At 39.1% G+C, this 50,739-nt stretch overlaps 2 protein-coding genes across 2 annotated transcripts; one reads left to right on the top strand and one right to left on the bottom strand.

Moving 5' to 3' along the window:
• Positions 1-5,997: 5,997 nt before the first annotated feature.
• On the top strand, positions 5,998-15,669 carry LOC133662634 (neuroepithelial cell-transforming gene 1 protein-like). Its single transcript, XM_062066749.1, has 9 exons — positions 5,998-6,248; positions 10,629-10,736; positions 10,816-10,980; positions 11,317-11,379; positions 11,465-11,638; positions 11,712-11,969; positions 12,050-12,220; positions 13,675-13,861; positions 13,920-15,669. The coding sequence occupies exons 1-9, from the start codon at positions 6,156-6,158 to the stop codon at positions 14,321-14,323; spliced, it is 1,623 nt and encodes a 540-aa protein (XP_061922733.1). The 5' UTR covers positions 5,998-6,155; the 3' UTR covers positions 14,324-15,669.
• Positions 15,670-38,042: 22,373 nt separating this feature from the next.
• LOC133661322 (aldo-keto reductase family 1 member B1-like) lies at positions 38,043-49,646 on the bottom strand. The gene is made up of 10 exons (XM_062064447.1): positions 49,435-49,646; positions 45,481-45,648; positions 42,708-42,824; positions 42,553-42,630; positions 41,179-41,301; positions 39,149-39,255; positions 38,980-39,061; positions 38,822-38,905; positions 38,676-38,758; positions 38,043-38,606 (listed from the first exon to the last, which is right to left on the bottom strand). Exons 1-10 carry the CDS (start codon positions 49,498-49,500, stop codon positions 38,564-38,566), a joined length of 951 nt encoding a protein of 316 aa, XP_061920431.1. The 5' UTR covers positions 49,501-49,646; the 3' UTR covers positions 38,043-38,563.
• Between the last annotated feature and the right edge of the window lie 1,093 nt (positions 49,647-50,739).

Raw genomic sequence — 50,739 nt, 5'->3', positions numbered from 1 at the left:
ACTGACGTCACTCACCTCACATGCTGTCATATCTTAAAGGGCCCCACACACACACACACACACACACACACACACACACACACACACACACACACACACACACACACACACACACACACACACACACACACACACACACACACACACACACACACACACACACATATGCTACTCTCATAACAGCTAACAAGACATCATGGCGAAGCCAGAAGTCGAGTTTCTTAACATTCTCACTACTTTTGTTTTGTCGAGCACCAAGAAAAGAACATTTGAGTTAAATGTAAGTTGTGTCTTGGATCAAAGATCTTATCTACTTCAAGTTCAACAATGATAGTCACACACACACACTAGGTGTGGCAAAATTATTCTCTGCATTTGACCCATCACCCTTGATCACCCCCTGGGAGGTGAGGGGAGCAGTGAGCAGCAGCAGTGACCGCGCCCGGGAATACTGCCCAAAACAGCAATTAAAATCTGCTGAAACAGCTACAAAAGCAACATGCTTCGACGAAGGTAGTAAAGAGAGACACAGACTCCGATGCCACTTCAGCTCCACTTAAGGATTTTAACGGAGGCACTGCTAGCCAGGACAACACTGATAGCGTATGTGCTAGAAGACATGCAGGCTATTTCTACAGTGGAGTCACCCGCTTTCAGGCAGCTAATTAGCATGATGCCGGCGTCAAACAGCAAATGGCACGGAAAACATGTTCCAAGTACCTGGACGGTGAGTACATAAACATGGAAAGCGAGCTAAAGAAGACACTCCAAACTCTGCCTCTGCTCATCATTCAGTACTAAAGGTACACACACTCTGTCAATACTCTTTCATTCTAGACTTCTAGAGTGTTGGATTATCACAACACTCTAAATGTATAGACTACAAAGTTCACAAAAATAAAGAGGGATGCTAGTGGGCCAGGCCAATCTTTCCTTTTCTCTAAACTAAAACTGGGGAAATGTGTAGAATGTTCTGGGCTTCAGTACAGTGTTGATCTCATGAAGACATGATTTTATTTCACAATTCCTTGAGAGAGAAAAATGCCTGGTTAGGCTTTGTGTATGTAGTGTGCGCCTTCCTTGCTTTGTGTGTGTAGAGTGTGCCTTCCTTGCTTTGTGTATGTAGAGTGTGCCTTCCTTGCTTTGTGTATGTAGAGTGTGCCTTCCTTAGATGAAGCCAGCTTTACAGCTATGTTGTTATTATGCTGTTTGTTACTTATGTATGTTATGTTGCAGCTAGTTCAAATAGTTGTGTCAGTTTGTTCTGGCCTGAAACAAATCGGCCCTTTGAAACATATCTTTGTCTTTGTGTGTTGTATGTAGAGCACATTGTTTGTGTGTTGTATGTAGAGCACATTGTTTGTGTGTTGTATGTAGACCACATTGTTTGTGTGTTGTATGTAGAGCACATTGTTTGTGTGTTGTATGTAGAGCACATTGTTTGTGTGTTGTATGTAGACCACATTGTTTGTGTGTTGTATGTAGACCACATTGTTTGTGTGTTGTATGTAGGGCACATTGTTTGTGTGTTGTATGTAGAGCACATTGTTTGTGTGTTGTATGTAGACCACATTGTTTGTGTGTTGTATGTAGACCACATTGTTTGTGTGTTGTATGTAGAGCACATTGTTTGTGTGTTGTATGTAGACCACATTGTTTGTGTGTTGTATGTAGACCACATTGTTTGTGTGTTGTATGTAGAGCACATTGTTTGTGTGTTGTATGTAGACCACATTGTTTGTGTGTTGTATGTAGAGCACATTGTTTGTGTGTTGTATGTAGACCACATTGTTTGTGTGTTGTATGTAGACCACATTGTTTGTGTGTTGTATGTAGAGCACATTGTTTGTGTGTTGTATGTAGAGCACATTGTTTGTGTGTTGTATGTAGACCACATTGTTTGTGTGTTGTATGTAGAGCACATTGTTTGTGTGTTGTATGTAGACCACATTGTTTGTGTGTTGTATGTAGAGCACATTGTTTGTGTGTTGTATGTGTGAAGTGAATTGTGAAGTGAATTACATTTATATAGCGCTTTTTCTCAAGTGACTCAAAGCGCTTTACATAGTGAAACCCAATATCTAAGTTACATTCAAACCAGTGTGGGTGGCACTGGGAGCAGGTGGGTAAAGTGTCTTGCCCAAGGACACAACGGAAGTGACTAGGATGGCGGAAGCGGGGATCGAACCTGCAACCCTCAAGTTGCTGGCACGGCCGCTCTACCAACCGAGCTATACCGCCCCATGTAGAGCACATTGTTTGTGTGTTGTATGTAGACCACATTGTTTGTGTGTTGTATGTAGAGCACATTGTTTGTGTGTTGTATGTAGACCACATTGTTTGTGTGTTGTATGTAGAGCACATTGTTTGTGTGTTGTATGTAGACCACATTGTTTGTGTGTTGTATGTAGACCACATTGTTTGTGTGTTGTATGTAGACCACATTGTTTGTGTGTTGTATGTAGAGCACATTGCTTAGCAGAGTTGAGTGATGCAAATGCATGTGAAGTTGATCAACACATTGTATTATTATTATTCTCCAGTGCAATAACAGTACTGACATGAAGGCTAAAAGGGCATTAATGGGAGCTTTAAAAAAAAAAGAAAAAAAAAAAAGAAGTAACTAAATAGTTACTTTTCACAGTAACGCATTACTTTTTGGTGTAACAAAGAACATTACAAATAGCATTTTTAGAATTTTACAAATAGTATTTTTTAGAACGTTACAAATAGTATTTTTTAGAACGTTACAACTAATACTTTTAGAACGTAACAAATAGTATTTTTAGAACATTACAAATAGTACTCTTGGAACGTAACAAATAGTATTTTTAGAACGTTCCAAATAGTATTTTTAGAATGTAACAAATAGTATTTTTAGAACGTCACAAATAGTACTTTTAGAACGTTACAAATAGTACTTTTAGAACGTAACAAATGGTATTTTTAGAACGTTCCAAATAGTATTTTTAGAACGTTACAAATAGTACTTTTAGAAGGTAACAAATAGTACTTTTAGAAGGTAACAAATAGTATCCTCCTGGCAGCACTTTGTCTTAACGCTTGTCATGAATCCCAAAATGATGAATTCAGCTTTTATGACGGCAGATTCAACACCTCTACATCTTTCATTATTATTACTATTATTTGTATTACTATTATCTTTATTATTATTATTCCATTATTATTATTATTATGATTTACACTACCGTTTGGGGTCACCCAAACAATTTAGTGTAATAGCCTTCATTTCTAAGAAGAAGAATAGACTGTGGAGTTTCAGATGAAAGTTCTCTTTTTCTGGCCATTTTGAGCGTTTAATTGAGCCCACAAATGTGATGCTCCAGAAAGTCAATCTGCTCAAAGGAAGGTCAGTTTTGTAGCTTCTGTAACGAGCTAAAGTGTTTTCAGATGTGTGAACATGATTGCACAAGGGTTTTCTAATCATCAATTAGCCTTCTGAGCCAATGAGCAAACACATTGTACCATTAGAACACTGGAGTGATAGTTGCTGGAAATGGGCCTCTATACACCTATGTAGATATTGCACCAAAAAGCAGACATTTGCAGCTAGAATAGTCATTTAGCACATTACCAATGTATAGAGTGTATTTCTGTAAAGTTAAGACTAGTTTAAAGTTATCTTCATTGAAAAGTACAGTGCTTTTCCTTCAAAAATAACCACATTTACATGTGACCCCAAACTTTTGAATGGTAGTGTATGTCATTGTTACTATTATAATTACTATTATTTTATTATTATTACTATTTTTTATCACTATTATAATTATTATTTTATTGTTATTATTACCATTATTTTACTATTATCATTTTTATTTACATGACGCTCTGTCACCCATTTGCCGGAAAACACTTTCTGTGTGCACAAATTGCGCGTTTTGTGTGTGTGTCTGTGTGTGTGTGTGTGTGTGTGTGTGTGTGTGTGTGTGTGTGTGTGTGTGTGTGTGTGTGTGTGTGAGTGGGTGTGTGTGTGTGTGTGTGTGTGTGTGTGACGCAGGTGAAAGTGTAGCTCCAAAAAAGGCCTTTGCTAACAAGGTTGTTAGAGGAATCCACATAAAGGTGTTGGCCCCTCCCCTCCCCTCCCCTCCCCGCCAGGTAATCAGTATGCAGGTTTCAGGTGATCTTCAGGTGACCCCCGCTGGGCTGAGAGCAGCAGATGATTGATTCTCACACTTGATGAAGTCATCTTCTTGTTTCCTCTCAAGTCGACCTTTGACAGTGTGTGCCTTATAAGGGCGTGTGTGCCTTATAAGGGCATACAGTGTGTGCCTTATAAGGGCATACAGTGTCATAATAGATTATGAAACAAATATGTTCCCTCACTCCAACTCTGCTCAAATCATCTTTGTGATCGCCTTACGTTTATTTAGTTTCTATATATCATCATATTGATTTTATCATCATATTTAGTTTCTATATATCATCATATTGATTTTATCATCATATTTAGTTTCTATATATCATCATATTGATTTTATCATCATATTTAGTTTCTATATATCATCATATTGATTTTATCATCATATTTAGTTTCGATACATCATCATATTGATTTTATCATCATATTTATTTTCTATGTATCTTCATATTTATTTTATCATCATTTTCTATACATCATCATATTTATTTTATCATCATATTTATTTTCTATATATCTTCATATTTATTTTATTATCATATTTAGTTTCTATATATCATCATATTCATTTTCTATATATCATCATATTTATTTTATCATCATATTCATTTTCTATATATCATCATATTTATTTTATCATCATATTTATTTTCTATATATCATCATATTTATTTTATCATCATATTTAGTTTCTATATATCATCACATTTATTTTATCATCATATTTATTTTCTATATATCATCATATTTATTTTATCATCATATTTATTTTCTATATATCATCATATTTATTTTATCATCATATTTATTTTCTATATATCATCATATTTATTTTCTATATATCATCATATTTATTTTATCATCATATTTAGTTTCTATATATCATCATATTTATTTTATCATCATATTTATTTTCTATATATCATCATATTTATTTTATCATCATATTTATTTTATCCTCATATTTATTTTCTATATATCATCATATTTATTTTATCATCATATTTATTTTATCCTCATATTTATTTTCTATATATCATCATATTTATTTTATCATCATATTTATTTTCTATATATCATCATATTCATTTTATCATCATATTTATTTTCTATATATCATCATATTTATTTTATCATCATATTTATTTTCTATATATCATCATATTTATTTTCTATATATCATCATATTTATTTTATCATCATATTTATTTTATCCTCATATTTATTTTCTATATATCATCATATTTATTTTATCATCATATTTATTTTATCCTCATATTTATTTTCTATATATCATCATATTTATATATATACATATATATGTTTATATGTATGTATGTATATATACGTAAACATATATATATATATATATATATATATATATATATATATATATATATATATATATATATATATATATATATATATATACATATACTGTATATATATATATATGTATATATATATATATATATATATATATATATATATATATATATATATATATATATGTATATATATATATATATATATATATATATATATATATATATATATATATATATATATATATATATATATATATATATATATATATATATATATATATATATATATATATATAAGACATAGAAGAAGAAAGCACATGTTGAGTGTAGAAGAAGAAAAGAAGTCCTGCCTCCTCCCTGCAAAGTTGAGCCTGCCTCTTCTGGCTCCTCAGCCCCATAAAGTCCTCCCAGTCCCTATAAGTCCTCCCAGTCCATATAAAGTCCTCCCAGTCCATATAAAGTCCTCCCAGCCCCCATAAAGTCCTCCCAGTCCCTATAAAGTCCTCCCAGTGTGGTCCCAAGCAGACGGAAGTGAAGCCAATGAGAGTGGAGCTCCTCTCAAAGATTTGTCCCTACAGGGATGCTTCCATCTTGATTATTATTCTACTTCCTGTTTCTCTGTGGATTACCTGAAACCCGACTAAGGATTTGCAAAGATACTGAGAGCTATGGTGGCATACGAAGACCTGGGCAGCTTGGTGCCTATCAAGCGGACTCTGCAAGTCCTCCACCAACAGAACCAGGTCCACAAAGAGTCGGAGGTGAGTTACCACAAAGAAGAAAAGCTGGTTGGACTGCAAATGTGAGGCTGTGTCTAACACACCTTTTATTTCACTCACATTTTATTACACTCACCTTTTATTTCACTCACCTTTTATTTCACTCACCTTTTATTTCACTCACCTTTTATATCACTCACCTTTTATTTTGCTCACCTTTTATTTTGCTCACCTTTTATACCACTCACCTTTTATTTCACTCACCTCTTATATCACTCACCTTTTATTACACTCACCTTTTATTTCACTCACCTTTTATTTCACTCAGCTTTTATTTCACTCACCTCTTATATCACTCACCTTTTATTTCACTCATCTGTTTATTTAACTCACCTTTTATACCACTCACCTTTTATTTCACTCACCTCTTATATCACTCACCTTTTATTACACTCACCTTTTATTTCACTCACCTCTTATATCACTCACCTTTTATTACACTCACCTTTTATTTCACTCACCTCTTATATCACTCACCTTTTATTACACTCACCTTTTATTTCAGTCACCTCTTATACCACTCACCTTTTATTTCACTCACCTTTTATACCACTCACCTTTTATTTCACTCACCTCTTATGGGTGAGGGCCGACATCCGGGCAACTGAGCTACATACGGGTTCTTCGAGCCATAGCAACCAGACTGGCGTTGAAAACAAACCGTTGCCATTACTCTTTAACCTGTCGACCTACGCTGGTTAAACCCGTCATTCTGCCTCCAAAATGCAGAAAAACGGTGTTGTTTTTGGTTGTGCTAACCACAACTGGAAACAGGGAAAACAAAGGTTGTATTTTGTTCTGCCAAAGCGTGATAAAAGCCCACAGAGACGAGACAAATGGCTCGCAGCTTTACACCGGGAAAACCAGGAGGGTTCTCACTGGAGTCCCCCAAAGTCCCGGGTCGTGTGTTCGAATCACTTCGTTTCTGGTAAATATAAGGAACAAAAATCCGCCTTCTTAACCACAACTTGGCTATACGTCCGTGCTAATGTTGTACTTGTTGAATTTGTACCTTATAACGTTCGACAGCTGAAGTTGTTGTACAAAAATAACATGCGGTATATACTATATAGTCTATAGTATATAGTCTATAGCCTAGCTAGCTATTTTGGAAAAGCGGACAACGAGAGGATACCAAAGGCAGCGTTAAGATGGACACCACCGGGAAAACGTAAGCCAGGGCGGCCAAAGAACACCTGGCGAAGAACAGTTGAAGGGGAGCTGAAAGAGATGAAGCTTACATGGGGCGAGGCACAGAGACGAGCACAGCAGCGAGATGAATGGCGTCGAGTCGTCGAAGCCTTATTTCCCATCCGGGAAGAAGAGGATTAAGTTAAGTAAGTAATATACTATATAGTCTATAGCCTAGCTAGCTATTTTCAAAGACCGGTTTCGTTTAAATTTGCACTTAACAGTTGGGTTTTTAAAAACCAATAAAGCCTATAATTTTCATGTTGCCATTCAATACATGTAGCCCTCAAATCTCTCAATATTTTATACACTAACACTTGATCTTGTTGTTGATAACTTCCGCGTCTCTTTCTTAGTAGCGCGCAGGCTAAGCTAACTAGCAAGCTAAGCTAAGCCTGAGAAGCTTTAAAGTTCACTGAGACGAGTCTGACGCAAATAATACATTTTCGTTTTTTCACACGATATGCGAATAAGTAAAAATGCGTAAATGAAGGATTTAACGCTGACTTCCAAGCCACAACGCTCGTTAAATGCTTTTTCTGTCAATGCTGTGTTCGCTGTGAGCTGCTTTGTTTTCAACCAATTCCCGGTTGCTAGGGGATTGGTAGGCGGAAGTGACGTAGGTCCGCCCTCACCCATATCACTCACCTTTTATTTCACTCATCTGTTTATTTCACTCACCTTTTATTTCACTCACCTGTCTATTTCACTCACCTTTTATACCACTCACCTTTTATTTCACTCACCTCTTATATCACTCACCTTTTATTTCACTCATCTGTTTATTTCACTCACCTTTTATTTCACTCACCTTTTATACCACTCACCTTTTATTTCACTCACCTCTTATATCACTCACCTTTTATTACACTCACCTTTTATATCACTCACCTTTTATTTCACTCACCTTTTATACCACTCACCTTTTATATCACTCACCTTTTATTTCACTCATCTGTTTATTTCACTCACCTGTCTATTTCACTCACCTTTTATATCACTCACCTTTTATATCACTCACCTTTTATATCACTCACCTTTTATTTCACTCATCTGTTTATTTCACTCACCTTTTATTTCACTCACCTGTCTATTTCACTCACCTTTTATACCACTCACCTTTTATTTCACTCACCTTTTATTTCACTCATCTGTTTATTTCACTCATCTGTTTATTTCACTCACCTGTTTCTGTTTCCTCACCCGCCTCAGGACATTCAACCTTCTACTAATTACTTCACACACACACACACACACAGACACAGACACACACACACACACACACACACACACACACACACACACACACACACACACACACACACACACACACACACACACACACACACACACACACGCAAGCAAACACACACACGCGCATACACACACACGCAAGCAAACACACACACGCACACACACACACACTTTTGTGTATTGGCCGTCTTGTCCTAAAGATTGGTGCCAGCGGGTCAGGAAGTACCTCAGAGAGTCAAAGTCCAGAGAGTTTGAGAATAGTGTTGACATGGTCCACGTAGACCTCTTGGGTCTCACATCTTAGGTGGAAAAGGAAGCAGTTTTTGTCCCAATAATCAGAACCCGGCGGCCCAGGACTCGATGAGTTGGTGGACAGGTATTAAGCAGACTGGGTCAGTACTGTTCCAGGAACTTGTGCTTGGACTGACAGTAAAGGTGCTGAGCTGTGGAGAAGTCTGACACTTCCCAGACTTGAGGAAACAAGAACTTTGGAGGTCTGCTCTCAGCCACGCTCTGCTGGAAAAGCACATCTGGAGTTGTTAGCTCAGAGCTTGTAACACTAGCCTGGGGCACAGGACACGTGAGCACTGGCTTTTGTGTTCCCACAGACTATAGTGCGGCAGCCCCAAGGAGATGAAGGTTTTTGGGAGCTTGCAGGTCAAATTACCAGGGTTGTTTGACAAAGACCAGGACCATTGACCTTTTTGTCATGTTGGACCTGCCTGCCCCTCCCCCAGAGGGCAGGAGTTGTTCCAATATTGACTTTGGAACCCCCACGTTTAGCTAACCTGTGGTTTCATTCCTGCGGTCTGGGAGAGGGCCTGTGACGTTGTGTCTGTGACCCATGAAGCCGGTGGATGACTTCCACAGCTGTGTCCACGTGGCCTGGAGAACCATAAAAAGTTCTCTTGGTGTGTCGGGACATGCAGAGTTTTTCAGCGCCACGTTTTGCAAGAACATCTGCGGGCTGAAAGTTGTTTTTGGCATGCAGCCGAGCAACTTCTGACTCTTGTCTCGCCGGCTAAGTAGGGTCGGGGGTTGGGCGGTGGGGGATTTACCTGGCCCAGGTGTTGTTGAGCTCTCACGTGAGCCGTGTTCAACAACTTGTGTCAACTTGCAGCAGCACTGGAAACACATGGAAACACTCAAACGGGGGACGGCGGCTCCTTTTCCGTGACCGGTGGTTGGTTTTGCGTGAGCAGGCCGACACGCTGGCCAGTGTGTCTGGAAAAGGACGTTAAAGAGCAGCAGCAAGCCACAGGGAAGCGTTGATTTCCCCCCAGTGATAGACTCAAAGAAGGCTTGTTGTCACAGAGCGGGCACGGGGGGGTGGATGGATGTGGAACAGCTGAGAGGGTGTCTCCTGCATTCCTGGCATTCCTCCAGACCCCCCTTGCCTTGCAGATCAGCAGTCGAGGGAGGGTCTTATACTTTGGTGGGCTGCCTCTCTCGTGATGGAGCCAACAGCTGCAGAAGCCTTGAGCCTCCATATTCCCACTAAGCAATATTTCTGTCTGCCCTGCACCCGTTCCAGTCTGCCTGATCGTCTTCTCCTCCTGTTTCCTGGCTCCAAAGCCTGCAAAAAATGAGTCCATAAAGAGGATTTATGACTTTATTTGGGGGGTTTGAAGTCTCAAGTAAGTTTTGTGGACACTCTTTGGGGAACTTGTCGATTGTTTAGCTTGTTGCAGAGTGTTATCGCAGCTGAAGCTAATCGATGTTGTATTGCAAATGTTGATGCAAAATCAGAACAGAAGGCGTTCGAGAAGGTGGACTTAGGCAAGTCGATGTATGAGAATGTGCTGAAAGTGGACCAGTCACAGCCCTCACCACCAAAAACCAGCATCATCAGTCTCTAACTGGCCCCTAGCCCAGTTCCTGCTTAGGACTTAGCTGACTTTGTTCCTCTCTTCCCAGGAACCCAGAACCAAGCGTGTCCGTCCTCTCGGCAGGGTGTCGTCGTTAGCCAACCTCATCTCTCCGGCAAAAAATGGGGCCGTCCGGCGCTTCGGCCAAACAATCCAGGTAAGCCTGGTGACATCACTTCCATCGCAGCAACACTAACGTTGAGTAAGTCTGACCTGTTGGGCTTTCCCGCTCGCAGGCCTCCTTCCGGAGCGATGGCAAGTCGCCGGGCGTTCCCCAGAAGCCTTGCAGCAAGGCGACGGCCCCCACGCCGCCTAAAAGGAGAAACAGCACGCTGTGGTCGGAGACGCTAGACGTGCACCAGAAGGGGACCTTAACCACCAAAGAGATCAAGCGGCAGGAGGTGAGGAGTTCACTGCGGGTGAAAAATCCAGACAGCAGACTTTAAAAGCTCCCAGACAAGTTTCACGTATCCCTGCAGTATTTGCAGTGTCAATAAAAGCCTGATTGGGGCCCATTTTCCAGGCTGCGTAAGTTCACATAGAACCGAGGACAAACCCCTACTTATGTCCCACATCTTTGCCAGCTGTCAGCGGCTAGAAACTTTCAAACGCAAAGTAAGCGAGGCAAAGACGGCGGCCAGAGAGATTTTGGGCATTAGTCTGGAGTCTTAGTCAGCAGCTAATGGGTTCTTAAAACAATAATCCAAAAATTAATGTGTTCTACTTCTCATTTTCAGGCCATATTTGAGCTGTCTCGCGGAGAACAGGACCTCATTGAGGACCTCCAACTGGCACGCAAGGTTTGTACTCAAACATGTATCTTTTATCTTCAGACCTTTTCTAAGCTCGCTTGGATTGGTTGAACAATTTCCTGTCTGCCTGCAGGCGTACCACGACCCCATGCTGAAGCTCTCCATCATGTCTGAAGAGGAGCTCTCTCACATTTTTGGCGACCTGGACGCCTACATCCCCCTGCATGAGGATTTGCTGGCACAGCTCTCCAAAGCCACGGGCACAAATGGAACCGTGGGACAGATCGGTCAGATTGTAGTCGATTGGGTAAGCGACATTTCAGTGAAGCGTCAAGTGTTGAAGACAGCGGTGCTAAGAGAAGAGCTTTGTTGTGATGCAGCTACCAAGGCTGGATGCGTACAAGGAGTACTGCAGCAAACAGCTGGCAGCTAAGGCCCTCCTGGACCAGAAGAAACAGGACTGGCGCGTGCAGGACTTCCTGCAGCGCTGCCTGGAGTCGCCCTTCAGCAGGAAGTTGGATCTGTGGAGCTTCCTGGACATCCCGCGCTCCCGCCTGGTCAAGTACCCGCTGCTGCTCAAAGAGATCCTCCGACACACTCCGCCAGAGCATCCGGACACCGCCAGCTTAGAACGAGCTGTAAGGAAGACCCCTCAGGACCTTTTGAACTCTGCCAGATTGCAAGACGTGCTAACGACCCCCTTCATCCTTGGCTTCAGATCTCCATCATCCAAACTGTGCTGTCAGACATCAACATGAAGAAGGGCGAGTCGGAGTGCTTGTACTACATGGACAAGCTGGAGTACCTGGACGAGCGGCAGAAAGACCCTCGCCTCCAGCGGTGCAGAAGCCTGCTGTGTCACGGGGAGCTTCGCAACAAGAGTGGGACGGTAAGCCACAATTAGACTGGTACCAAGTACACGGTGCTCCTTCTTTGCAAGCAGGCGGGGACAATAACAACGCTCCGTATCATAGATGTGATCCACTCAGCTTCTGGACATAGCCAGAGTGGAAATTCTACAGATTCGTGCAACCACGCTAGAAAATGTTCACCGTCTTGCTAACTCGCTAACAAATACCGAAAACATACCAACGTGGGCTTGGAAGTGCTTAGTTGAGTCGTCCAATCACTGAGGAGTGTGCAAAGTGCAGTGATTAGCATACAGTAGCGACTAGTCACCATTATTCCTTACAAATGGATGAAATGTGGACCAATGGGGTGCCAGAAACCTTCAATGTGCGCTCATGACACAGCGACATGTTTATGTTTTCAATGCACTAAAAGTGCATTTATTAGAAAAAAGAATGACGGTTATGGCAAGCAAAGAAATATTTGTTGATTTGAACTATGATCCATCGAGGCTTGTGTTCTGTCCCATTACTCCATGATTCCAGTCGGTACATTCCTGGAATAATAAAACAAATGGTCGCTGCATCCCAAGTTGCCAAATGACTTTAGGTTTAACCTGGCAATAGAAAATAAAAGGGGGGGGGCAGCGATATAAAAAACTACAAAAAGGCACAAGCAGAAAAAGAGAAACAAAACCTAAACAAAACTTGACAAAGAAATTGCAAAATGGTCCCCGCATTTCTTCTACCCTGTGCTGTAAAAGTCCACCAAAGTGCTTGAAACACCACAAGTAAGTGAATAAAAGACCTTTTTTTAAGTAAATAAATATGACAGTTGAAGCAGGAAGTAGTTGTTTAAAAAAAAAAGTAAATAAGAGTGACTGCTGAAACAGGAAGTAGTTGATTTAAAAAGTATAAAAATGTGACAGTTGAAACAGGAAGTAGTTGTTTTAAAAAGTAAATAAAAGTGAAGTTGAAACAGGAAGTAGTTGTTTTAAAAAGTAAATAAATGTGAAGTTGAAACAGGAAGTAGTTGTTTTAAAAAGTAAAGAAATGTGAAGTTGAAACAGGAAGTAGTTGATTTGAAAAGTAAAGAAATGTGAAGTTGAAACAGGAAGTAGTTGTTTTAAAAAGTAAATAAATGTGAAGTTGAAACAGGAAGTAGTTGTTTTAAAAAGTAAATAAATGTGAAGTTGAAACAGGAAGTAGTTGTTTTAAAAAGTAAAGAAATGTGAAGTTGAAACAGGAAGTAGTTGTTTTAAAAAGTAAATAAATGTGAAGTTGAAACAGGAAGTAGTTTTAAAAAGTAAAGAAATGTGAAGTTGAAACAGGAAGTAGTTGTTTTAAAAAGTAAATAAATGTGAAGTTGAAAGAGGAAGAAGTAGTTTTAAAAAGTAAAGAAATGTGAAGTTGAAAGAGGAAGTAGTTGTTTTAAAAAGTAAATAAATGTGAAGTTGAAAGAGGAAGTAGTTGATTTCCAAAGCAATGTTTGCAGAAGCTGCACGTGTTCCTGTTCACCGAGCTGCTGGTTCTGACTCGCTCAGTCACCCGAAACGAGAGGCAGTGTTTCCAGGTGTACCGCCAGCCCATACCCGTGCAGGACCTGCTGGTGGACGACCTGCAGGACGGTGACGTCAGGATGGGCGGCTCCTTCAGAGGCGCCTTCAGCAACCCGGACAAAGGTGAGGCTTGAGCGAGCCTCCTCCATTAGAGCAGCGCTCACCTTTTCTTTACTTGCAGCCAAAAACATTTTCCGTGTGCGCTCCCAAGACCCGAGCCAGGTCCAGGTCCAGGCCCAGGTCCAGGCCCAGGCCCAGGCCCAGGCGCACACGCTGCAGGTCAACGACGTCTTCCACAAGCAGCGCTGGCTCAACTGTCTCCGCGCCGCCATCTCCGTCTACCGGCCCCACGCCGAGACATCATCGCCCGTGACGGACGCCCACCTGTCCTCCGCCTCGGCCGTGGAGGTCATGGAGGTCATGGAGGAGACGGACGAGAACCGTCCTCAGAGGTTGACTCGGTCGGCGCCTTGCGGCCCCTCGTCTCCGAGTCCTGCACCTTCCTCCTCGTCATCGCCAACGCCTCACAAAAGCAAAAAGAAGTCTCTTTATTCTTTAGGGAAGAGAAAAGAGACGATGGTGTGACGCCAACACAAACTCTGACACTCCTATTTATTCTTTACTGTTACACTCCTCTGTGGCAGCCAACATGACACACTGTATGCCGACAACACATTTATGTCCACAACACCTGTACGCCGACAACACATTTATGTCCACAACACCTGTACGCCGACAACACATTTATGTCCACAACACCTGTACGCCGACAACACATTTATGTCCACAACACCTGTATGCCGACAACACATTTATGTCCATCACACCTGTACGCTGACAAGACACTTATGTCCACAACACCTTTACGTCGACAACACATTTATGTCCACAACACCTTTACGTCGACAACACATTTATGTCCACCACACCTGTACGCTGACAACACATTTATGTCCACAACACCTGTACGCCGACAACACATTTATGTCCACAACACCTGTACGCCGACAACACATTTATGTCCACAACACCTTTACGTCGACAACACATTTATGTCCACAACACCTTTACGTCGACAACACATTTATGTCCACAACACCTTTACGTCGACAACACCTGTACGCCGACAACACATTTACGCCGACAACACATTTACGCCGACAACACCTTTATGTCCACAACTTGTACATGTCCACAGCCCGTTTATGTCGACTACACATTTATGTTGACAACTTGTAGATGTCCACAGCCCATTTATGTCGACTACACGTTGATGTCGACAACACAAAAATGCAGATAACACGTTTTTTGGCGACAACGTACAGTATGTACAGTATTTATTCCGATAACCCATTTATGTTGACAACCCGTGAATGTTGACAACACGTACAATATATGGCAACAACATGTTTATGGTGACAACCTGTTTCTGTTGACGACCTGTATATGCTGACAACCCGTATATGTCGACAACCCGTTTAGGTCAACAACCCGTTTAGGTAAACAACCAGTTTATGGCGACAACTTGTTAATGTTGACAACCTGTATATGTCGACAACGCGCATATACACCAATCAACTTCTGCTCACTATACTCAAAACTTCCTGCTTCACTCGACATCACCACACATGGTCAACCGCTTCTGCTGACATGAAAGTGACAGGTCATGTCCGTCTGAAATAGTTCCGTTTATGTTGACAGGCCGTGTCTTCCTCTAGTACCTTGTCAACATACACGATAAGTTTATGTTGACATACACAGATGACCGCTCATGTCGATCAGTCGGTCCGTTTATGTTGACATGTGTATTGTTGTAACAGCGACTAGTCTCATTCCAAAGCTCTAAAATGTACTCATGGTGATTTCCTGTTCAGCTTCAAAATAAAAGCATGGCAGTTTTAAGGTACAAACCCCGTTTCCATATGAGTTGGGAAATGGTGTTAGATGTAAATATAAACAGAATACAATGATTTGCAAATCCTTTTCAAGCCATATTCAGTTGAATATGCTACAAAGACAACATATTTCATGTTCAAACTCATAAACTTTAGAATTTCATGGCTGCAACACGTGCCAAAGTAGTTGGGAAAGGGCATGTTCACCACTGTGTTACATGGCCTTTCCTTTTAACAACACTCAGTAAAGGTTTGGGAAGTGAGGAGACACATTTTTGAAGTGGAATTCTTTCCCATTCTTGCTTGATGTACAGCTTAAGTTGTTCAACAGTCCGGGGGTCTCCCTTCTCACATTGCAGGTGCCACACATTTTCAATGTCTGGACTACAGGCAGGCCAGTCTAGTACCCGCACTCTTTTACTATGAAGCCACGTTGATGTAACACGTGGCTTGGCATTGTCTTGCTGAAATAAGCAGGGAAAAAGACGGCGCTTGGATGGCAACATGTGTTGTTCCAAAAGCTGTATGTACCTTTCAGCATTAATGGTGCCTTCACAGATGTGTAAGTTACCCATGTCTTGGCCACTAATACACCCCCATACCATCACACACTAATACACCCCCATACCATCACACACTAATACACCCCCATACCATCACACATGCTGCCTTTTACACTTTGCATCGATAACAGTCTGGATGGTTCGCTTCCCATTTGGTCCGGATGACACAATGTCGAATATTTCCAGAAACAATTTGAAATGTGGACTCGTCAGACCACAGAACACTTTTCCACTTTGCATGAGTCCATCTTAGATGATCTCGGGCCCAGAGAAGCCGACAGCGTTTCTGGGTGTTGTTGATAAATGGCTTTGGCTTTGCATAGTAGAGCTTTAACTTGCACTTACAGATGTAGCGACCAACTGTAGTTACTGACAGTGGTTTTCTGAAGTGTTCCTGAGCCCATGTGGTGATATCCTTTACACACTGATGTGGCTTGTTGATGCAGTACAGCCTGAGGGATGGAAGGTCACGGGCTTAGCTGCTTACCTGCAGTGATTTCTCCACATTCTCTGAACCCTTTGATGATATTACGGAGCGTAGATGGTGAAATCCCTACATTCCTTGCAATAGCTGCTTGAGAAAGGTTGTTCTTAAACTGTTCAACAATTTGCTCAGGCATTTGTTGACAAAGTGGTGACCCTCGCCCCATCCTTGTTTGTGAATGACTGAGCATTTCATGGAATCTACTTTTATACCCAATCATGGCACCCACCTGTTCCCAATTAGCCTGTTCACCTGTGGGATGTTCCAAATAAGTGTTTGATGAGCATTCCTCAACTTTATCAGTATTTATTGCCACCTTTCACAACTTCTTTGTCACGTGTTGCTGCCATCAAATTATAAAGTTAATGATTATTTGCAAAAAAATAAAAAATGTTATCAGTTTGAACATGAAATATGTTGTCTTTGTAGCATATTCAACTGAATATGGCTTGAAAATGATTTGCAAATCATTGTATTCCGTTTATATTTACATCTAACACCATTTCCCAACTCATATGGAAACGGGGTTAGTAGATTGCATCATAGCAACTAACAAAATGCAACAACAATTGACTTGTTATTTAGTTTGTTAGCCACCGACAAAAAAGATTTGAGCAAGAAGTTGAATTGTAAGAAAATGAGTTCTGTTAGACTTTGTAAGAAAACTCAATCATGAGAATAAAACTCCAAAGACGGCCATTTTCTTCAGGACTAAATCACAGAGAGTGCAAGACATGCTAGTTCTGCTTGCGGTTATGTCGACAACAGCTTATGTTGACGTCAGTTAGCCGGGCCCATGTGTCGACCTAAACGGGTTCCACTGTAACACACATCCTGCATCATTGACTTATACATACAGTATGTGTACAGTATACGTACAGCAGGTGTACAGTATACATACAGTATGTGTACAGTATACATACAGTATGTGTACAGTATACGTACAGCAGGTGTACAGTATACATACAGTATGTGTACAGTATACATACAGTATGTGTACAGTATACATACTGTATGTACAGTATACTGTACATACAGTATGTGTACAGTATACGTACAGCAGGTGTACAGTATACATACAGTATGTGTACAGTACACATACTGTATGTACAGTATACTGTACATACAGTATGTGTACAGTATGCAAAGAGTATATACAGGAGAAGTTGGGAACCCTGCCATAGAAAAAGGGATGCATAAAACTTGAAAGAACAATCTGGTGTTCGAAGTCTTTTAAACTTTGTTTACTATTAATATTTAAGCTTTTTTTTTTTACTGCAGAAGAAGTAGTTTTACACTTTTATACTTTACATGTGTGGTTTTTTAGCTTTAGTACAAGGAGCAATGTTTATCTTGCACATGTTTTAATGTAAGACACATTCTTCTTCTTTGACAAGGTGCCATACAAGAGTGCTCTTATTTTGATACCTTCTTTGACAAGGTGCCATACAAGAGTGCTCTTATTTTGATACCTTCTTTGACAAGGTGCCATACAAGAGTGCTCTTATTTTGATACATTCTTTGACAAGGTGCCATACAAGAGTGCTCTTATTTTGATACATTCTTTGACAAGGTGCCATACAAGAGTGCTCTTATTTTGATACATTCTTTGACAAAGTGCCATACAAGAGTGCTCTTATTTTGATACATTCTTTGACAAGGTGCCATACAAGAGTGCTCTTATTTTGATACATTCTTTGACAAGGTGCCATACAAGAGTGCTCTTATTTTGATACATTCCTCCAACAACCACACGCTCCTTCTTGGTTTGGTTTGTTTGAAATACAAACATAGTCCTTGCTTTGGAATCCCAAATACTTTTTATTACTGAGCCAACTTTTCTAAGGGGACCATGAACTTCCGGCTGTAGCAAGAGGAACTTCTGGTTGTAGCAAGAGGAACTTCTGGTTGTAGCAAGAGGAACTTCTGGTTGTAGCAAGAGGAACTTCTGGTTGTAGCAAGAGGAACTTCTGGTTGTAGCAAGAGGAACTTCTGGCTGTAGCAAGAGGAACTTCTGGTTGTAGCAAGAGGAACTTCTGGTTGTAGCAAGAGGAACTTCTGGTTGTAGCAAGAGGAACTTCTGGTTGTAGCAAGAGGAACTTCTGGTTGTAGCAAGAGGAACTTCTGGTTGTAGCAAGAGGAACTTCTGGTTGTAGCAAGAGGAACTTCTGGTTGTAGCAAGAGGAACTTCTGGTTGTAGCAAGAGGAACTTCTGGTTGTAGCAAGAGGAACTTCTGGTTGTAGCAAGAGGAACTTCTGGTTGTAGCAAGAGGAACTTCTGGTTGTAGCAAGAGGAACTTCCGGCTGTAGCAAGAGGAACTTCTGGTTGTAGCAAGAGGAACTTCCGGCTGTAGCAAGAGGAACTTCTGGTTGTAGCAAGAGGAACTTCTGGTTGTAGCAAGAGGAACTTCTGGTTGTAGCAAGAGGAACTTCCGGCTGTAGCAAGAGGAACTTCTGGTTGTAGCAAGAGGAACTTCCGGCTGTAGCAAGAGGAACTTCTGGTTGTAGCAAGAGGAACTTCTGGTTGTAGCAAGAGGAACTTCTGGTTGTAGCAAGAGGAACTTCTGGTTGTAGCAAGAGGAACTTCTGGTTGTAGCAAGAGGAACTTCTGGTTGTAGCAAGAGGAACTTCTGGTTGTAGCAAGAGGAACTTCTGGTTGTAGCAAGAGGAACTTCTGGTTGTAGCGTATCTTGCATAGGGTTGAAGTTGCAGACACTTTAGTGCTTGATGATGGATGAAAAGAAGATGGAGAAGAGAAAGTTGAGTAAAGGGTTTTAGAAAAGTCAAAGCAAAGGATTGTTGGAAGAGAAAAAAGTATGTGGCAAAGAATGTGACTGTACGTTTACGTCAATAGTGGAGTGGAAACAAGAATGTGACTGTACGTTTACGTGAAGAGTGGAAACAAGAATGTGACTGTACGTTTACGTCAATAGTGGAAAAAAGAATGTGACTGTACGTTTACGTGAAGAGTGGAAACAAGAATGTGACTACGTTTACGTGAAGAGTGGAAACAAGAATGTGACTGTACGTTTACGTCAATAGTGGAGTGGAAACAAGAATGTGACTGTACGTTTACGTCAATAGTGGAAAAAAGAATGGGACTGTACGTTTACGTGAAGAGTTGAAACAAGAATGTGACTGTACGTTTACGTCAATAGTGGAGTGGAAACAAGAATGTGACTGTACGTTTACGTCAATAGTGGAAAAAAGTATGTGACTGTACGTTTATGTGAAGAGTGGAAACAAGAATGTGACTGTACGTTTACGTCAATAGTGGAAACAAGAATAAGACTACGTTTACGTGAAGTGTGGAAACAAGAATGTGACTGTACGTTTACGTCAATAGTGGAAACAAGAATAAGACTACGTTTACGTGAAGTGTGGAAACAAGAATGTGACTGTACGTTTACGTCAATAGTGGAAACAAGAATAAGACTACGTTTACGTGAAGTGTGGAAACAAGAATAAGACTACGTTTACGTGAAGAGTGGAAACAAGAATGTGACTGTACGTTTACGTCAATAGTGGAAACAAGAATAAGACTACGTTTACGTGAAGTGTGGAAACAAGAATAAGACTACGTTTACGTGAAGAGTGGAAACAAGAATGTGACTGTACGTTTACGTGAAGAGTGGAAACAAGAATGTGACTACGTTTACGTGAAGAGTGGAAACAAGAATGTGACTGTACGTTTACGTCAATAGTGGAGTGGAAACAAGAATGTGACTGTACGTTTACGTCAATAGTGGAAAAAAGAATGGGACTGTACGTTTACGTGAAGAGTTGAAACAAGAATGTGACTGTACGTTTACGTCAATAGTGGAGTGGAAACAAGAATGTGACTGTACGTTTACGTCAATAGTGGAAAAAAGTATGTGACTGTACGTTTATGTGAAGAGTGGAAACAAGAATGTGACTGTACGTTTACGTGAAGAGTGGAAACAAGAATGTGACTGTACGTTTACGTCAATAGTGGAAACAAGAATAAGACTACGTTTACGTGAAGTGTGGAAACAAGAATGTGACTGTACGTTTACGTCAATAGTGGAAACAAGAATAAGACTACGTTTACGTGAAGTGTGGAAACAAGAATGTGACTGTACGTTTACGTCAATAGTGGAAACAAGAATAAGACTACGTTTACGTGAAGTGTGGAAACAAGAATAAGACTACGTTTACGTGAAGTGTGGAAACAAGAATAAGACTACGTTTACGTGAAGAGTGGAAACAAGAATGTGACTGTACGTTTACGTCAATAGTGGAAACAAGAATAAGACTACGTTTACGTGAAGTGTGGAAACAAGAATAAGACTACGTTTACGTGAAGAGTGGAAACAAGAATGTGACTGTACGTTTACGTGAAGAGTGGAAACAAGAATGTGACTGTACGTTTACGTGAAGTGTGGAAACAAGAATAAGACTACGTTTACGTGAAGAGTGGAAACAAGAAGGGTGTACTTTCCATCATCCATCCATCCATTTTCTACCAGTTGTCCCATCAACTTGACTTGAGTGAAAATAATAAAGATGTGCAGAAGTTTTGCATCTGAAACTCACGTCTTCTGTTTTCATTTCACTGACTGAACTACTGTAAGTCTTTTTCTCACAGCTACTGAATAACAAACACATTGTGCAACACCCGGCTGCACAATCAACACATTTTCACATGTGTAGCGAAGCCTTTTTGCCTTAAGAAGGGGAGTTGAAGGTGTTTTCTTCTTCTTGTGAAGGTTAGTTGAAGGTGTTTTCTTCTTGTTGTGAAGGTTAGTTGAAGGTGTTTTCTTCTTGTTGTTGTGAAGGTTAGTTGAAGGTGTTTTCTTCTTGTTGTTGTGAAGGTTAGTTGAAGGTGTTTTCTTCTTGTTGTTGTGAAGGTTAGTTGAAGGTGTTTTCTTGTTGTTGTGAAGGTTAGTTGAAGGTGTTTTCTTCTTGTTGTTGTGAAGGTTAGTTGAAGGTGTTTTCTTCTTGTTGTGAAGGTTAGTTGAAGGTGTTTTCTTCTTGTTGTGAAGGTTAGTTGAAGGTGTTTTCTTCTTGTTGTGAAGGTTAGTTGAAGGTGTTTTCTTCTTGTTGTGAAGGTTAGTTGAAGGTGTTTTCTTGTTGTGAAGGTTAGTTGAAGGTGTTTTCTTCTTGTTGTGAAGGTTAGTTGAAGGTGTTTTCTGCTTGTTGTTGTGAAGGTTAGTTGAAGGTGTTTTCTTCTTGTTGTTGTGAAGGTTAGTTGAAGGTGTTTTCTTCTTGTTGTGAAGGTTAGTTGAAGGTGTTTTCTTCTTGTTGTGAAGGTTAGTTGAAGGTGTTTTCTTCTTGTTGTTGTGAAGGTTAGTTGAAGGTGTTTTCTTCTTGTTGTTGTGAAGGTTAGTTGAAGGTGTTTTCTTCTTGTTGTGAAGGTTAGTTGAAGGTGTTTTCTTCTTGTTGTGAAGGTTAGTTGGAGGTATTTTCTTCTTGTTGTGAAGGTTAGTTGAAGGTGTTTTCTTCTTGTTGTTGTGAAGGTTAGTTGAAAGTGTTTTCTTCTTGTTGTTGTGAAGGTTAGTTGAAGGTGTTTTCTTCTTGTTGTGAAGGTTAGTTGAAGGTGTTTTCTTCTTGTTGTTGTGAAGGTTAGTTGAAGGTGTTTTCTTCTTGTTGTGAAGGTTAGTTGAAGGTGTTTTCTTCTTGTTGTGAAGGTTAGTTGAAGGTGTTTTCTTCTTGTTGTGAAGGTTAGTTGAAGGTGTTTTCTTCTTGTTGTTGTGAAGGTTAGTTGAAGGTGTTTTCTTCTTGTTGTGAAGGTTAGTTGAAGGTGTTTTCTTCTTGTTGTGAAGGTTAGTTGAAGGTGTTTTCTTCTTGTTGTGAAGGTTAGTTGAAGGTGTTTTCTTCTTGTTGTGAAGGTTAGTTGAAGGTGTTTTCTTCTTGTTGTTGTGAAGGTTAGTTGAAGGTGTTTTCAGAATCAGAATAGTTTTTATTGCCATTGTTTGAGAAAGGGTTGACAAACTAGGAATTGTACTTGGTGCAAAGGTGCAACATAAAAGACATATAACACAGAATAGGTAATAACATGATCTGTAACTGAACTATCAGATCTTGTTATTGTTCATGTGTCTGATGGCCGAGGGGAAAAAAGTGTTCAGGTGGAGGGAGGTGTGGGTCTGGATGGAGCGTAATCTCCTGCCTGGATGGAGCGTAGTCTCCTACCTGGATGGAGCGTAGTCTCCTGCCTGGATGGAGCGTAGTCTCCTGCCTGGATGGAGCGTAGTCTCCTACCTGGATGGAGCGTAATCTCCTGCCTGGATGGAGCGTAGTCTCCTGCCTGGATGGAGCGTAGTCTCCTGCCTGGATGGAGCGTAGTCTCCTGCCTGGATGGAGCGTAGTCTCCGGCCTGGATGGAGCGTAGTCTCCTGCCTGGATGGAGCGTAGTCTCCTACCTGGATGGAGCGTAGTCTCCTGCCTGGATGGAGCGTAGTCTCCTGCCTGGATGGAGCGTAGTCTCCTGCCTGGATGGAGCGTAGTCTCCGGCCTGGATGGAGCGTAGTCTCCTGCCTGGATGGAGCGTAGTCCCCTACCTGGATGGAGCGTAGTCTCCTGCCTGGATGGAGCGTAGTCTCCTACCTGGATGGAGCGTAGTCTCCTGCCTGGATGGAGCGTAGTCTCCGGCCTGGATGGAGCGTAGTCTCCTACCTGGATGGAGCGTAGTCCCCTACCTGGATGGAGCGTAGTCTCCTGCCTGGATGGAGCGTAGTCTCCTACCTGGATGGAGCGTAGTCTCCTGCCTGGATGGAGCGTAGTCTCCTGCCTGGATGGAGCGTAGTCTCCTACCTGGATGGAGCGTAGTCTCCTGCCTGGATGGAGCGTAGTCTCCTGCCTGGATGGAGCGTAGTCTCCTGCCTGGATGGAGCGTAGTCTCCTACCTGGATGGAGCGTAGTCTCCTACCTGGATGGAGCGTAGTCTCCTGCCTGGATGGAGCGTAGTCTCCGGCCTGGATGGAGCGTAGTCTCCTGCCTGGATGGAGCGTAGTCTCCTGCCTGGATGGAGCGTAGTCTTCTGCCTGGATGGAGCGTAGTCTCCTACCTGGATGGAGCGTAGTCTCCTACCTGGATGGAGCGTAGTCTCCTACCTGGATGGAGCGTAGTCTCCTGCCTGGATGGAGCGTAGTCTCCTCCCTGGATGGAGCGTAGTCTCCTGCCTGGATGGAGCGTAGTCTCCTGCCTGGATGGAGCGTAGTCTCCTACCTGGATGGAGCGTAGTCTCCTGCCTGGATGGAGCGTAGTCTCCTCCCTGGATGGAGCGTAGTCTCCTGCCTGGATGGAGCGTAGTCTCCTGCCTGGATGGAGCGTAATCTCCTGCCTGGATGGAGCGTAGTCTCCTGCCTGGATGGAGCGTAGTCTCCTGCCTGGATGGAGCGTAGTCTCCTGCCTGGATGGAGCGTAGTCTCCGGCCTGGATGGAGCGTAGTCTCCTGCCTGGATGGAGCGTAGTCCCCTACCTGGATGGAGCGTAGTCTCCTGCCTGGATGGAGCGTAGTCTCCTGCCTGGATGGAGCGTAGTCTCCTGCCTGGATGGAGCGTAGTCTCCGGCCTGGATGGAGCGTAGTCTCCTGCCTGGATGGAGCGTAGTCCCCTACCTGGATGGAGCGTAGTCTCCTGCCTGGATGGAGCGTAGTCTCCTACCTGGATGGAGCGTAGTCTCCTGCCTGGATGGAGCGTAGTCTCCGGCCTGGATGGAGCGTAGTCTCCTACCTGGATGGAGCGTAGTCCCCTACCTGGATGGAGCGTAGTCTCCTGCCTGGATGGAGCGTAGTCTCCTACCTGGATGGAGCGTAGTCTCCTGCCTGGATGGAGCGTAGTCTCCTGCCTGGATGGAGCGTAGTCTCCTACCTGGATGGAGCGTAGTCTCCTGCCTGGATGGAGCGTAGTCTCCTGCCTGGATGGAGCGTAGTCTCCTGCCTGGATGGAGCGTAGTCTCCTACCTGGATGGAGCGTAGTCTCCTACCTGGATGGAGCGTAGTCTCCTGCCTGGATGGAGCGTAGTCTCCGGCCTGGATGGAGCGTAGTCTCCTGCCTGGATGGAGCGTAGTCTCCTGCCTGGATGGAGCGTAGTCTTCTGCCTGGATGGAGCGTAGTCTCCTACCTGGATGGAGCGTAGTCTCCTACCTGGATGGAGCGTAGTCTCCTACCTGGATGGAGCGTAGTCTCCTGCCTGGATGGAGCGTAGTCTCCTCCCTGGATGGAGCGTAGTCTCCTGCCTGGATGGAGCGTAGTCTCCTGCCTGGATGGAGCGTAGTCTCCTACCTGGATGGAGCGTAGTCTCCTGCCTGGATGGAGCGTAGTCTCCTCCCTGGATGGAGCGTAGTCTCCTGCCTGGATGGAGCGTAGTCTCCTGCCTGGATGGAGCGTAGTCTCCTGCCTGGATGGAGCGTAGTCTCCTACCTGGATGGAGCGTAGTCTCCTGCCTGGATGGAGCGTAGTCTCCTGCCTGGATGGAGCGTAGTCTCCTACCTGGATGGAGCGTAGTCTCCTGCCTGGATGGAGCGTAGTCTCCTGCCTGGATGGAGCGTAGTCTCCTACCTGGATGGAGCGTAGTCTCCTGCCTGGATGGAGCGTAGTCTCCTCCCTGGATGGAGCGTAGTCTCCTGCCTGGATGGAGCGTAGTCTCCTGCCTGGATGGAGCGTAGTCTCCTACCTGGATGGAGCGTAGTCTCCTGCCTGGATGGAGCGTAGTCTCCTCCCTGGATGGAGCGTAGTCTCCTGCCTGGATGGAGCGTAGTCTCCTGCCTGGATGGAGCGTAGTCTCCTGCCTGGATGGAGCGTAGTCTCCTACCTGGATGGAGCGTAGTCTCCTGCCTGGATGGAGCGTAGTCTCCTGCCTGGATGGAGCGTAGTCTCCTACCTGGATGGAGCGTAGTCTCCTGCCTGGATGGAGCGTAGTCTCCTGCCTGGATGGAGCGTAGTCTCCTGCCTGGATGGAGCGTAGTCTCCTACCTGGATGGAGCGTAGTCTCCTGCCTGGATGGAGCGTAGTCTCCTGCCTGGATGGAGCGTAGTCTCCTGCCTGGATGGAGCGTAGTCTCCTACCTGGATGGAGCGTAGTCTCCTGCCTGGATGGAGCGTAGTCTCCTGCCTGGATGGAGCGTAGTCTCCTACCTGGATGGAGCGTAGTCTTCTGCCTGGATGGAGCGTAGTCTCCTGCCTGGATGGAGCGTAGTCTCCTGCCTGGATGGAGCGTAGTCTCCTGCCTGAAAGGGAGAGGGGAGAATAGTGTGTGTCCAGGGTGAGAAGAGTCAGCTATGATCCGACCCACATGCCTCCTGGTCCTGGAGGAGAACAGGTCCTGGAGGGATGGGAGCTTGCAGCCAATCACCTTCTCAGCAGCACGTACCATGCACTGCAGTCCATGCTTATCCTGGACTGTGGCGCCGGGGAACCGCACGGTGATGGAGGAGGTGAGGATGGACTCCATGATGGCTGGGTAAAACTGCACCAGCATCTCGGTCGGCACCTTCAGTTTCCTCAGCTGCCGCAGGAAGTACATCCTCTGCTGGGCCTTCTTGATGAGGGAGCTGATGGTCGGCTCACACTTGAGGTCCTGGGTGATGGTGATGGTCATGGGTAATGGTGATGGGTGATGGGTGATGGTCCTGGGTGATGGTCCTGGGTGATGGTGGTGCCCAAGCAACGGAAGGAATGTGTGTGTGTGTGTGTGTGTGTGTGTGTGTGTGTGTGTGTGTGTGTGTGTGTGTGTGTGTGTGTGTGTGTGTGTGTGTGTGTGTGTGTGTGTGTGTGTGTGTGTGTGTGTGTGTGTGTGTGTGTGTGTGTTTAGTACAATTGTATTTCTTTTTTGAGTGTTTTGGCTCATGCAAATGAAAACAGCATGAACATAATATGAGCATTTAATGGTGACAGCATGAACATAATATGAGCATTTAATGGTGACAGCATGAACATATGTTAAATATGAACATTTAATGGTGGCAGCAAACATATATTAAATATGAACATTTATTGGTGACAGCATGAACATATATTAAATATGAGCATTTAATGGTGACAGCATGAACATATATTAAATATGAGCATTTAATGGTGACAGCATGAACATATATTAAATATGAACATTTAATGGTGACAGCATGAACATATATTAAATATGAACATTTAATGGTGGCAGCAAACATATATTAAATATGAACATTTATTGGTGACAGCATGAACATATATTAAATATGAGCATTTAATGGTGACAGCATGAACATATATTAAATATGAACATTTAATGGTGACAGCATGAACATATATTAAATATGAGCATTTAATGGTGACAGCATGAACATATATTAAATATGAACATTTAATGGTGACAGCATGAACATATATTAAATATGAACATTTAATGGTGGCAGCATGAACATATATTAAATATGAGCATTTAATGGTGATAGCATGAACATATATTAAATATGAGCATTTAATGGTGACAGCATGAACATATATTAAATATGAGCATTTAATGGTGACAGCATGAACATATATTAAATATGAGCATTTAATGATGACTGCATGAACATATATTAAATATGAGCATTTAATGGTGACAGCATGAACATATATTAAATATGAACATTTAATGGTGACAGCATGAACATATATTAAATATGAACATTTAATGGTGGCAGCAAACATATTAAATATGAGCATTTAATGGTGACAGCATGAACATATATTAAATATGAGCATTTAATGGTGACAGCATGAACATATATTAAATATGAGCATTTAATGGTGACAGCATGAACATATATTAAATATGAGCATTTAATGGTGACAGCATGAACATATATTAAATATGAGCATTTAATGGTGACAGCATGAACATATATTAAATATGAACATTTAATGGTGACAGCATGAACATATATTAAATATGAGCATTTAATGGTGACAGCATGAACATATATTAAATATGAACATTTAATGGTGACAGCATGAACATATATTAAATATGAGCATTTAATGGTGACAGCATGAACATATATTAAATATGAACATTTAATGGTGACAGCATGAACATATATTAAATATGAGCATTTAATGGTGACAGCATGAACATATATTAAATATGAGCATTTAATGGTGACAGCATGAACATATATTAAATATGAACATTTAATGGTGACAGCATGAACATATATTAAATATGAACATTTATTGGTGACAGCATGAACATATATTAAATATGAGCATTTAATGGTGACAGCATGAACATATATTAAATATGAGCATTTAATGGTGACAGCATGACCATATATTAAATATGAGCATTTAATGGTGACAGCATGAACATATATTAAAAATGAGCATTTAATGGTGACAGCATGAACATATATTAAATATGAGCATTTAATGGTGACAGCATGAACATATATTAAATATGAGCATTTAATGGTGACAGCATGAACATATATTAAATATGAGCATTTAATGGTGACAGCATGAACATATATTAAATATGAACATTTAATGGTGACAGCATGAACATGTATTAAATATGAGCATTTAATGGTGACAGCATGAACATATATTAAATATGAGCATTTAATGGTGACAGCATGAACATATATTAAATATGAACATTTAATGGTGACAGCATGAACATATATTAAATATGAACATTTATTGGTGACAGCATGAATATATATTAAATATGAGCATTTAATTGTGACAGCATGAACATATATTAAATATGAGCATTTAATGGTGACAGCATGAACATATATTAAATATGAACATTTATTGGTGACAGCATGAACATATATTAAATATGAACATTTAATGGTGACAGCATGAACATATATTAAATATGAGCATTTAATGGTGACAGCATGAACATATATTAAATATGAACATTTAATGGTGACAGCATGAACATATATTAAATATGAACATTTAATGGTGGCAGCATGAACATATATTAAATATGAGCATTTAATGGTGATAGCATGAACATATATTAAATATGAGCATTTAATGGTGACAGCATGAACATATATTAAATATGAGCATTTAATGGTGACAGCATGAACATATATTAAATATGAGCATTTAATGATGACTGCATGAACATATATTAAATATGAGCATTTAATGGTGACAGCATGAACATATATTAAATATGAACATTTAATGGTGACAGCATGAACATATATTAAATATGAACATTTAATGGTGGCAGCAAACATATTAAATATGAGCATTTAATGGTGACAGCATGAACATATATTAAATATGAGCATTTAATGGTGACAGCATGAACATATATTAAATATGAGCATTTAATGGTGACAGCATGAACATATATTAAATATGAGCATTTAATGGTGACAGCATGAACATATATTAAATATGAGCATTTAATGCTGACAGCATGAACATATATTAAATATGAACATTTAATGGTGACAGCATGAACATATATTAAATATGAGCATTTAATGGTGACAGCATGAACATATATTAAATATGAACATTTAATGGTGACAGCATGAACATATATTAAATATGAGCATTTAATGGTGACAGCATGAACATATATTAAATATGAACATTTAATGGTGACAGCATGAACATATATTAAATATGAGCATTTAATGGTGACAGCATGAACATATATTACATATGAGCATTTAATGGTGACAGCATGAACATATATTAAATATGAACATTTAATGGTGACAGCATGAACATATATTAAATATGAACATTTATTGGTGACAGCATGAACATATATTAAATATGAGCATTTAATGGTGACAGCATGAACATATATTAAATATGAGCATTTAATTGTGACAGCATGAACATATATTAAATATGAGCATTTAATGGTGACAGCATGAACATATATTAAATATGAACATTTATTGGTGACAGCATGAACATATATTAAAAATGAGCATTTAATGGTGACAGCATGAACATATATTAAATATGAGCATTTAATGGTGACAGCATGAACATATATTAAATATGAGCATTTAATGGTGACAGCATGAACATATATTAAATATGAGCATTTAATGGTGACAGCATGAACATATATTAAATATGAACATTTAATGGTGACAGCATGAACATGTATTAAATATGAGCATTTAATGGTGACAGCATGAACATATATTAAAAATGAGCATTTAATGGTGACAGCATGAACATATATTAAATATGAACATTTAATGGTGACAGCATGAACATATATTAAATATGAACATTTATTGGTGACAGCATGAATATATATTAAATATGAGCATTTAATTGTGACAGCATGAACATATATTAAATATGAGCATTTAATGGTGACAGCATGAACATATATTAAATATGAACATTTATTGGTGACAGCATGAACATATATTAAAAATGAGCATTTAATGGTGACAGCATGAACATATATTAAATATGAGCATTTAATGGTGACAGCATGAACATATATTAAATATGAACATTTAATGGTGACAGCAAACATATTAAATATGAGCATTTAATGGTGACAGCATGAACATATATTAAATATGAACATTTATTGGTGACAGCATGAACATATATTAAATATGAACATTTATTGGTGACAGCATGAACATATATTAAATATGAGCATTTAGTGGTGACAGCATGAACATATATTAAATATGAGCATTTAATGGTGACAGCATGAACATATATTAAATATGAACATTTAATGGTGACAGCAAACATATATTAAATATGAGCATTTATTGGTGACAGCATGAACATATATTAAATATGAGCATTTATTGGTGACAGCATGAACATATATTAAATAGGAGCATTTAATGGTGGCAGCATGAACATATATTAAATATGAACATTTATTGGTGACAGCAAACATATATTAAATATGAACATTTAATGGTGACAGCATGAACATATATTACATATGAACATTTAATGGTGACAGCATGAACATATATTAAATATGAACATTTAATGGTGACAGCATGAACATATATTAAATATGAACATTTATTGGTGACAGCATGAACATATATTAAATATGAGCATTTAATTGTGACAGCATGAACATATATTAAATATGAGCATTTAATGGTGACAGCATGAACATATATTAAATATGAACATTTATTGGTGACAGCATGAACATATATTAAATATGAACATTTATTGGTGACAGCATGAACATATATTAAATATGAGCATTTAATGGTGATAGCATGAACATATATTAAATATGAGCATTTAATGGTGACAGCATGAACATATATTAAATATGAGCATTTAATGGTGACAGCATGAACATATATTAAATATGAGCATTTAATGATGACTGCATGAACATATATTAAATATGAGCATTTAATGGTGACAGCATGAACATATATTAAATATGAACATTTAATGGTGACAGCATGAACATATATTAAATATGAACATTTAATGGTGGCAGCAAACATATTAAATATGAGCATTTAATGGTGACAGCATGAACATATATTAAATATGAGCATTTAATGGTGACAGCATGAACATATATTAAATATGAGCATTTAATGGTGACAGCATGAACATATATTAAATATGAGCATTTAATGGTGACAGCATGAACATATATTAAATATGAGCATTTAATGGTGACAGCATGAACATATATTAAATATGAACATTTAATGGTGACAGCATGAACATATATTAAATATGAGCATTTAATGGTGACAGCATGAACATATATTAAATATGAACATTTAATGGTGACAGCATGAACATATATTAAATATGAGCATTTAATGGTGACAGCATGAACATATATTAAATATGAACATTTAATGGTGACAGCATGAACATATATTAAATATGAGCATTTAATGGTGACAGCATGAACATATATTAAATATGAGCATTTAATGGTGACAGCATGAACATATATTAAATATGAACATTTAATGGTGACAGCATGAACATATATTAAATATGAACATTTATTGGTGACAGCATGAACATATATTAAATATGAGCATTTAATGGTGACAGCATGAACATATATTAAATATGAGCATTTAATGGTGACAGCATGACCATATATTAAATATGAGCATTTAATGGTGACAGCATGAACATATATTAAAAATGAGCATTTAATGGTGACAGCATGAACATATATTAAATATGAGCATTTAATGGTGACAGCATGAACATATATTAAATATGAGCATTTAATGGTGACAGCATGAACATATATTAAATATGAGCATTTAATGGTGACAGCATGAACATATATTAAATATGAACATTTAATGGTGACAGCATGAACATGTATTAAATATGAGCATTTAATGGTGACAGCATGAACATATATTAAATATGAGCATTTAATGGTGACAGCATGAACATATATTAAATATGAACATTTAATGGTGACAGCATGAACATATATTAAATATGAACATTTATTGGTGACAGCATGAATATATATTAAATATGAGCATTTAATTGTGACAGCATGAACATATATTAAATATGAGCATTTAATGGTGACAGCATGAACATATATTAAATATGAACATTTATTGGTGACAGCATGAACATATATTAAATATGAACATTTAATGGTGACAGCATGAACATATATTAAATATGAGCATTTAATGGTGACAGCATGAACATATATTAAATATGAACATTTAATGGTGACAGCATGAACATATATTAAATATGAACATTTAATGGTGGCAGCATGAACATATATTAAATATGAGCATTTAATGGTGATAGCATGAACATATATTAAATATGAGCATTTAATGGTGACAGCATGAACATATATTAAATATGAGCATTTAATGGTGACAGCATGAACATATATTAAATATGAGCATTTAATGATGACTGCATGAACATATATTAAATATGAGCATTTAATGGTGACAGCATGAACATATATTAAATATGAACATTTAATGGTGACAGCATGAACATATATTAAATATGAACATTTAATGGTGGCAGCAAACATATTAAATATGAGCATTTAATGGTGACAGCATGAACATATATTAAATATGAGCATTTAATGGTGACAGCATGAACATATATTAAATATGAGCATTTAATGGTGACAGCATGAACATATATTAAATATGAGCATTTAATGGTGACAGCATGAACATATATTAAATATGAGCATTTAATGGTGACAGCATGAACATATATTAAATATGAACATTTAATGGTGACAGCATGAACATATATTAAATATGAGCATTTAATGGTGACAGCATGAACATATATTAAATATGAACATTTAATGGTGACAGCATGAACATATATTAAATATGAGCATTTAATGGTGACAGCATGAACATATATTAAATATGAACATTTAATGGTGACAGCATGAACATATATTAAATATGAGCATTTAATGGTGACAGCATGAACATATATTAAATATGAGCATTTAATGGTGACAGCATGAACATATATTAAATATGAACATTTAATGGTGACAGCATGAACATATATTAAATATGAACATTTATTGGTGACAGCATGAACATATATTAAATATGAGCATTTAATGGTGACAGCATGAACATATATTAAATATGAGCATTTAATTGTGACAGCATGAACATATATTAAATATGAGCATTTAATGGTGACAGCATGAACATATATTAAATATGAACATTTATTGGTGACAGCATGAACATATATTAAAAATGAGCATTTAATGGTGACAGCATGAACATATATTAAATATGAGCATTTAATGGTGACAGCATGAACATATATTAAATATGAGCATTTAATGGTGACAGCATGAACATATATTAAATATGAGCATTTAATGGTGACAGCATGAACATATATTAAATATGAACATTTAATGGTGACAGCATGAACATGTATTAAATATGAGCATTTAATGGTGACAGCATGAACATATATTAAATATGAGCATTTAATGGTGACAGCATGAACATATATTAAATATGAACATTTAATGGTGACAGCATGAACATATATTAAATATGAACATTTATTGGTGACAGCATGAATATATATTAAATATGAGCATTTAATTGTGACAGCATGAACATATATTAAATATGAGCATTTAATGGTGACAGCATGAACATATATTAAATATGAACATTTATTGGTGACAGCATGAACATATATTAAAAATGAGCATTTAATGGTGACAGCATGAACATATATTAAAAATGAGCATTTAATGGTGACAGCATGAACATATATTAAATATGAACATTTAATGGTGACAGCATGAACATATATTAAATATGATCATTTAATGGTGACAGCAAACATATTAAATATGAGCATTTAATGGTGACAGCATGAACATATATTAAATATGAACATTTATTGGTGACAGCATGAACATATATTAAATATGAACATTTATTGGTGACAGCATGAACATATATTAAATATGAGCATTTAGTGGTGACAGCATGAACATATATTAAATATGAGCATTTAATGGTGACAGCATGAACATATATTAAATATGAACATTTAATGGTGACAGCAAACATATATTAAATATGAGCATTTATTGGTGACAGCATGAACATATATTAAATATGAGCATTTAATGGTGACAGCATGAACATATATTAAATATGAACATTTATTGGTGACAGCATGAACATATATTAAATATGAGCATTTAATTGTGACAGCATGAACATATATTAAATATGAGCATTTAATGGTGACAGCATGAACATATATTAAATATGAACATTTATTGGTGACAGCATGAACATATATTAAATATGAACATTTATTGGTGACAGCATGAACATATATTAAATATGAGCATTTAATGGTGACAGCATGAACATATATTAAATATGAACATTTAATGGTGACAGCAAACATATATTAAATATGAGCATTTATTGGTGACAGCATGAACATATATTAAATATGAGCATTTATTGGTGACAGCATGAACATATATTAAATATGAGCATTTAATGGTGGCAGCATGAACATATATTAAATATGAACATTTATTGGTGACAGCAAACATATATTAAATATGAACATTTAATGGTGACAGCATGAACATATATTAAATATGAACATTTAATGGTGACAGCATGAACATATATTAAATATGAACATTTAATGGTGACAGCATGAACATATATTAAATATCAATCAATCAATCAATCAATGTTTATTTATATAGCCCTAAATCACAAGTGTCTCAAAGGGCTGTACAAGCCACAACGACATCCTCGGTACAGAGCCCACATACGGGCAAGGAAAAACTCACCCCAGTGGGACGTCGGTGAATGACTATGAGAAACCTTGGAGAGGACCGCATATGTGGGTAACCCCCCCCCCCCTCTAGGGGAGACCGAAAGCAACGGATGTGGAGTGGGTCTGACATAACATTGTGAAAGTCCAGTCCACAGTGGATCCAACACATCAGCGGGAGTCCAGTCCACAGCGGGGCCAACAGGAAACCATCCCGAGCGGAGACGGGTCAGCAGCGCAGAGATGTCCCCAACCGATGCACAGGCTAGTGGTCCACCCGGGGTCCCGGCTCTGGACAGCCAGCACTTCATCCATGGCCACCGGACCTATGCAACTCCCCCTCGCAAGGGACAGGGGAGAAGAGGAGAGAAGAAAAGAAACGGCAGATCAACTGGTCTAAAAAAGGGGGGGTCTATTTAAAGGTTAGATTATACAAATGAGTTTTAAGATGGGACTTAAATGCTTCTACTGAGGTAGCATCTCTAACTGTTACCGGGAGGGCATTCCAGAGTACTGGAGCCCCAATAGAAAACGCTCTATAGCCCGCAGACTTTTTTTGGGCTCTGGGAATCACTAATAAGCCGGAGTTCTTTGAACGCAGATTTCTTGTCGGGACATATGGTACAATACAATCGGCAAGATAGGCTGGAGCTAAACCGTGTAATATTTTATACGTAAGTAGTAAAACCTTAAAGTCGCATCTTAAGTGCACAGGAAGCCAGTGCAAGTGAGCCAGTATAGGTATATATGTATATAAAGGTATATACAGTATAGGCGTAATATGATCAAACTTTCTTGTTTTTGTCAAAAGCCTTGCAGCCGCATTTTGTACCAACTGTAATCTTTTAATGCTAGACATAGGGAGACCCGAAAATAATACGTTACAGTAATCGAGACGAGACGTAACGAACGCATGAATAATGATCTCAGCGTCGCTAGTGGACAAGATGGAACGAATTTTAGCGATATTACGGAGATGAAAGAAGGCCGTTTTAGTAACACTCTTAATGTGTGACTCAAACGAGAGAGTTGTTTTAGTAACACTCTTAATGTGTGACTCAAACGAGAGAGTTGTTTTAGTAACACTCTTAATGTGTGACTGAAAGGAGAGAGTTGTTTTAGTAACACTCTTAATGTGTGACTCAAACGAGAGAGTTGTTTTAGTAACACTCTTAATGTGTGACTCAAACGAGAGAGTTGTTTTAGTAACACTCTTAATGTGTGACTCAAACGAGAGAGTTGTTTTAGTAACACTCTTAATGTGTGACTCAAACGAGAGAGTTGTTTTAGTAACACTCTTAATGTGTGACTCAAACGAGAGAGTTGTTTTAGTAACACTCTTAATGTGTGACTCAAACGAGAGAGTTGTTTTAGTAACACTCTTAATGTGTGACTCAAACGAGAGAGTTGTTTTAGTAACACTCTTAATGTGTGACTCAAACGAGAGAGTTGTTTTAGTAACACTCTTAATGTGTGACTCAAACGAGAGAGTTGTTTTAGTAACACTCTTAATGTGTGACTCAAACGAGAGAGTTGTTTTAGTAACACTCTTAATGTGTGACTCAAACGAGAGAGTTGGGTGGAAGATAATACCCAGATTCTTTACCGAGTCTCCTTGTTTAATTGTTTGGTTGTCAAATGTTAAGGTGGTATTATTAAATAGATGTTGGTGTCTAGCAGGACCGATAATCAGCATTTCCGTTTTCTTAGCGTTGAGTTGCAAAAAGTTAGCGGACATCCATTGTTTAATGTCATTAAGACACGCCTCCAGCTGACTACAATCCGGCGTGTTGGTCAGCTTTAGGGGCATGTAGAGTTGAATAAACCTTGTTAAATCTTTCAGAAGTAACTTGCCTCAGACTGTTCTATAAAAGAACGAGGCTGGAGTCTAACACGAGGTACCACTGTGTACTACCATTGATTGACCACCGATCACTATCGGACGGTTTTCATGAAAAAGGATGATTGCCATTGCCCATAAATATCTTTTAATGCCGATCACGAAAGCCAATCTCCCTGTTGACTATACTGTACTATAATTGTGTATCTTCATATACAATGTGGAGACACTCCCCGAAGTTCAATCACTCATGAAAAATTATAACAGTCATAACTTCCTTCCATACGCTCCGATCTTCTCCAATTTCTTGATGTTGGCTCACACTAATGAGTGGGATGCAACTGCATCGCTGCAGTGTTGCCAATATCGCCACCGTGTGGCGGAAAGTTGTAACAGTCATAACTTCCTTCGACAAGCTCCAATCTTCCTGACATTTTTGATGGTGTGTTGGGTGGAAGTTACATTTCCAGTATATTGGAAGAACAAGTTGTCTCTATATTGAAGCTATTATCACATACATCTGATTCATGACACCAAAAGACTTAAAGGTTGCGAGTAAATAGATATGATCAAAATGGTATCAATCTCACAGAGATTGCCGAGCTATTTTGAGCAAGCCAGTTGCATGATCCGTGATGTAGAGAGAGGAACCACAGATCCCTTCCCCATCAACAACAATGCAAATCATGCAGATTTTGAGATTTGAGAGAATGCCAAGAGTGTACAAAGCAGTAATCAGAGCAAAGGGTGGCTATTTTACCTCTTTTTGTTAAGTACATAACTCCACGTGTTCATTCATAGTTTTCATGCCTTCATTGACCATCTACAATGTAGATATAGAATAGTCATGAAAATAAAGAAAAAGCATTGAATGAGGAGAAGGTGTGTCCAAACTTTTACCCAGTACTGTATATACACACACACACACACACACACACACACGTGTATATATACACATGCACACACTATATAATATATATATATATATATATATATATATATATATATATATATATATATATATATATATATATATATACACATATATATATACACATATTATATATACAGTATATACACACACATTATATATATATACACACATATATATTATATACATACACACAAATACATATATACACAGAAATATATATAGACATATACACACACACACATATTATACATAAACACACACACACACACACACAAACAAATACAAAGTGAGACAAAACCGTGTAGCTGCTTAATCTACTTTTATTGTAACACAAACAAAAAGCCTTATCACAACCTACACATTTTTAAATCAGCTTTTTGATTTATTTGTAGCTATTAATTGTTGTTGGCACAAGTGGTCTTTAAAACCAGTAACAGCGGCCCTTTGGCACATGAGAAGTGACAAGGAAGACGAAAGAAAGAAGTACAAATATATGTAGTCACAAGCAGCACACATGACTCAGCAAGGAGTGAAGTCACAAGTGCCACATATGACTCGTGCAAATAATGGGAAGTGCTGGCGTCCTATGGGAAATCATACAATTATTCTTTACATGGCCAATATGAAGTTGATATGATTACTGAAAATGGATGAATACCGTAATAGGAATGAGGATTGATTTTTAGGGTTCAATTGGTTGACAGAAAGCAGTTTTTCCCAGGCCAAATGTAACGCGTGAAGGCCACATGGAACAGTAACAGTGCTATAATAAAGCTACTCATCTTGGGACACGATGTTAGCAAACCTCCGCACACGCTCCGTGTCAGAATTCAGCGTGGAAAGGGTAGTCCTTGTGCTTCTTGTTCCTGAAGTCAAGTAAAACATATTGAACAAAACTCTATTCAAAAAACAATCATTTTCAAACACAAACTCACATTAGAAAGGGGCAGACTCTCCAGTTGCGATTGAAGCCCAATATGCTTTTCATGTCCTCGTCGCTCAGTTGGAAGTCAAACACCTGCAAATTACTTTTTTTTTCAACACAAAGTGTGAGAGAAACATACTTGTTTTTTGTCCTTACCTGAAAATTCTCCTGAATACGGTGAGGGGTGATTGATTTGGGAATCACCACAACATTACGCTGGATGTGGAAACGGATCAGGACCTGGCAAAGAAAGAAGAAACAACCCATTAGAACACTTGTTTTTCAAATAAAAAACAATGATATTGGCAGCGTACCTGAGCAGTTGTCTTCTTGTGCTTTGCAGCGATTGCTTTGATGTCAGGATGCTCCAGAAGGGATGGGTCGTCTGGCTTCGCCCTGGAACGGATAGCATCACACACTGCAGAGTGCCAAGATGGCGATATTGTGATGTGGCGTTGGCGAGAAGCACAAGGCAAAACTTACCAAGGTCTATCGGGAGAGCCCAGGGGACTGTAGGCAGTCACAGAGATGCCCTTAGAGTTGCAGTAGCTGATCAGCTTCTCTTGGGTCAGGAAGGGATGGCACTCCACCTTCAGGTGCACATGTTCACGTGAAACTGCCATTTCCACGTTTTGCTTTGCAATTATCTTTTTATAAATCATAGGGTAAAGTTGTCTATTAGGGCTGCAACAACTAATCCATTAAAATCGAATATAAAAATAGTTGGCGATTAATTTAGTCATCGATTCGTTGGATCTATGCTATGCGCATGCGCAGAGGCTTTTTATTTATTTTAAATAAACGTTTATTTATAAACTGCAACATTTACAAACAGTTGAGAAACAATAATCAAAATAAGTATGGTGCCAGTATGCTGTTTCTTTTCCAATAAAATACTGGATAGGATAGAAATGTAGTTTGTCTCTTGTATCCGATTATTAATCAAAGTAATAATCGACAGATTAATCGATTATCAAATTAATCGTTAGTTGCAGCCCTAATATATATATATATATATATATATATATATATATATACACATATATATATGCATAATCTCCTCATGATGGTATTACACAATTCTCTATGCATTTGATTTACAAATTGATGGAGAACGTACTTGGTTTTGAAATCATGAGTCGGGGGAACAAGCATTTTATTGGACCAAATTTTTTTGGAATTCATGTTAATATAGGGATGTCCAAACTTTGTCACCCAAAAAGGTATGCAGGAGCCATTTTGATAGATTATTTTGTCAAAAGAAATGCTAAAAACAGACATTACCTATATTTTTAAAGACAAAACTTACTGTTAGTGTTGTTATAGGTGACAAAAATGTACTATTATTAATTATTACAGGGGTAAAAAAAAAAAAAAAAGTAAATAAAAAGCAAAATGACGTAATGAAAAAAAGCTGAAATGTTGATACTAATAATTAATAATAATAAATGTTATTACTTTCAAAAAAAGCTGACTAGCTTTTGTCTTTAAATATTTATGTTGTTTTTTTATTTATTTATTGTTTTACAAAAAAAACCACTGACTTATCAGTATGCGACCTTTGGTGAAAAAAGAACTGAGTTATTATCAACACATTTTTTCCTCATTAAATTACACATTTAAACATTTTTTTCACCCTTACTGCTGCTTTTTTCTCCAAAACTCCAGCTGTGGGCCGCACTTTGGACACCCCTGTGTTGACATAATGTTTTTTGCACGGGCAGATCATTCTCAAGCATATTTGATTTAATTATATATTTGATTTGATATATTTTTATTTCAAATATGCAAAAAAACAAGAGCAATACAGTGCTATAGCCTTAACAGCCATTATAACAAAATGAAAACAATGGAGGATAAAAAAATGAAAAAAATAAACAAAATGAGCAATGGACTTTTTTTTTTTTTTTTTTACACATTTGAAAAGGAGTGAGAAGAAGTTTACACTTATTTAATCCCACCCCTTTTCTTTAAACCATAAATTACTCTGAGCTAGAACTACCATGTACAAACTTAATGAAAAATCAAGCAAAATATCAAGCAATTGTATGCAGTAAGTGCATTTTTCTGTCAAAATTGAAAGAACAAATATGTTTCGTAAGAAAGATGAAGTGCTTTGGCGCACATTATTTCTCGGGTTTCGTGGGCCACATAAAATGATGTGGCAGGCCAGATCCAGCCCCTGGGCCTTGAGTTTGACACGTGTCATAGGGCAACAAATAACAGATCTGCAATGTGGCACTGGCATTATGTCATTATTTGCAATGATTTGTATAACAGCTGGAGGCTAGACAGAAATAAGGGCTTAAATCTAATACTTGGCAAGGCACTGACGGTAAACAAAAGGCTAAGCTAATTAGGCTAGCTTCAGGGTAAACAGCCACAGACGCTCGCATCGGAAAATCATTTACTTCCCTTCTTCGAGACATTAGGGTCTCTTTTCCCCTCAAAAACCAGAGGGTTAAGATGCCTCACGCTAGCTATGATGGAAAAAAAACAATGAATTGACGCACCTGGATGTTAGCGGGCTTGTATTTGAGGCCCGGCTTGTTGAGAAGGCTTTCGATCTGATCCCGGTTGAAATTGGAGATCCCGATAGCCTTAACCAATCCGGCATCCAGCAGCTCCTCCATCCCCTGACACAAACATAACAAAGGGTGTTCCACAGGGCTCTCTAATAGATCTCCCCGGCTTCATAATTAGCTAAGGGTGTAACGGTACATGTATTTGTATTGAACCGTGTCGGTACGGGGGGTTCGGTTCGGAACGCAGGTGCACCGAACGAGTTTCCACACTGTGACGTAACATTATCAGGTAATGAGAAGGGACCTTTATTTTGAAGGCGAGTTGCTCCCTCCTCTAGTTTCCGGTAGTCTCCGTGCGACAGTCAGACGCTCACTTGTTTACACACGAGACGGATTTATGAGTTTCAGCGCTCCAAGTTTGTTGTTTCTTCCCACAAAGTGCCTTGGAAATATTGTCTGTAAGTCCTGTGTCTGTTTTATGAGTAACATGAAGACGTTGTGTGCGCGTGTAAATGTAGAAATAGTACTGTGCGACGATAGCTTATTCTCCTGTTGCTACTTAGCATGTTGCTTCTTTGCTCGCTAGCTCACTCCTCTAAGGGAGGGTGCAATGTTTGAGTCTCTCCTCCTCAGTATATAATATATATTATCCTGTGTTGTTTGCAACTATTCCATATGTAAATCTTATTTATGTGTGGCTTTGAGTGTTAAATGGGCTATGCACGGCTATTTACATCACTTTATGAGCACTGTTTACATGCTATTGTGTGTGAAAACATGTTATGCAGCAAACATTTATAGAAATGTAGTTACTTAGTAGTGTTTGACATATATTTTGTGTCTCTTTATACAGTTTTACAAATAAATAAAGAAGAGAAATTAACAAAAACAAAAGGGACACAAGGAAAAGAGAAAACAAAGAAAGAAGTTAACTTTAACTTAAATGACCAATTAGACAAGAAGGAAGGAAAAGTGCATTGTCTGTGAAAACCACTAAAGCTTCTTAAAGATAAAAGGCCTGGACTCTTTCTTCCCTTTCCTTGGGATCTTCATGTTCACCATCTGTCAACTTGTTTACGTCACGGACACAGACACGTAGGACGGAATACACACGGACATATTAAGTAGCTACAGAGCTATTTTAAAGCAATGTTAAAAGGATAAAGCCATTGTTTACAAATGTTGGTAAACAAATAACCAGAAAATGTATATTTTGTTGTTTTCTTACTGTACCGAAAATGAACCGAACCGTGACCTCTAAACCGAGGTACGTACCGAACCGAAATTTGTGTGTACTGTTACACCCTTATAATTAGCCCATAAACATTCCAAGCTGCACCTTGTTTTATAGCGTTTACTTACCTCCCACGTCTCTAGGAAGTTGGAATGATCAGGAATTGTGTCACCGGCGCTGTCAGTAGGAAACAGGTCGCTGCCGGCCTGTGTCGTAACAGACTTGACGTTCACGCTACATTGTGTTATGATTATAAACACACATTTACACAGTCTCGGTGTACCTTTAATCCCATTGGCCAGTGCACCAGGTATAAGTCCAGATAGTCCAGTTTAAGGTCACTCAAGGTCTTCTCACAAGCTTCCCTCACCATGGACTTGGCATGGAAAGTACACCATAGCTGAGCAGCAAAGAATAGGATATGGTGAGTTAGGGTGCATGATGGGGGTGCAAAGATTCCACAACAAAAATCGATAATAGAAGTTGTCGCCAACATCATTTGTTTGACGATAATAGTCAGTGACATCATCGCTTGCGTTTTTCCGGACATGTACGATTCAGTGGGACTGGCGACAGGCAGCAACAGGAAGATAAAAATGGCTGTGGCCATTGGCAACAACACTGTGGATGAAAACATCGCAAGTATTGAAACATTTGACAGAAAACACGTCAGACACAAATAACTTGTTCAAATTGCAAAGCTGACATTGCTTTTCACGGTAGGGCTGCAACAACTAATCGATTGAAATCGATTATAAAAATAGTTGGCGATTAATTTAGTCATCGATTTGTTGGATCTATGCTATCCGCATGCGCAGAGGCAATTTTTTTAATTATAAAAAAATCTTTTATTTTTATTTTTAATAAGCCTTTATTTATAAACTGCAACATGTACAAACAGCTGTGAAACAATAATCAAAATAAGTATGGTGCCAGTATGCTGGTTTTTTCCAATAAAATACTGGGACGGATAGAAATGTAGTTTGTCTCTTTAATCCGATCATTAATCGAAGTAATAATCGACAGATTAATCGATGATCAAATTAATCGTTAGTTGCAGCCCTATTTCACGTCAGTACGTCTTTTATGCGGGAGCATTTGTTTTCTCCTCCGTGAAATAGTTAGCTTGTTAGCTAACTAAGAACAGCTATCTATACTTTACCTGTGTTATAAAACAGTGTGGCTAACTTATGCATTTTTTTTCCACAGACGCCATTATACAAACAGTTAAAAAAAACAAAAACAAGCAAAGACACTGAATAGGTGTTATGGTGTGTGCAATAGCGCCACCTTTTGGACAAGTTTGCTCACTGCAGGTGCTGCATTGGCCATCGGTTTAGACTGCGCTTTCAACCGGATTTGGAGTGCCGTTCAGTCTTCTTCCCATCCATTGCATTTTCACTCGTTTCTCACTTCTTTATTCATCACTACAAGCAACGTTTGTAAGTTTTACACTACAACTCAAACAATTCATACTCAACCGTTCCCTGTGTGATGTCTGTAAGAGTGTTTTCATTTATATTTGTACGTGCTATCGTTATGTAATGAAGCTAGCGTCTTTAGCATTAGCTAATATGCTAACATGTTTACGAGTGTTTTTGTTAGTATTATTAATTTACAATGGCGTTCTTTTTGTATCGTAAATTCACCAAAATGTCACCGTGGAGTTATTGAGTCTGTTTAGCTGATTAGAGAGCTAGCTTCCGCAGCTTGTGGGCCCATGACGATGACTTCTGTTTTGTTTGATCAGCCGTTTTACTGCCGTGTTACAGACACAATTTGGAAACAATAAAGTATGTAAATAAACATTTACAAAATCTTTCTGTGTAAATAACTAATTTCACAATGTATATATCTGCAGCTTATAGTCCAGGGTTATGCTAATATATGGAAAAATATATTTTTCTCTAAAAATGTTGTGGGTGCAGCTTGCATACCGGTGAGCTCTATGTTACAACTATAGTGTTGAAACGATACCAATATTTTGGTACCGGTACTACAATTATTTCTGTACTTTTCTAAATAAAGGGGACCACAAAAAAATTGCATTATTGGCTTTATTTTAACAAAAAATCTTAGGGTACATATATATGTTTATTATTGCAGTTAAGTCCTTAAATAAAATAGTGAACATACAAGACAACTTGTCTTTTAGTAGTAAGTACCGGTAAACAAACAAAGGCTCCTAAGTAGTCTACTGCCATATGCAGTAACATATTGTGTCATTTATCATTCTATTATTTGGTCAACAATATTAAGGACAAGTGGTAGAACATTTATTATTAATCTACTTGTTCATTTACTGTTAATATATGCAGACTTTCTCTTTTAACATATTCTGTGAAAAAGTAATAATCACTTATTCTTCTGTTGTTTGATAATTTAGATTAGTTTTGAATGACACCACAAATTTGGGTATCAATCCGATACCAAGTAGTTACAGGATCATACGTTGGTCATATTCAAAGTCCTCATGTGTCCAGGGACATATTTCCTGAGTTTATAAACGTAATATACGATTTTTTTAAACGAAAGAAGATGTTATGATGCCAAAAAAATATCGACGTAATCATAGTAGTATCGACTAGATACGCTACTGTACTTGATATCATTACAGTGGATGTTAGGTGTAGATCTACCCATGGCGTTTGTTTACATTTTGATGCCAGTGAGCTACGGTGTGTAGTGAAGCATGTTTAGCTATTCCTCGTCCTGCAGGGATGATACGAGACCGGTACGTTTCAGAGGTGATATAGTACTGAAAACGATTCATTAGTATTGCGGTACTATACTAATACCGGTATACCGTACAACCCTAGTCCGTGTATAAAGCTTCAATTAAAATTTGATGGCTCAAGTAGAGCCACTAAATAGGTGTACGTTTCACATTCCAACTAGTCCACTAATCGTTAAGATAGTGGACTAATAAAATAGTTGCAGCCCTTGTCCACAAGCATGGCAGCATATTGGTGCGGATCCACTCCAGTCCCGTAGGCGGCAGTGACAAGCACGATGGGTAAACACAGCAGAAATGGTAACAACAAAAAATGTCTCACCTTGCTAACAATGAAAAGTTCCTCACGCTTAACCACGCCGTCCTTGATCATGGCCGCTATCCCCTCGCCGACTTCAACCTCGTTCTGGTAAATGTACGCCCCATCGATGTGTCTGTAGCCTGCAGAGATGGCGGCTTTCACCGCCTCTGTGACTTTTCCAGGAGGAGACTAGTGGAGAATTTAAAAACAATTAATTGTATAAAGTTGATTAATTAATGTTGCCACAGTGAATACAATGTTACCTTAATGCCAGAAATTAAGACAACCACAAGAAAGCAGTCTGAAAAAGACTTGTTGTTTTATATTGTGGTCTGACAAGTTTATACAAAGAAACGGGGCGTTGCATGAACACATCAAGTAAAGCCACACCCAAACTTCAAATGAAAGCACTGCACAAAACAAACAATCAGAATAATGACTCGTCATTTCAGAGCCTGGAGTTTGTTTTGGTAGTACCTTAGCAATCAAAATCCAGTCCAGTGGAAAGTTATTTTTAATTTCAACACACAAGGGATTTAGCTCTTTGTGAAAGTAACTGCTGCTGTTTGATTTTTATTGTGCCGTATAGTTTTGCTGAGAGGGGGAAATCTAAAATGGTGATCTCGTTGTCAAAGCACGGGGATACGGCACCACTTTATAGAATGTACACAATAAAAAAACACAACCCAAATACAATCAAACTGGTTTAAATGTAGCTTAAAGATGTAAACAAAAAGTAGCAAGAAACACGTCAATAATGAATAAAGCAAAACATGTTCTAGACCAAAAATCACTTCATATTCTCTACTGCTCGCTAGTGTTACCATATCTGAGTTACTGTGCAGAAATATGGGGAAGTAAGTACAAAAGTACACTTCATTCATTAACCAAGTTACAAAAAAGATCAGTTAGAATAATAATAATGTTGGATACATACAAACACTTTATTCATTCAATCGAAAATACTGAAATTCCACCACATAGTGAATTTGCAAACAGCTAAAATGATACACAAAGCAAACTATAACCTGCTAGCCAAAAATGTACAACAATTATTCAGAACAAAAGAGGAGAAATATAATCTAATAGAAAATTGTAATTTAAAACATTTGTACGCACGTACAACACTTAATACCTTCAGTATATCAGTATGTGGAATTAAATGATGGAATGGATGAAGCAAAGCAATCAAACAATGTACTAATATGATCCACTTCAACAAACTCTTCAAACTTAAAGTGTTTACAAAGTACAAAGAAGAAGAACCATGACAAACATTCCGTGTCGTCTTCGATACGGAACGCGTCATCTTCGATACCGAACGCGTCGTCTTCGATACTAAAACCATTGTCTTCGATACTTAACGCATTGTCTAAAATACTAAAAACGTTGTCTTCGATACTGAACGCATTGTCTTGGATAAAACCATTATCTTCAATACTAAAACCATTGTCTTCGATACCGGACGCGTTGTCTTGGATAAAACCATTATCTTCAATACTAAAACCATTGTCTTCGATACCGGACGCGTTGTCTTGGATAAAACCATTATCTTCAATACTAAAACCATTGTCTTCGATACCGGATGCGTTGTCTTCGATACCGGACGCGTTGTCTTCGATACCGGACGCGTTGTCTTCGATACCGGACGCGTTGTCTTCGATACCGGACGCGTTTTCTTCGATACCGGACGCGTTGTCTTCGATACCGGACGCGTTGTCTTGGATAAAACCATTGTCTTGGATAAAACCATTGTCTTCGATACCGGATGCGTTGTCTTCGATAACGGACGCGTTGTCTTCGATAACGGACGCGTTGTCTTCGATACCGGACGCGTTGTCTTCGATACCGGACGCGTTGTCTTCGATACCGGACGCGTTGTCTTCGATACCGGACGCGTTGTCTTCGATACCGGACGCGTTGTCTTCGATACCGGACGCGTTGTCTTCGATACCGGACGCGTTGTCTTGGATAAAACCATTGTCTTGGATAAAACCATTGTCTTCGATACCGGATGCGTTGTCTTCGATAACGGACGCCTTGTCTTCGATACCGGACGCGTTGTCTTCGATACCGGACGCGTTGTCTTCGATACCGGACGCGTTGTCTTCGATACCGGACGCGTTGTCTTCGATACCGGACGCGTTGTCTTCGATACCGGACGCGTTGTCTTCGATACCGGACGCGTTGTCTTCGATACCGGACGCGTTGTCTTCGATACCGGACGCGTTGTCTTCGATACCGGACGCGTTGTCTTCGATACCGGACGCGTTGTCTTCGATACCGGACGCGTTGTCTTCGATACCGGACGCGTTGTCTTCGATACCGGACGCGTTGTCTTCGATACCGGACGCGTTGTCTTCGATACCGGACGCGTTGTCTTCGATACCGGACGCGTTGTCTTCAATACCGGACGCGTTGTCTTGGATAAAACCATTCTCTTCGATACCGGATGCGTTGTCTTCGATAACGGACGCGTTGTCTTTGATACCGGACGCGTTGTCTTCGATACCGGACGCGTTGTCTTCGATACCGGACGCGTTGTCTTCGATACCGGACGCGTTGTCTTCAATACCGGACGCGTTGTCTTGGATAAAACCATTCTCTTCGATACCGGATGCGTTGTCTTCGATAACGGACGCGTTGTCTTCGATACCGGACGCGTTGTCTTCGATACCGGACGCGTTGTCTTCGATACCGGACGCGTTGTCTTCGATAACGGACGCGTTGTCTTCGATACCGGACGCGTTGTCTTCGATACCGGACGCGTTGTCTTCGATACCGGACGCGTTGTCTTCGATACCGGACGCGTTGTCTTCGATACCGGACGCGTTGTCTTCGATACCGGACGCGTTGTCTTCGATACCGGACGCGTTGTCTTCGATACCGGAGGCGTTGTCTTCGATACCGGAGGCGTTGTCTTCGATACCGGAGGCGTTGTCTTCTATACCGAACGCATTGTCTTCGATACTTAAAGCATTGTCTTCGATACTGAAAGCATTGTCTTCGATACTTAAAGCATTGTCTTCGATACTTAAAGCATTGTCTTCGATACTTAAAGCATTGTCTTCGATACTTAAAGCATTGTCTTCGATACTTAAAGCATTGTCTTCGATACTTAAAGCATTGTCTTCGATACTGAAAGCATTGTCTTCGATACTTAAAGCATTGTCTCCGATACTTAAAGCATTGTCTCGGATACTTAAAGCATTGTCTTCGATACTTAAAGCATTGTCTTCGATACTTAAAGCATTGTCTTCGATACTTAAAGCATTGTCTCGGATACTTAAAGCATTGTCTTCGATACTTAAAGCATTGTCTTCGATACTTAAAGCATTGTCTTCGATACTTAAAGCATTGTCTTCGATACTTAAAGCATTGTCTTCGATACTTAAAGCATTGTCTTCGATACTTAAAGCATTGTCTTCGATACTTAAAGCATTGTCTCGGATACTTAAAGCATTGTCTCGGATACTTAAAGCATTGTCTTCGATACTGAAAACAAAAAACTAAAGTGATATAAACCCGTTTCAATAAAAAATATTGTGTAATAACGAGCCAGTTTTTGAACGTCTCCCATCAAAGAGCCGTAAATCCCATCTCTACAATAGATTATATATTGTTATTATGCGTCAATTTGAATTATTATGATACAATTTTTAACTCGTTGCAAAAACTGAAACTCCACAACGGCTACAGTGTTGGTCATTGCAAATAGAACCGGGAGTAGAGATGTCCATACACAGATACATGACGAGGGTCCATTTGTACATTTAAAGACCACACAATCAAATACTTGAAGGCAGGCAGAAGTAGCATTTTAGCAGGCATGACAGTGGATAGACGAAGCTAAACGTTGCATAGCATGGATTAGCTACGGTTAGTTAGCCACAGTCACCTACAACACGCACTATCAAACTAACATTGCTTTTATCCCTAACAAATGATGGATATTTGGGAGAAAAAAACACTCACTTTCCAGGTGCCCAGGCCAACAATGGGCATTTGTGCACCGTTACTCAACTTCACAGACGTCGCCATTGCTTCTTCTCCCAGAAAAGTGATCCTCACAGATTTGGGCACAGCATTAAATTGCTCATCGATTAGTCATGTCTGGCAGCACTGGCAGGTAGCCGGCGGCTTTTGAAATTTTACCCAAATAAAAAAGACGGGAAACCACCGCAAACGTCCTTGGAATGAGTTTAAATCACATAAATAAAACAAACTAGATGACGCTGTAAATTATCTCGACTGTTCAACTTGTTATAGATAAACATATATCGATAGCACATACGTGCTTCCACATACCACCGCTAGAGGGAGACATTACCCCAACTAATAAATGGCAATATGAGACTTGCTGTACTAAAATAAACACTATGTAAATTGATGTATCAAATCATTTAAAAATGTATGTATTTATGTGTATATGTAAGCAGGAATAAATATTTTACCTATTTTTTCCCTTTATTATATAATTTTCAATGTGGTTTTATTTTGTTATTGTTTGCTTGTTTATCTATCCTTTTTATTGGTCTTTTTCCATTTTATTATTTGTATGAAAACAATCACTATTGAAATATAAGCCAATATGCACAATTTTAACAAATAGCGGTGCCCAAAGTGTGGCCCAGGGGGCCATTTGCGCACCGTAGGTAATTTTTAAACGGCTTGCGGCACAATCATTACCATTCAAATATTAGTGTGCTAGTTTTTTGGGGTTTTTTTGCAAATTTTGCAGGTATGTACCGTAACGTGAAATATTTTGTTACTTAATGAATGATATCTGTTATAGTATTTTTAAGCTATTTTTTTAGGCCTACACTTAAGTAATATTTTGGTACTTGATGCCTGCTAACATCAGCATGGTAGCATTTTAAACCCATTTTTCAGGTACACGCCTCAGAGTAATATATGTTACAATTAGCATTTTAGCATGCTTACTTACATTTGCATGCCAGCTTTTATTTGTAAAAAATCAAATTTAGCAAGTATAGTGTCATATGGGACGGCGTGGTGAGGTTGGGAGAGTGGACGTGCCAGCAACCTGAGGGTTCCTGGTTCAATCCCCACCTTCTAACAACCTTTTCATGTCCTTGAGCAAGACGCTTCACACTTCACACTCCTCAGTGGAAAAAGTTTGGGCACCCCTGCAATAAAGTAATAACAAATAATGAATATTTGTAAATGTATTTCAATACATTTAAAAAATCCAATAAAAACAGTTTAAATATAATTTATTGTACATATTAAGATTGATACATGAAAATGTTTGCAATG

Source organism: Entelurus aequoreus, linkage group LG12, assembly GCF_033978785.1.
Source record: "Entelurus aequoreus isolate RoL-2023_Sb linkage group LG12, RoL_Eaeq_v1.1, whole genome shotgun sequence".
In the NCBI taxonomy this organism is placed as follows: Eukaryota; Metazoa; Chordata; class Actinopteri; order Syngnathiformes; family Syngnathidae; genus Entelurus; species Entelurus aequoreus.
This window is presented reverse-complemented; position numbering and strand designations above follow the sequence as displayed.

Excerpts from the sequence above, each read along its gene's own strand:
- LOC133661322 (XM_062064447.1), bottom strand. The coding sequence starts at position 49,500 with ATGGCGACGTCTGTGAAGTTGAGTAACGGTGCACAAATGCCCATTGTT. Across the intron at positions 42,631-42,707 it reads ACTGGCCAATGGGATTAAAG|GCCGGCAGCGACCTGTTTCC; the intron begins GTACACCGAGAC and ends GTTACGACACAG. Across the intron at positions 38,759-38,821 it reads GTATTCAGGAGAATTTTCAG|GTGTTTGACTTCCAACTGAG; the intron begins GTAAGGACAAAA and ends AGTAATTTGCAG.
- LOC133662634 (XM_062066749.1), top strand. The coding sequence starts at position 6,156 with ATGGTGGCATACGAAGACCTGGGCAGCTTGGTGCCTATCAAGCGGACT. Across the intron at positions 10,737-10,815 it reads GCTTCGGCCAAACAATCCAG|GCCTCCTTCCGGAGCGATGG; the intron begins GTAAGCCTGGTG and ends TCCCGCTCGCAG. Across the intron at positions 11,639-11,711 it reads GTCAGATTGTAGTCGATTGG|CTACCAAGGCTGGATGCGTA; the intron begins GTAAGCGACATT and ends GTTGTGATGCAG.